The 72,089-nt window shown below is 41.8% G+C and overlaps 2 protein-coding genes and 5 non-coding genes across 7 annotated transcripts; 4 read left to right on the top strand and 3 right to left on the bottom strand.

The window, feature by feature from the left end:
- Positions 1-1,705: 1,705 nt before the first annotated feature.
- Positions 1,706-1,779, bottom strand: trnai-aau (transfer RNA isoleucine (anticodon AAU)). The gene has a single exon. It is a non-coding gene; the product is annotated as a tRNA-Ile (tRNA).
- A 13,125-nt stretch (positions 1,780-14,904) lies between these two features.
- LOC139388506 (equistatin-like) lies at positions 14,905-16,099 on the top strand. Its single transcript, XM_071135202.1, has 4 exons — positions 14,905-14,964; positions 15,598-15,729; positions 15,821-15,915; positions 15,997-16,099. The coding sequence occupies exons 1-3, from the start codon at positions 14,913-14,915 to the stop codon at positions 15,898-15,900; spliced, it is 264 nt and encodes an 87-aa protein (XP_070991303.1). The 5' UTR covers positions 14,905-14,912; the 3' UTR covers positions 15,901-15,915; positions 15,997-16,099.
- A 10,412-nt stretch (positions 16,100-26,511) lies between these two features.
- Positions 26,512-27,694, top strand: LOC139388507 (equistatin-like). The gene is made up of 4 exons (XM_071135203.1): positions 26,512-26,563; positions 27,194-27,325; positions 27,417-27,511; positions 27,594-27,694. Exons 1-3 carry the CDS (start codon positions 26,512-26,514, stop codon positions 27,494-27,496), a joined length of 264 nt encoding a protein of 87 aa, XP_070991304.1. The 3' UTR covers positions 27,497-27,511; positions 27,594-27,694.
- Positions 27,695-30,127: 2,433 nt separating this feature from the next.
- On the bottom strand, positions 30,128-30,209 carry trnas-aga (transfer RNA serine (anticodon AGA)). The gene has a single exon. It is a non-coding gene; the product is annotated as a tRNA-Ser (tRNA).
- Positions 30,210-30,516: 307 nt separating this feature from the next.
- On the bottom strand, positions 30,517-30,599 carry trnal-cag (transfer RNA leucine (anticodon CAG)). The gene has a single exon. It is a non-coding gene; the product is annotated as a tRNA-Leu (tRNA).
- A 21,497-nt stretch (positions 30,600-52,096) lies between these two features.
- Positions 52,097-52,168, top strand: trnaa-cgc (transfer RNA alanine (anticodon CGC)). The gene has a single exon. It is a non-coding gene; the product is annotated as a tRNA-Ala (tRNA).
- A 530-nt stretch (positions 52,169-52,698) lies between these two features.
- Positions 52,699-52,770, top strand: trnat-ugu (transfer RNA threonine (anticodon UGU)). Its single transcript has one exon. It is a non-coding gene; the product is annotated as a tRNA-Thr (tRNA).
- Positions 52,771-72,089: the final 19,319 nt, after the last annotated feature.

Raw genomic sequence — 72,089 nt, 5'->3', positions numbered from 1 at the left:
GGTGAGATACATTTTCAAAACCCATGATTTAATTCTAAATATTTAACACATACATTTTAACACACTTTATAATTCAATTTTTTTTACTATTTCTTACAGATATAGGGTCCGGTTAGCCCTGACCATTATCCGTTTCCAATTCCCCGTCGCAAAGTCTTTTGCCCGCTCCATCGAAGCTCTGGCCGTTTTCACTCCAGGGATAGATCCGCCTTCTGCCTTGTGGGTCTTGGGAATGTCTCAACGATAACCGAGGCCATCGCCGTAATTGTTCCCGATTTTCGAAAAGACTAACCAGCTTATTCATCAGTGTTCTGAAAATATGGTAATCGCGCCATTTAAAACTGAACATTATTTGAAAAAAATTTACATCCTTGCATGCTTTGGAAGATACATATGATCTGACCGTTTTCGAAGCATTTGCACTATCAAATTGTTCACATGCTAAAATTGTCACTCTGGAGTCCGGGGTATACGCCATTGAAGCGATTCTTAGGGCCATTAGATCACTTCGGCCACAGACCTGTTCTTCCAACGCATATCCGGGCAGCCTTGAAGCACTCAGGGCGCGCTCCATTTGACACAGCGCTAGTCTTATTTTAAGCCATTCTCTCATCCTTAGCGCTGGAGAAAAACTCTCGGGTTCTGCCCGATAAAAGGGTTGGGACATGCTGTCTGTGAATATCTTAACCGTAGATTCCTCCGGGCTAAAGATGTAAGACATATGCCCGTCGCTTGTACACAAAAAGCCCTTAAAATATTCGGGAGCCTCACGCAAAACATCCTCCAGGCTTTTGTTGTTGGATTCTTGACATGAGCTGCAAAGCACTCCGATAATTGCCCTTGTAGACATATTTTAGATGTTTAATATTCAAGTCTTTATTTTAAAAATGGCTTGTTCTGGACATTTATAAGGCATATGCCCAGGACATTCCGGCTTCATCAGATAAACATATGGGCGATAAATCTGGGGGGTCATACCCGGTCCAAAAGTTCAAACACAACAACCCCAGTTCAACCAGGCCCCTAGACATCCATCAACTGGACTACTTCAAAGGATGACATATAGATCTGAAATAACACAAACTAACACGTGACCACAGGAACAGGGGGGGCGGGGAGGGGGCACATATTCGGACACGCACAGGTCAGCATGACGTAAGGTCATCAATCAATCATTTTGACGCGTGCCGTCTACTTTAATCTCTCTCTGGACCCTCTAGGTTGCTTCTTGCGGAAATTCCAAACGGCTGGGAAATTAGCTCAAATGCTTAGCATGCTATAGGTAGTGGGATCGATACCCGCATTCCCCAAAAACATTTTTTTTGTGGATCCAAGAAAGCTCCAGTTCACACTTCATGCAGTCTCGACAACCTACTGTCATGTAACAATGACAAGCAACTTTCCTGTAACACTGATGTCAAAATTTCAGATGAAAAAGCAAGAAATTACTTACTTTCAGAGGAGCAGCGTAGCACACACTATTGAGGACCACAAACAAAGCTGTGGATAGTTTCCTTGAAGCCAGAGCATGAATAAAGAACAAACACAAATGCCAAAACCTGGGATCAAATCAGTGACCTTTAGATCTTCAGTCTAACGCTCTCCCAACTGAGCTATTTCGGCAATTCACAAATTTTGTTTCTGTGGCACCCTTGACAATTCACATGCATGTGACTCACAATTTTGACACTCAAAATGTACATCATAGCCAGTACGGGGATCAAACCCATGACCTTGGCGTTATTAGCACCACACTCTAACCAACTGAGCTAACCGGCCATTTGCTATTTTGCTCAATTGTTGAAATGCACCGAGCCTCTGCAAGTGCTGGCACGTAAACAAACAAGTCCACCAACAGCATAGCCTGACAAGACTGGACCCTTTAGCTCAAATGCTTTGCATGCGTGAGGTAGTGGGAAATTCCAAACGGCTGGGGAATTAGCTCAAATGCTTTGCATGCGTAAGGTAGTGGGATCGATGCCTGCATTCTCCAAAAGCAAATTCTTTCATGGATCCAAGAAAACTCCAGTTCACACTTCATGCAGCTTTGTCTTACGACAACCTACTGTCATGTAAACAATGACAAGAAACTTTCATGTAACACTGATGTCACAATGTCAGATGAAAAATAAAGACATTTCTTACTTTCAGAGGAGCAGCGTAGCACACACCATTGATGCCCACAAACAAAGCTGTGGCAGTTTCCTTGAGCTAGACCGTAGCTTGCTCGTTCTGAGCACAGCGTGACAAAAGTACGCCCATAATGAAGCTGGTTGATAGCCCATTCACTGCTCAATTGAACGCAGAGCATTCAAAACATGAGTCACTTCCGGATTGGATTTTTCTCAGGCTTTCACCTGCAATATCAGTTCTGTTTTACTCACAGACAATATTTTTACAGTTTTGGAAACTTTAGAGTGTTTTCTATCCTAAGCTGTCAATTATATGCATATTCTAGCATCTTGTCCTGCCAAAATATCCCGTTTACTTTGGGAACGTTGTTTTTCCAAAAATGAAAATACTGCCCCCTAGTCACAACAGGCAACATTTTTATTATGGTCACACAAGCAAATGTCAAGTGCTACCAATGTATATTATTGACAACGAGGTCCGCAACACCATCTTACCAAATTAATACAATATAACAATTCAACTGTTAGGATAATTACATCTCCCCCATACTTTCTCGAAGCAGTGTCAGATTCAGTGTCACATTTCACGGGCAGGCCACTGTTTGATTTCCAGCAGTCTGCCCCCCGTGTGCCCTTGGGCCCCGTGTGGGTTTGGGTATCGGTTTTAAAAACGCCTACACTACCTTCCCTGTGTTGTGGGCATTGTGACTTTGGGTATGGCTGTTATGTATTGTTATCCCTCCCGTCGTCCTCGTATTGTGTCTAGTCCCCGCGTCCTCCGGGTCACCCTGTCCCGTCCTGGCTAAAGGCCCAATGTGCGCAAGTGTGACAGTATGCGTGTGAACAGCCTTTGCAGATGTATTTCTTACACCTGCAGCACACCGTGTGTGTCTTGGAGTCCTTCTTGGGTGGGCAGAGCTGACACTTCTTCCTCTTACATGCCCCGGTGGCCGGGGCAGCGAGCGGGGCAGCGGCGGTGCCAGTGGCGGGCTCCTCGCACTGTTGATCACAAGCCGCCATAGCACTCTGTAGGACTTTGACAAGTGCTGACGCCGCTTCGGTGCGGGGGAGATGCTGCCTTCTTTGGATCAGCGGCTTCACAAGTGCCTTTCCCAGCTGCTCGAGGAACACCCTGCGATTGTTCCGCTTGCGAGGCATCCAGTCAGGCTTGATCTCTCGCCATATGACAAAGAAGTTGTAGGAGGACACGTCGAAGATGTTGTGGAAGACGACCAGGGGCCAGAGGGCAGTCATCCGTCTGCAGCTGTAGGTGCTAACCACCTTGTCTAGGTTGTCCACGCCGCCCTTGTTGCAGTTGTAGTCTAGGATGACGGCCGGCTTCCTGTCGCGGCGATCGCTAATGTTGCCCTCTGTGTGCAGCGTGCTCAAAAGTAGAACGTTCTTGTTTTTCTTTGCCAGGTAGGACACTAGAGTGGCGGTGGGCGTGAAGGCAAACCTGGAGGACAGGGCCTGTCTGCCGTTGGACTCGAGCAGCTCGGGCGGGAGCTCGGCCTTGTTCTTTTTCACCGTGCCCACCATGGTGAGGTTCCTCTCGAGGAGCTGCCATTCCAGTTCGTAGGAGGTAAAGAAGTTGTCACAGGTGACGTTGTGACCGCTCAGTCCCGTTGTCAGATCGAGGACGACGCGGATCCCCTGGTTCTTCTCGGGGCCTCCGCTGGCCGCCTTGCCGGTGTACACTTGCATCTTCCAAGCGTAGCTGGACTTGGCGTCGCAGGCCACCCACGACTTGATGCCGTATTCCGCCGGCTTGCTGGGGATGTACTGACGAAAGCACAGCAGCCTTTTGGAAAGGGGAGAAGAGATTAGCCTCGTTACTGTCTCATTGGGGCCAACGGAATTTTGTGTTACACACGCTGCTACTGCTGCTAGTGCTGTCACGCACACTCGCGCACACACACGCACAGTACCTCTGAACGGGACCAGTTCCACCGTCACGTCAGGCCCCGGGTTGTAGAGGGCCAGCAGCCGCGCCTCCCACAGGTCCCAGACCTCTCGTATGGCTGCGAGTTTGTCCATGGCGAGTCTGGCGGGTCTCGACTGGCGGTCGTCGAATCGCAGCAGCCTCGAGTACCTGGGAAAGACCTAGAGCGGCATGGTGGCTCGGAACACAGTCCTGCCACTCTCAGCGTCCCACAGGCTTGCCGTGGCCTCGCCTCGGGACCTGTAGACGCCCACTAGGATCAGCAGCCCTACGTAGGTGCGCAGGTCTGTGGCGTCCATGGGTCGCCTATTCCACAATTATCCTTTCTATCGCCGGTGTGACAAACAGGTGGAAGGCGGACGCGATGTCACGGGCCTGGGTCGCGGTATAGGCCGAGGGGCCCGGAGTCTCGTCCAGCCCGGCGTGGCAGATCGCGAGGGCCCTGCGGTGGCGGCCATAAGCCACGGTGGACCATTCGATTTTGCCGTTTTTTGACAGCAACGGCGTCTCCCTTTGGTCCGGAGTCAGATCTCCGCCTGTTGATGCTCGTGCTCGTCCTCGGGGGCTTCCTCTGGCTCATCCTCAGAAGCGGGAGAAGAATCATCGTCGACCTTGCGGCGCTCGGGGATGTATTCCTCCCCGTCTTCGTAGCAACCAAGAGGACCCAGTCTTGTCAGGCTGTTGGTTGACTTGTTAGTTTACGCGCCAGCACTTGCAGAGGCTCGGTGCATCTCAACAATTGCGCCCGACAGCTAGCGGCCGGTTAGCTCAGTTGGTTAGAGTGTGGTGCTAATAACGCCAATGGTGTGGGTTTCGATCCCCGTACTGGCCATGAGGTACATTTTGAGTGTCAAAATTGTCACATGCGTGTGCATTGTCAAGGGTGCCACTAAGTTTATTTTAGTGGCTTCCCGAAATGATTAAGTTGGGAGAGCTTGCAGAGGCTCGGTGCATCTCAACAATTGTTGTCTGTAGCCAGCGGCTTTGGTTAGCTCAGTTGGTTAGAGTGTGTGCTAATAACTCCTGAAAGTAAGTTATGTCTTTCTTTTTCATCTGACATTGTGACATCAGTGTTACATGAGGGCTGTTTGGAATTGCCACAAGGAGCAACCAAGGGTGTCCAGTCTTGTCAGTCTATGCTGTTGGTGGACTTGTTAGTTTGCGCACCAGCACTTGCAGAGGCTCGGTGCAATCTCAACAATTGTGCTCTGTAGCCAGCGGCCGGTTAGCTCATTTGGTTAAAGTGTGGTGCTAATAATGCCAAGGTCATGGGTTCAATCCCCGTACTGGCTATTATGTACATTTTAAGTGTCAAAATTGTGGGTCACCTGCATTAGAATTGTCAATGGTGCCACAGAATTAAGTTTAGTGAATTGCTGAAATAGCTCAGGTGGGAGAGTGTTAAACTGAAGATCTAAAGGTCCCTGGTTCGATCTCGGTATTTGTTCTTTCTTTATGCTCTGGCTTCAAGGAAACTATCCACAGCTTTGTTGGTGGGCCTCAATGGTGGATGCTACGCTGCTCCTTTGAAAGTAAGTCATGTCTTTCTTTTTCATCTGACATTGTGACATCAGTGTTACATGAAAGTTGCTTGTCATTGTTACAGGACAGTAGGTTGTTCTAAGACAAGGCTGCATGAAGTGTGAACTGGAGCTTTCTTGGATCCACAAAAACAAAATGTTTTTGGAGAAAGCAAGCATTGATGCCACTACCTCTCGCATGCTAAGCGAGCTCTCTACCATTTTAGCTAATTCCCCAGACTGTAGGATTTGCACAAGGAGCAACCAAGAGTGTCCAGTCTTTCGCCAGCACTTGCAGAGACTCGGTGCATCTCAACAATTGTGCTCCATACCCAGCGGCCGGTTAGCTCAGTTGGTTAGAGGGTAGCGCTAATTACGCCAATGTTGTGGGTTTCGATCCCCTTACTGGCCATGAGGCACATGCGTGTGCATTGTCAAGGGTGCCACTAAGTTTATTTTAGTGGCTTCCCAAAATTATTACTTTGGGAGAGCGTGAGACAAGATCTAAAGGTCTGTGTTTCGATCCTGGGTTTCGGCATTAGTTGTTGTTCTTTCTTTCTTCATGCTTTGCTTTGGCTTCAAGGAAACTGCCCACAGCTTTGTTTGTGGGCCTCAATGGTGTGTGCTACGATGCTCCTCTGAAAGTAAGTAATGTCTTTCTTAAGCATGGATGTGAGTAGGAGATTGGTTTCTGATTTGGACCGAAGAGTGGGCGATATGGCTTCGACTACTGGGAAGATTTTGAAAGGGGAAATGAAGACTGGCAGAGGTGCGGCAGGAGAAAAGATGGCTGGGGAGCGGGCTGTTCCCCGGGTGTTTGAACGAAGTTTAACGGTGGCGGTGGAGATCATTGTGGAGGACAAGATAACGATGATGGAGCTTCTACGGGGGATTAAGGAGGTATGTGGTTTGGTGGTGGGGTGTCATTTTAAAACGAAGAATAAATATGAGATAACAATGAGTCATGCGAAAGGGAAGGAGAGACTTATGGATGGATTTAAAATTAAAGACTCATGTGTAATGGCGAAGGATTTGTCACATGATGAACTGGTGGTGTCCTTTCTGAATTTACCAACGTATATCTCGGATGAGGATATAATAAATATATTGACTGGATGGGGAGTCGCAGCAGTGTCTACAATCAAGAGGAGAATGTGGCCTGGAACGGAAATTGCAGACGGTACGCGTTTCTGTAAGGTACGATTTACAAACAATGTCCAATCGTTGCCATATTCAACGAAATTTGAGACTCTGGAGGGGGCTGAATATTTCAGGGTTATACATGACGGCGATGTCATCTACAAAATTGCTTCCAACACTCTACTCAGCAAACTGGATGCAGTTTATCACAGTGCCATCCGTTTTGTCACTAAAGCACCTTATACCACCCACCACTGCGACTTGTATGCTCTAGTCGGCTGGCCCTCGCTACATATTCATCGCCAGACCCACTGGCTCCAGGTCATCTACAAGTCCATGCTAGGTAAAGCTCCGCCTTATCTCAGTTCACTGGTTACGATGGCAACACCCATCCGTAGCACGCGCTCCAGCAGGTGTATCTCACTGATCATCGCTAAAGCCAACACCTCATTTGGCCGCCTTTCGTTCCAGTTCTCTGCTGCCTGTGACTGGAACGAATTGCAAAAATCGCTGAAGTTGGAGACTTTTATCTCCCTCACCAACTTCAAACATCTGCTATCTGAGCAGCTAACCGATCGCTGCAGCTGTACATAGTCTATTGGTAAATAGCCCACCCATTTTCACCTACCTCATCCCCATACTGTTTTTATTTATTTATTTTTCTGCTCTTTTGCACACCAATATCTCTACCTGTACATAACCATCTGATCATTTATCACTCCAGTGTTAATCTGCATAATTGTAATTATTCGCCTACCTTCTCATGCCTTTTGCACACAATGTATATATAGACTCCCCTTTTTTCTACTGTGTTATTGACTTGTTAATTGTTTACTCCATGTGTAACTCTGTGTTGTCTGTTCACACTGCTATGCCTTATCTTGGCCAGGTCGCAGTTGCAAATGAGAACTTGTTCTCAACTAGCCTACCTGGTTAAATAAAGGTGAAATAAAATTGTAAAAAAAAAAAAAAAAATGACAGGCAGGTAAAAGTGTGTAGGCTTTGTATTCAGCCTGGTCATGTAGTACGTGATTGCCCTGAATTTAAGTGTTACAAATGTATGGAGCAGGGGCATTATGCACGGGAGTGTCCTGAGAGAAGAAGGCGATGTGAGGAATGTGAATTATTTAACTGTATATGTGTTGAAAGGGTGGGTGATGAGCTTGATATAATGAATGAGAGAGGCTCAGTATCTGAGGAAGGGTGTGTGGTGGAAAGTGATCTGGGAGAGGAGAATGATATGGAGGGGATCAGTGGGATGCATGAAGGCGTGAGAAATTCCAGCAAGTCTGCAGAGATGGGGGTGACGGAGCTGGGATCCAGTGCGGTAGAATGGTTAAGTTCATCAGAGGGTGTGGAGGGAGAAGATGCGAGATGTGGAAGACCTCAGATGGATTTTCAGAAAGCTGAGTGTGGCAAAGACCCATGCACAGAGCCTCTAATGGAGGATGTGCAACCTGACGGGACTGTTCAGAATGTCAAACCTATTGTGGGGGCAGAGAATGCTCAAAATTCTCCTAACAGTCTGATGGGATCAGGGGATGAGATAGATTTTGGAGTGCTTCAGGCTTTAGTATGTCAAAAGAGAATATCGACAAAGTATGAGAAGTGCAGTAAGAAGCTCAAATATCTGAAGAAGGAATGAGGTGAAATCTATGGCATATGTTTGTGTTACTAATGTCGTGTATAAAGATATTTTCTTTAAATGCACGTGGGTTGGGTGGGGCTGACAAGCTGAATATGTTATTGGCATTGACGGATGCAGATATTATATGTGCACAGGAGACAAAACGGTCTCCTGTATCTATGGGTTTTGTGAGTAGAGTATGGACAGATCTATGTTTTGTTAGTCATGGGGTAGTAGGTGCATGTGGGGTGGTGATACTGATTAAAAGGGGGTAGTGGAAAATGTACAGAGAGTGAGAACGCCTTATGAAGGCCGACTTCTTGCTGTAGATTTTTCAGTGGGTTCTGTTGACTATCGTATAATTAATGTGTATGCCCCAAATGTAGAAAAGGAGAGGGAGGTTTTTTACAGGGCATTTCGGTCTCTGTGTAATGACAATACCATTTTGGTTGGGGATTTTAATGTGTGGTTAAGTCGGTTAGATGCGACGAGCAGTGTGCAATTCCGCTCTGACACCTCACGAAAGGAACTGTTGTCAGTTATGGGAGATTATGATTTACATGATGTATGGAGAGAACGTTACCCTGGGAGGAGGGATTTTTCTAGAAGGCAAATAGTTTTAAATAAGGTGAAACAAAGCAAGATTGATTACTGTTTAACGGGAAAGAATGTACAGCATCTAATACATGATCCTGAATATGTTTTTAATGCTTTAAGTGATCATGCTGCGTTGGTATTTTCTTGTGGAGTAAAGACACCTACTAAATGTGCTGGGCTGTGGTGTTTAAATAATAGCTTGCTAGAGGAGGAAAACTATATTGATATGATATCAGAATGTATTGGGCGGGCCAAAAGACCACAGTTAATGGAGGAGAACATGGGGTTGTGGTGGGAGGAGCTGAAAATCAAATGTAAGGAATTGACTATAAAATATGCTGTTAAGAGGTATTATGTTTTGAAAAAGAAGGAGAGGGAACTACGTCAGAAGGTTCAATATGAACTTGAGTGTATAGCAAATGATGAAGATCATGGGGTGGGGGATTATTTACTGGCTAAGGATGCACTTGATGAATATGAGAAGAAGAAATGTTATGCGGCGATTGTAAGGAGTAGAGTGCAATATGCGATAGAGGGGGAAAGATGTACTTCGTTTTTCTTGAATTTAGAAAAAAGAAGGCAAGAGAAGACTTATATTACAGAGTTAATTAATGATAAGGGGGATAAGGTTAATGATTTGGTGGGGATTCTGGATACGGTAGAGATATATTATGAATGTTTATTTAAAAAAGAAGAGGTTAATGTTTCCTGTATGGATAAGGTGCTTGATCATGTGGATACTAAGTTAATTAAAGCTAGTGAGGGAGATAAGTGTTTCCAGTTTCAGAGATTTTTGTAGTTCGTTCCAGTCATTGGCAGCAGAGAACTGGAAGAGGGCGGCCAAAGAAATAATTGGTTTTGGGGGTGACTAGAGATATACCTGCTGGAGCGTGTGCTACAGGTGGGAGATGCTATGGCGACCAGCGAGCTGAGATAAGGGGGGACTTTACCTAGCAGGGTCTTGTAGATGACATGGAGCCAGTGGGTTTGGCGACGAGTATGAAGCGAGGGCCAGCCAACGAGAGCGTACAGGTCGCAATGGTGGGTAGTATATGGGGCTTTGGTGACAAAACGGATTGCACTGTGATAGACTGCATCCAATTTGTTGAGTAGGGTTTTGGAGGCTATTTTGTAAATGACATCGCCAAAGTCGAGGATTGGTAGGATGGTCAGTTTTACAAGGGTATGTTTGGCAGCATGAGTGAAGGATGCTTTGTTGCGAAATAGGAAGCCAATTCTAGATTTAACTTTGGATTGGAGATGTTTGATATGGGTCTGGAAGGAGAGTTTACAGTCTAACCAGACACCTAAGTATTTGTAGTTGTCCACGTATTCTAAGTCAGAGCCGTCCAGAGTAGTGATGTTGGACAGGCGGGTAGGTGCAGGTAGCGATCAGTTGAAGAGCATGCATTTAGTTTTACTTGTATTTAAGAGCAATTGGAGGCCACGGAAGGAGAGTTGTATGGCATTGAAGCTTGCCTGGAGGGTTGTTAACACAGTGTCCAAAGAAGGGCCGGAAGTATACAGAATGGCACTCAGGACGGCCCCCACTGATAGAGGGCCGTAGTAGGGTACTCCTATAGCGGGCATGGATGACAGGAGTACCGGTAAATGTATTTAAAACAGTATTTTAATTTTTGGGTTACCAGATGCACATTTCAAATCACCAGTTGCACGGAGGAAAATCACAATCTGCATCCATCGTCATATTTTAAACTGTCCATAAAGCACTCAGGACGGCCCCCATGGATAGAGGGCCGTAGTAGGGTACTCCCATAGCGGGCATGGACAATAGGAGTCCCGGTAAATGCATTTACAACCATATTTTTATTTTTGGGTTACCAGTTGCACAACAATGCACGTGCATTTGCAATATGATTCAATAGTGAAAAAAACATCACCAAATGTACATGATGAAATCAACACAACGAGTGATGGAAAGGAACAACTATCACTGCCCGGCCATCCTGTGTTCATCAGGTCAGTCAATTTTGCAATTCTGCATGATTTTTGAGCATGCCAAATTCGTGATGGTAAATGCCCATTGAAACATATTGCAAATGCACGTGCATTTGCAATATGATTCAATAGTGAAAAAAACATCACCAAATGGACATGATGAAATCAACACAACGAGTGATGGAAATGAACAGCTATCACTGCCCGGCCATCCCGAGTTCATCAGTTCAGTCAATTTTGGCCCCAAAAAAATTGACTTTTGACTTTGACTTTTGAATTCCTATGAAATCATATTGCAAATGGACAAATCATATTCCTTATGCACAAGTAAAAAAAAATAAAAAATTATGATAATAACATTTTACAAAAGTATATTCATACACTTCTTACACATGATTAATTGTCTTAAAATCGAAACAATTTCGAAAAACGGTCCAGAAAGCACTTTTTTTAGTTTTTAAAGTTTTTTTAAAAAATCACATTTTCGACTTTTGACTTCCTATGAAATCATATTCAAAATGGAGAAAACATATGCCTTATGCACAAGTAAAAAAAAAAAAAATATGATAATAAAGTATGACTAAAGTATTTTGATACAGTTCTTATACATTATGCTAATATCATTTTACAAAAGTATATTCATACAGTTCTTACACATGTGTAATTGACAAAAAAAATCGAAAGAATATTGAAAAACGGTCTAGAAGGCACTTTTTTAAGGGTGTGTGAAGTTTTTTACAAAATTTTGACATTTTTTACTTTTGACTTTTGACTTCCTATGAAATCATATATCAAAGGTGCCAAATCTAGTCTTCATCTGTCAACACAAAGTATGGACAAACTACTCACTGAGGAGTTTCAGACCAAGGCCACTGAATCGATCCGGGAGATCGTTAAAAGATTCAGGGGTTGTACATCATGTTGTTCTGGCACTACATCATCTTGTCCAACTCCTAGGATAGGTGAGATCAGAGACCTTATGATTGACCCTGAGGCCTCTGAGTTGGTAAGTACCTTTGTTTCAGACATGGACAATCTTACCCAGTCTATCAGGGCATCCTGCTCTCCTGCACAGAGTGAGCAGATCCTTCTTGAAAACCATCAGAGTAAGATCTGGTCTTACACTGTTGGCTTTTACTACGACATGAAAAATACGCTGAAGAGGATTCTTACCTGTCCAGAAAAAGGGGATCTCACAAGTACATTTGTGGAGAGCACAAAAGATTATTTCACAATGGTTCCAACTTTGTGCCTGGACGTTGGTCATTCCAGTAATGGTGAGGCTGACACATCGGACTCCATTTCTTGTAAACCACTTTTAATAACCCCCTCATCTATGAATGAACAAAAAGGACAAAGTGAGACCCCAAAACCTCTCTTGGCTCTCAAAAAGTATTTGCAAGACCAAGTCCTCCTTGACACCACAAAAGCGATTGCCAGCCAGGTTCTTGTCTTGTATAAGACTGAGGTGATGGAGAAGTTCTCATCTTCTGTTGGAGAGTGTGATTCTGAAGAGTCTCTCTCCTATTTCATAGGAGCTATTTCATAGTTTTGATTTGTTATTTTATTCTACAATGTAGAAAATAGTAAAAATGCAGAAAAACCCTTGAATGAGTAGATGTGTCAACTTTTGACTGGTACTGTATTTCTCAACTTTCCTAATATTAAGCACATTGCTTATATTTACAACAGGTGTACAGCCTACCTGGCTGTCATGAAAATTAACGAATAAGTGTGATTCACGATTAATAGCGTCCTCCATTCGCTATTTAAGTGCATAGATTTAAAAAAATGTTTTACCCCTGCCTGTTTCAAGTCAGGTGCATGATAATTGTCCATTCTAAATCAAAACAAATTTCACATATTATTTAGTACATGTAAAGACAAGATTAAATCAAGAATAGTCTGATGGGTGACAATATTAGCCCATCACTTGTGAATGATGCCCAGTCGAAGGCAAGAAACAATGCAGACCTTTTTTTTGGCAACTTTTTCAAATTATAGTGCGACACCTCATGTAGCCTAGCCCATAGGCCTATATGTTTTGATAAGGTTTGTGTAGACTGGCGAAAGTCAACCCAGCACAGGACACAAAAATGATTTGGGGTTGTTCATACTGTCGAAGCTTACAGTTAAAACTGGATAATGTCGGAGGGAAATCACCACAAGAGGAAGTCACCATGAAGTTAAATTCAGTCCAAATCACAATCAAGTTAAACGAATCTGTATTAAAGTGCATAAAATCAATCTGAGTAGTGTCTCTGCTTTAAACACACTGCCCACGTGACACCCTAACCCCACATGGAACAGTAGATCGTCACCCACACAGCAGCTTTAAATAATGTAATGATTAACTCCACAACATGTCTCTGAGAGCACTGGTATTCAGCTAGCAAGAAGCTAACATCCCCATGTCAATCCAAAGGAACGTTGGACCCACGATGGATTTCAGTAGCTCTCCAGTGTAATTGCTTACTCTTCCACACAATCCCATAACTGCTTGCACACCTTATTCATGAATCTCTTAAAGGGACAGTGCCATCTAGTGGATATAAATGAATAAAACTATGCCATTTAACCACCTGGCTGCATTTGAATTACAACTGAAGTGACCAAATAACCTTTTTACAATGGGTGTAGAGCCTAACTGGCATGAACATGCAGCGCATGAGTTTCAAGTTTGGGGAAGATCATTTTCAAAATAAAAATATCATTTCATAACAAAAGCATTACATGAATAATCATACTATGAGGTTGGCTGAGTCCTACTGCGTGGGCTTTGTCCTGCAGCAGGCCGGCAGCCTGGGAGAACGAGACACTATCGTTCATCACACCTTGTAACTCTTTTGCAGTAAAATCTCATAACCCAAGGAGTTCTCTGCAGCTACAACAACAACATCTATTTTCTGTGATTTATGTTCTATTTCTGCAGTACAGTTGATAACCATGGCTATGAATGCTAAGAAACCAACCTTGCTGAAACACATCTTATTCCTGTCACTCTCTATTGGCCTCGTCATACTCACGGGAGCCTATCAGGATCCCTCGAAACTGGACCCATCTTCCTCTACTACTCTCTTCCCTGCCTGTGAAGATTTCTTCAGAGAAAATGACTCAAGTAAAAGTGAAAGTCACCCAGTAAAATATTTCTTGAGAAAAGGTCTGAAAGTTTCAACAAATATCCTGAAGTATCAAAATTAAATTATATTTCAAATTAAATATAATCTTTGGGAATGTAGTTAAGTGAAAGTTGTCAAACATATAAATAGTAAGGACACCCCCAATAAAACTACTTTATTAGTACTTTCAAATATTTTTACTTTAGTACTTTACACCACTGGCTAATGGCCGACATCGGCAACTCTCGTTGGGTTAATGAGGCAACTAGTCACACCTGTGACAGGTCCTTTAAAAGGAGAGGTGGAAGAAGTAGACCATAACTCACAGACGACAGAGACACCCAGTCAATCCCTTGGAAGGGTGAGATTGTGTCATTATTTAATAGACTATCTGCATCTCAAATGGCAACTTAATTTTATGTGACCCTGGTCAAATGTAGTGCACCATATAGGGTGCCATTTTGTGGAGTGACCCCCTGAATTTAAGAGCATAGACTAATAGTTACCTTTGCAGTAAAGAGGTAGTCTATGACTCGCTCTAGGATGCTTCCCCTTCCCTATCTAGTGCACTGTGGGCCTTTGTCAAAGCTGGTTCACTACAACAGGAATGAGGAGCCATTTGGGAAGGATAGATTTTCCTGTGTGCCAGGCTCTTCAACCACATACAATAGATTAGATACCTGAATTTTGGCGGAAGAATTGTAGCGCCGTGTTGCCAATACTCGGTTCTTGAGGTCCTCAGGACTGGGTTTAGCAATTGTTGCTTAAGTTTTGTACTTAACACAGGGTTTCCTTAACCTCTCCTCTAGTACCCACAGCCATTCCAAATGTTTTAAAATGCTCAACTAACGCTCTCTCTCTCAGGAGACTATCACCATGGCGACATTAACCATCATTCTGCTTGTCAGCACAGCTTTTGCTCTGGGAGGTAAGAGTGATGTACCTCACACTTACTCCCAAAATGTTAATAAACATTAGTGGGTGTTGATCTGTCCTCTACACACACGTATGTATTAATGTTTCGTTTCATAACGAGTTGTCCCTTGGCCAGCCATTATCAACTGACACTGGAGAGAGGTTTGTCTTGCTCAAGGGCACATGGACAGATATTTTAACTTGTCATCTCAGGGATTAAAACTAGGAACCTTTTGTGTTACTGGCCAAATTCTCTAATCATCTAGTTCCAGAAATGTATATTGGTGTCTAGATGCTGGACTGCGGTATTCTGATATGAATGGTTTGATCATTCAACTGGCTGTATGATTGGATTGTCTACCAACTATCAGAAAATAACACTGCTACAATTTACCCCCACTTTCAGTCTTGGTTTCATCAGCTGTTTTCAAATGACAGAAACTGAATTTTGACTGCACAGGACTTTTAAACAAGTAGCAGAATTTCAATATTTAGCCAGGAAGTACCAAGGTTACATCTGAAATGGAACCCTATTCCGTATATAAACTACTTCTGACCAGGGCACATATGGGACGCAACAGAAGATTACGGCATGCATGTGCTGCAATGTTATGTCCACATTACAATGCATGTTACTTGTGTCCAGATGCTACGATACGACCCATGACCCCCTGTGAGCGTGCTAGATATGCTGCGACACATGGCCCAATTGGAGCCTACATCCCCACGTGCGACACCGCTGGACGATACACCCCTAAGCAATGTTCGGGCTCTACAGGTTAACACGGACGCACATACACATTTAATTCAGTTGAATGTTACACATACAATATTTACCCATTTTACTGTAACATGTCTATTTCTGGTAGGTTACTGTTGGTGTGTGACCACTACTGGACAGAAGATCCAGGGTACGGACACTCCACCAGGCACTGCTATCAACTGCTAGCAACTGTTCCAAGGGGTGTGTTTGTACATACTCATTCACTAAATGTTAATTCTTTGCAGCTGATTCTGGATGTTAATGTTTTTTGTCTAATTTTAGATGAAGGGCATTGGAATGGAGTCGTTGAAAAGATGGACAGTTGTCTTTACTGTACTACAGGAACTGATTCACATCCCATTTAAATACATGAAGAAATCCAGAGATTAAACTGTTGATTTACTTACTTTATTGTTGGTGTGATATGCTGAACAATATATCTGAACCAGTCCATTTCTGGGAAATGGAGGAAGGAGTAGGTGTATTATAATCTATTCTATCTATATAATCTGTTGCGTCCCAGTGCCCTGCTCAGAAGTAGTTTATATACGGAATAGGGTAGTCAAATTCCACGTGACCATTTAGTAATTAGGCTTCTCCAAGCTCTGATGCTGGTGATGGTCATTAGTAGTCTACCGCACTTGCTAACTGCCTGGTACTCAGCACTCTATTGTCCCTCTAATCACTCTGTCATCAATGCAAATGTAATTTGAAAATCAAAATCGCTTAATGAGCTCTATAACCTATGCAATTGCGGGAGAACAGCCTGATGGCTTGACTTTAAAAGAGGATCCCATCAGCTTCTACAGGCTAGATCTACTATATTTACAGTACCAGGCAAAGTTTGAACACACCGACTCATTCCAGGGTGTCAGTAAAAATATTTTCTGCAGTGTATAATAGTGATGACATCGAGTATGAAATAACACGTATGTCTTAAACAAATCAAAATATTTTGATATTCTTCAAAGAAGCCACCCTTTGCACACTCTTGGTGTTCTGTCACGATTTTCAATCCCAATGATGACTAATCAATTGCTTTGACCTATCTGAGGTTTGTAAAACAATGGGTTTAATTAGGCAAAGACTCAGATTATGCAAAAGATTAACATCGGCGTCGGGCCGGACCTACCGGGAAGTCATCGAATGAACTTTGTCGGCCATTCGGTTTCCGTTTTATAAAATAATCAAATTTTGGTAATTTTTCCGCTGTCCCGGACATTCCCACGAGGGCATAAGGAATCATATTGCAATTGTACAAAACATCACGAATCACGACGGGGCCTTATCTCGAAAACTGAAAATATTTTGAAGCCGAAACTTGGTGAGCGTAGGTTTGGCATAATGGGCAGTTGGCCCCGAACAAGATGGCGTCTAGGCCTCAACGGTTTTTGAGTTATGGCCATTTTTCTGGGATTAAAAGTCCGAAATGGAGAAATTATTTTTCCACTTCAGGTCAAAGTCAAGGAGCCTCCGGTGTCAATAAAAAAAGAACCAGCCATTTATCTATCGTCATTTAAGAGAAACGGAACAATGACAAATTGGTGATGTTCACAAATAGGCGTTTTTTTTTCTTTCAACGGTTACAGATCCAGTTGCAGGGTGTTCATACGAATCTTTTTAAAGTGTGCTGCGGAGCTCTACGAGATTTCTGTGATTTTTCTATGATTTTCTGAAATAACACACATACTAAACCCTCCGTAAATAACTCAGTTCTTAACGTAAAGACTTAAAACTCAGGATTATGTAAAGGCATACCCCAATCAGGATATGAGTTTATTTATAGCTTCCTGTGCCAACCGGAAGTGCCTTAAATGGTGTCATAGTGGCAGTTCCCAAGGGTTAAAAAGGTCAGATCTTTTCAAAACTTCATGTGTGATTAGGCAACCCCCATAAACTGTAAGTCAGTCATTTCTCCCAACAGATGTCAAAGAAAAGCTCTCACACACACAAACAGCAAGGATGGAGTGACAAAGTGCGGTGCTTAAAGACACAGAGAGTAGACAATAGCATTACCATAATCCCTAGGCCGTGCCAAGTTCAACGAGATATCCCGCTTGACCGTAGCTCGCTCGGTCTAGGCGCAGCGACCATTAGAAAAGTAGGCCCAAAATGAAGCCTGCCCCACAATGTCATTTGCTTTTGGGTGACAGAGAACCGTTAGGGTGAGAAGCACAATTCGACCTCAGGTACGTTCCTAAGGTCCTTCCGATCCGTGCAAGCCTAACCTTGACCATGTGGCCTTAACCCTTAACAGTTAAAAGAAGGTGTTTACATCAAACAATTTGCATTGACTTCTCTCCCCATAGGAATACATTGCCTGCACCCCTAAATTCAACCTGAAGCCTATATGGGTTATGAATGCCGTATGAACCTGTCTTCAGTAACAGTCCATCAGGCCACTATGAGGTCTACCTGTGTTGATTCTAAGCTTCCTGGACTAACCGGAAGTGGTTAAAATCACCCTAAAAGTGTATATCCTGCCTGCAGTTTGATAGACATAGTGCATTCAACCCTGTGTAAATCAGTCAATTCTTAACGTAAAGACTCAGGATTCTGTAAAAGAATACCCCAATGAGGATATGTGTTGACTTATAGCTTCCTGTGCCAACCGGAAGTTGCCATAATTGGTGTCTCAGGGGCTGTTTCGAAGGGTTAAAAAAGTCAGATCTGTCCAAAACTTCATATGTGATTAGGCAACCCCCATGAACTGTAAATCAGTCATTTTTCCCATAAAATTTCAAAGGAAAACTAAATCACTCACACACACAGCTTGGAAGGAGGGACCCATTGGGGTTCGTAGAGACATACACTGCCTGCATTAGTTAACCTTGTTGGAACTTTTAAAGAACTGTCAGACCTAGAGTTCAGAAACTTTAGAAACCTGTTCTAGACCTCAGGTTGATAGTGCGTGGTGAGTTAGGTGGCTCTAGAAGGTTCTCGGACCGAGAAACAGCCTCGTACATTTGCAATGACTTCAATTCATTTTTGCATCACGAAAATTACGACATTTAGAAATGTCCCAGAGTCGCACGACTAGGTGCATTGCGACCGTCTCGGCCCATATAGACGGACCCCAACGTTTCTGTCCGATAGCTCATTCAAGGACCCCGTAGCAAGTCATGGAAAAAAGTGGATTTTCAGCACCAATTAGGGTTTTGCTCGGACACCAAATTACCTATCGAGCCGAAACTTGGGATTCGGGGTCGCCTCAGCTAGGCCTACACATAACATAAGAAATGGACCCGCAGCTAGAACGTAACTACGTGTTTTATGTTTTTTTTATGGTTTGAACCAAAGGCGTTGTGAATTTTGGGCCAGCTCTGAATTATGTAATAGTTGGCTACTAAACGAGTTGGAAAAAGTGGGTTTGGTGTCAGTTTGTATCAGTTTGGTGTCAGAATGATATGTAATTGACTGATGGACTCTTGTCCACTTGACTCTTGTCCATTTGCAATATGTTTAAACAGTGAGGTACCATCACCAAAGTGACATTCTGAAATCAACCCTAACGAGCGATTGAGATGAACCAGAATCACTGCCCAGCCATCCCGAGTTCACCGGGCCAGTCAATTTCACATTCCTGCAGGATTTTTATAGCATGACAAATTCGTGATGGTACCTGCCCATTGAACCATATTGCGAATGCACAGTGACTTTGCAAAAGTGAGAAAACATAAACAAATGGACATAATGAAATCATGAAAACAATGCGTATCCATCAGAATATTTTAAACAGTCCATAAAGCACTCAGGACGGCCCCCACTGATAGAGGGCCGTAGTAGGGTACTCCCATAGCGGGCACGGATGACAGGAGTACCGGTAAATGTATTTAAAACAGTATTTTAATTTTTGGGTTACCAGATGCACATTTCAAATCACCAGTTGCACGGAGGAAAATCACAATCTGCATCCATTGTCATATTTTAAACTGTCCATAAAGCACTCAGGACGGCCCCCATGGATAGAGGGCCGTAGTAGGGTACTCCCATAGCGGGCATGGACAATAGGAGTCCCGATAAATGCATTTGCAACCATATTTTTATTTTTGGGTTACCAGTTGCACAACAATGCACGTGCATTTGCAATATGATTCAATAGTGAAAAAAACATCACCAAATGTACATGATGAAATCAACACAACGAGTGATGGAAAGGAACAACTATCACTGCCCGGCCATCCTGTGTTCATCAGGTCAGTCAATTTTGCAATTCTGCATGATTTTTCAGCATGCCAAATTCGTGATGGTAAATGCCCATTGAAACATATTGCAAATGCACGTGCATTTGCAATATGATTCAATAGTGAAAAAAACATCACCAAATGGACATGATGAAATCAACACAACGAGTGATGGAAATGAACAACTATCACTGCCCGGCCATCCCGAGTTCATCAGTTCAGTCAATTTTGGCCCCAAAAAAAGTGACTTTTGACTTTGACTTTTGACTTCCTATGAAATCATATTGCAAATGGACAAATCATGTTCCTTATGCACAATTTAAAAAAAAAAATATGCTAATATCATTTTACAAAAGTATATTCATACAGTTCTTACACATGTGTAATTGACAAAAAAATCTAAAGAATTTAGAAAAACGGTCCAGAAAGCACTTTTTTAAGGGGTGATAAGTGTTTGACAAAAAAAAAAAAAAATCTAAATTTTGCTTTTGGATGTTGACTTGGGTTGCATTTCCAATATGAAAAACCCCGGTGGAGCGCACTCGCCACCTGTTGGATTTTTTTGAAGTGTTACAACTGGCACTTGCCATATGGCATTTGCAATCAACTTTGCACGAATCAACGCCACATTGGGTGGTATTGGACATCGTGTATATGGTTTGTCCAATGCCAATGTTTTGCCATTTATTTTTGTCCATTTCAGGGGGGTATTCCCTTACACCGATCTGACTTCCCCTTTCCCTCCTAAGCAACTAGTAAACATTCACCCGTTTGGTGTTCATTTTTCACATCCTCCGCATCCATTTAGCTGTCAATATTACTGTGTTCGGAGTTTGTTATAACCAATTTATTGATTTGATTATGATAGGCTATAGGTCAGTCCCTATTTGTCACATGCATGTGATGCTTACATGTTTCACAATAAGAGAGCAAGGCTGAGGAAATAGGTCCTGCTTTTTGTAAACAAGTTAGGGATTTCGCTAACCGAACTTTTCAGTCAGAAACGAGGAAGAAACTAAATGGCTGAAATTATGTTGCGTCTTCAGCATGGACAGCACAATAAACACTTGCTTGTGGTGCCTTTTCGCTGCAGTAGGGAGGAGAGCGAGACAACGTGCGCCTGTCACACAGGCACTCGCTGTCATTTCTTTTAATACAGTGTCACCATCGGGCTCTTTCTTGAGTCGTTTGTGTGTCTTAATTATTTAATCAAACAGTGTGCTTAAAGCATCAGACAAGCTCAGTGCCTATGTAGGTGATTGTATTCAAACACATAGGGTGTGTCTGATATGGAAGAATATATTTTAACATTACAACAGGATGACTCTCGGTCGACAAAGATTGTTTGTTGTCGGGGACAGCCCTACAACCAGTCTTACCCTTGCTCTACTCAAAGGGCTGTATTGGAATGGCTTCATACAGTATCTAGGTGTTCATCATTGACTATATTGTCTTTTTAGACCAAGAGGACCAAGAGAAACAAAGTGGAGCAGATCACTGATACAGATGCAGGTCATAAATGAAACTCTAATTTCACTGAATGTAATCCTTTTGCATGTAAATGTAATTTAGTATGGACATCTATTGAGCAGAGGACTACTAGCAGAGTGCACATGTTATCCTTTCTTGGGTACTTAACTTCACAAAGTACACAAAATTGGCTAATACATACTTGCCTCAGAAGGTTACATGTTTTCTGACTTCTTTACCTTGGTGAATGCTGCTTTGCACACAGGTCCCTCTACATTTGTGGAATTCTCTGAGATGGCAGTTCAGGGGACATCTCACCAGGGACAATCTAATGAAAAGATCCTAAGTGAGTGTGTCTCCGGGGCCTGTCAGACCAGGGCTCTTGACCTCCCGCCAATCAATCTGGATGCTTTCAACCCGATTATCATCCGGTTTCTGGAAAAACTTACTGAGGAGTATGTCCAAACTTCTATTGTAGTATTTGAATGCAATGTCACCTGGAAGATTTTATAAATTGTATGTGTGTTGGTGTGCTTTTTGATGCTAAAAACATCTAATTATCTCCTATAGGCAATGGAGGCAGTAAAGCATTGTCAGGGTGGACCCTGTAAGTCCCTTAACCTTGAAAATGATTCATAAATATATTAATAGATGTTTCAAGAATATTAGATACAAGCCTTTTATCTATTTACAGTATCATCCACACTATCACAAACAGTTACATTCAAAGAGCTTTTTAGTAGCCTACTGCTTTTCATGATTTCCAATGTATGCCACTTTCATGATTCTCATGAACATATGTAAGATGGTTGGTATCTCTTCGAGGAGCTTGGTTTCAGAGCCCGGCTATGAGTAATCTACCTACACTGTTTCGGTCCTACATGTGATGAGGGCACTGCTTGCAGAGATGTGCCTGGAGATTGTGCGGTTTGTATCTGAGGCCATCCTGAAGGTCATCATCCCTGCAATTTTCCGTTTTGTACGGACATACAGCCATGTGTCTCCAGTATCCGGCAAGTCTCTGACAGAATCAGAGAGATCCTCTAGCACAAACCTGAAGGTTCGCAAGAGAGGCAGCAGCAAATCCTCAAGGTCTTGCACGGCAAAATCAAGCTCGTCTCGTAACGGGTATCTTCAGTCATTCCTAAAGAAACCGGTTTCACCTAACTATTCATAACCCATTTTGTGAAAATATGTTTTGTTTATCTGTATAACAGTTTACTCTTAATGACCAGTTTAACTGATTACTGAATGATGTATTAATGTGACTACCGTGTCTACTATTGAATATGGAATGCTGTATTGTTTGCTTTGTATTCTCAAAGGTCTCAGACAGTGTTGCCAAATACTCAGGGAGATGGTGAGTCTAAATAATCTGAGCCACTCGGGGACTTTTTTGGGATCACTGAGGACAGTCTCCTCACTGGTGTCCAGGATTCCTTCAAAGAGTCGCTGAACAATGTCCTCTGTATCCAAAGAGAGGGCCAGGTAGACACTCAAAGTCTATCCCGGGTTATTGTTGGAGAAGTGTCAAAGAAGGTCAATTCCATAATCTCTGTGGCCATCAGAACTCCCATCTCTGGGAGAATGTCCCCTGTCATTTTTGCCAGTGGTGGTGTCTCCAGCACCAAGGTGGTTGAGGAGATGGTGTCTGGCATTTCCAACATACTTCAGATGTATATTAATGGGAAGAGTGTTGAGCAGAATGTTGTTCTCAGAGAGGATGGTGTTGAGGTGGATATGACACATTTAACAGGACAGGTGATGACAGCCCTCAGTGGCACTGTTTTGAACTTCAGCAATAAGGAGGAAAATGACCCCGACAAGAGGGAACTGCTTTGTGTTGTTGCTGACCATATGAAGATGCTTGAATCTTGTAAAAGTTCTGAGGAGATGCTAAAACAAGGAGAGAGCAACCTCAATATCAAAGGTGCCAAATCTAGTCTTCATCTGTCAACACAAAGTATGGACAGACTACTCACTGAGGAGTTTCAGACCAAGGCCACTGAATCGATCCGGGAGATCGTTAAAAGATTCAGGGGTTGTACATCATGTTGTTCTGGCACTACATCATCTTGTCCAACTCCTAGGATAGGTGAGATCAGAGACCTTATGATTGACCCTGAGGCCTCTGAGTTGGTAAGTTCCTTTGTTTCAGACATGGACAATCTTACCCAGTCTATCAGGGCATCCTGCTCTCCTGCACAGAGTGAGCAGATCATTCTTGAAAACCATCAGAGTAAGATCTGGTCTTACACTGTTGGCTTTTACTACGACATGAAAAATACACTGAAGAGGATTTTTACCTGTCCAGAAAAAGGGGATCTCACAAGTACATTTGTGGAGAGCACAAAAGATTCTTTCACAATGGTTCCAACTTTGTGCCTGGACGTCGGTCATTCCAGTAATGGTGAGGCTGACACATCGGACTCCATTTCCAGTAAACCACTTTTAATAACCCCCTCATCTATGAATGAACAAAAAGGACAAAGTGAGACTCCAAAACCTCTCTTGGCTCTCAAAAAGTATTTGCAAGACCAAGTCCTCCTTGACACCACAAAAGCGATTGCCAGCCAGGTTCTTGTCTTGTATAAGACTGAGGTGATGGAGAAGTTCTCATCTTCTGTTGGAGAGTGTGATTCTGAAGAGTCTCTCTCCTATTTCATAGGAGCTATTTCATAGTTTTAATTTGTTATTTTATTCTACAACGTAGAAAATAGTAAAAATGCAGAAAAACCCTTGAATGAGTAGATGTGTCAACTTTTGACTGGTACTGTATTTCTCAACTTTCCTAATATTAAGCACATTGCTTATATTTACAACAGGTGTACAGCCTACCTGGCTGTCATGAAAATTAACGAGTAAGTGTGATTCACGATTAATTAGCGTCCTCCATTCGCTATTTAAGTGCATAGATTCAATTATTTTTTTACCCCTGCCTGTTTCAAGTCAGGTGCATGATAATTGTCCATTCTAAATCAAAACAAATTTCACATATCATTTAGTACATGTAAAGACAAGATTAAATCAAGAATAGTCTGATGGGTGACAATATTAGCCCATCACTTGTGAATGATGCCCAATCGAAGGCAAGAAACAATGCAGACCTTTTTTTTGGCAACTTTTTCAAATTATAGTGCGAAACCTCATGTAGCCTAGCCCATAAGCCTATATGTTTTGATAAGGTTTGTGTAGACTGGCGAAAGTCAACCCAGCACAGGACACAAAAATGATTTGGGGTTGTTCATACTGTCGAAGCTTACAGTTAAAATCGGATAATGTCGGAGGGAAATCACCACAAGAGGAAGTCACCATGAAGTTAAAATCAGTCCAAATCACAATCTAGTTAAATGAATCTGTATTAAAGTGCATAAAATCAATCTGAGTAGTGTCTCTGCTTTAAACACACTGCCCACGTGACACCCTAACCCCACATGGAACAGTAGATCGTCACCCACACAGCAGCTTTAAATAATGTAATGATTAACTCCACAACATGTCTCTGAGAGCACTGGTATTCAGCTAGCAAGAAGCTAACATCCCCATGTCAATCCAAAGGAACGTTGGAACCACGATGGATTTCAGTAGCTCTCCAGTGTAATTGCTTACTCTTCCACACAATCCCATAACTGCTTGCACACCTTATTCATGAATCTCTTAAAGGGACAGTGCCATCTAGTGGATATAAATGAATAAAACTATGCCATTTAACCACCTGGCTGCATTTGAATTACAACTGAAGTGACCAAATAACCTTTTTACAATGGGTGTAGAGCCTAACTGGCATGAACATGCAGCGCATGAGTTTCAAGTTTGGGGAAGATCATTTTCAAAATAAAAATATCATTTCATAACAAAAGCATTACATGAATAATCATACTATGAGGTTGGCTGAGTCCTACTGCGTGGGCTTTGTCCTGCAGCAGGCCGGCAGCCTGGGAGAACGAGACACTATCGTTCATCACACCTTGTAACTCTTTTGCAGTAAAATCTCATAACCCAAGGAGTTCTCTGCAGCTACAACAACAACATCTATTTTCTGTGATTTATGTTCTATTTCTGCAGTACAGTTGATAACCATGGCTATGAATGCTAAGAAACCAACCTTGCTGAAACACATCTTATTCCTGTCACTCTCTATTGGCCTCGTCATACTCACGGGAGCCTATCAGGATCCCTCGAAACTGGACCCATCTTCCTCTACTACTCTCTTCCCTGCCTGTGAAGATTTCTTCAGAGAAAATGACTCAAGTAAAAGTGGAAGTCACCCAGTAAAATATTTCTTGAGAAAAGGTCTGAAAGTTTCAACAAATATCCTGAAGTATCAAAATTAAATTATATTTCAAATTAAATATAATCTTTGGGAATGTAGTTAAGTGAAAGTTGTCAAACATATAAATAGTAAGGACACCCACAATAAAACTACTTTATTAGTACTTTCAAATATTTTTACTTTAGTACTTTACACCACTGGCTAATGGCTGACATTGGCAACTCTCGTTGGGTTAATGAGGCAACTAGTCACACCTGTGACAGGTCCTTTAAAAGGAGAGGTGGAAGAAGTAGACCATAACTCACAGACAACAGAGACACCCAGTCAATCCCTTGGAAGAGTGCAGAAGGTGAGATTGTGTCATTATTTAATAGACTATCTGCATCTCAAATGGCAACTTAATTTTATGTGACCCTGGTCAAATGTAGTGCACTATATAGGGTGCCATTTTGTGGAGTGACCCCCTGAATTTAAGAGCATAGACTAATAGTTACCTTTGCAGTAAAGAGGTAGTCTATGACTCGCTCTAGGATGCTTCCCCTTCCCTATCTAGTGCACTGTGGGCCTTTGTCAAAGCTGGTTCACTACAACAGGAATGAGGAGCCATTTGGGAAGGATAGATTTTCCTGTGTGCAAGGCTCTTCAACCACATACAATAGATACGTGAATTTTGGAGGAAGAATTGTAGCACTGTTGCCAATACTCGGTTCTTGAGGTCCTCAGGACTGGGTTTAGCAATTGTTGCTTAAGTTTTGTACTTAACACAGGGTTTCCTTAACCTCTCCTCTAGTACCCACAGCCATTCCATATGTTTTAAAATGCTCAACTAATATCTCTCGTTCGCTCTCTCTCTCTCAGGAGACTATCACCATGACGACATTAACCATCATTCTGCTTGTCAGCACAGCTTTTGCTCTGGGAGGTAAGAGTGATGTACCTCACACTTACTCCCAAAATGTTAAAAACATTAGTGGGTGTTGATCTGTCCTCTACACACACGTATGTATTAATGTTTCGTTTCATAACGAGTTGTCCCTTGGCCAGCCATTATCAACTGACACTGGAGAGAGGTTTGTCTTGCTCAAGGGCACATGGACAGATATTTTAACTTGTCATCTCAGGGATTAAAACTAGGAACCTTTTGTGTTACTGGCCAAATTCTCTAATCATCTAGTTCCAGAAATGTATATTGGTGTCTAGAGGCTGGACTGCGGTATTCTGATATGAATGGTTTGATCATTCAACTGGCTGTATGATTGGATTGTCTACCAACTATCAGAAAATAACACTGCTACAATTTACCCCCACTTTCAGTCTTGGTTTCATCAGCTGTTTTCAAATGACAAACTGAATTTTGACTGCACAGGACTTTTAAACAAGTAGCAGAATTTCAATATTTAGCCAGGAAGTACCTAGGTTACATCTGAAATGGAACCCTATTCCGTATATAAACTACTTCTGACCAGGGCACATATGGTACGCAACAGAAGATTACGGCATGCATGTGCTGCAATGTTATGTCCACATTACAATGCATGTTACTTGTGTCCAGATGCTACGATACGACCCATGACCCCCTGTGAGCGTGCTAGATATGCTGCGACACATGGCCCAATTGGAGCCTACATCCCCACGTGCGACGCCGCTGGACGATACACCCCTAAGCAATGTTCGGGCTCTACAGGTGAACACGGACGCACATACACATTTAATTCAGTTGAATGTTACACATACAATATTTACCCATTTTACTGTAACATGTCTATTTCTGGTAGGTTACTGTTGGTGTGTGACCACTACTGGACAGAAGATCCAGGGTACGGACACTCCACCAGGCACTGCTATCAACTGCTAGCAACTGTTCCAAGGGGTGTGTTTGTACATACTCATTCACTAAATGTTAATTCTTTGCAGCTGATTCTGGATGTTAATGTTTTTTTGTCTAATTTTAGATGAAGGGCATTGGAATGGAGTCGTTGAAAAGATGGACAGTTGTCTTTACTGTACTACAGGAACTGATTCACATCCCATTTAAATACATGAAGAAATCCAGAGATTAAACTGTTGATTTACTTACTTTATTGTTGGTGTGATATGCTGAACAATATATCTGAACCAGTCCATTTCTGGGAAATGGAGGAAGGAGTAGGACTGTATTATAATCTATATCTATCTATATAATCTGTTGCGTCCCATGTGCCCTGGTCAGAAGTAGTTTATATACGGAATAGGGTTCCATTTCAGATGTAACCTAGGTACTTCCTGGCTAAATCTTGAAAGGCAGTTACAAGAATTGAAGGTAGTCAAATTCCACGTGACCATTTAGTAATTAGGCTTCTCCAAGCTCTGATGCTGGTGATGGTCATTAGTAGTCTACCGCACTTGCTAACTGCCTGGTACTCAGCACTCTATTGTCCCTCTAATCACTCTGTCATCAATGCAAATGTATTTTGAAAATCAAAATCGCTTAATGAGCTCTATAACCTATGCAATTGCGGGAGAACAGCCTGATGGCTTGACTTTAAAAGAGGATCCCATCAGCTTCTACAGGCTAGATCTACTATATTTACAGTACCAGGCAAAGTTTGAACACACCGACTCATTCCAGGGTGTCAGTAAAAATATTTTCTGCAGTGTATAATAGTGATGACATCGAGTATGAAATAACACGTATGTCTTAAACAAATCAAAATATTTTGATATTCTTCAAAGAAGCCACCCTTTGCACAGTCTTGGCGTTCTGTCACGATGATTTTCAATCCCAATGATGACTAATCAATTGCTTTGACCAATCCGAGGTTTGTAAGACAATGGGTTTAATTAGGCAAAGACTCAGATTATGCGAAAGATTAACACATTTTATTCAGAACTTTCTGAAGTCCATTATACAAAGACATCCATTTTGTACTGGCTCTTATGAGTCATCTGCGTCAACAATAGTTTGTTGCGGGATGAAGCAATGGCCATGCACGTATGCGGGAATCAAACCCATAATTCTTGGGTTGCAAGTGCCATGCTGTACCAACTGAGCTACGGGACCACAGACAACAATAGCCAACGTTACGTTTCTCTCAAGATTAGAATACTTGTGCTCTAGCTATACAGTAACACGTTAGCTAACGTGCTAGCCACAGTAGCTAGCCAGGGCTACAGTTTGCATCCATGCCATACTTGTGACATACATTTAAATCAGGTTTAGCTCATGTCAGCTACAATGTAGATGGAATCATTTGTAATAACTGTTTATTGCCAAGAGTGTGCAATGCTGCCATCAAGGCAAAGGATGGCTACTCTGAAGAATCTCAAATATAAAATATATTTTGATATGTTTAACACTTTTTGGTACCTACATGATTTCATGTTTTATTTCATAGTTTTGATGTCTTCACTACTATTCTACAATGTAGAAAATAGTACAAATAAAGAAAGGCCTTGAATGAGTAGGTGTGTCAACTTTTGACTGGTACTGTATACATATATACAGGAGTAAGACAGATATAGCTTCTGTTGCCTGTTTGAGTATTTGTTTAATAGCCTACTGATTCTGTGAGCACCAAGCCTCATGCACCAGCAAAATGTTGAATTAAGCAAATTCATAGATTCGTCTGTTTTTCATCTTTGCTATGCTGTAATAATGGCTTTATAATTTTTAGTCGTTAAGACAGACTTGTATTGCTTAACATTTGCTTAACACTGTTCCAAATGGTCAGAAAAAACATTATTGTAATCTAACAGCAACTGTTTGGCACACATACTCACGCAATGCTACCCTCCTTTTTCTTGATCTCCAGTAGTTTCCACAACTAAGTCAAATGTCTTCCATTACCTTAAGTCATTTATTTTTCAACTGGATTTTACAAAGGTGCATGACATGCAGGCGCTAAAAAGTTGTCAGGAGGGGGTTTCAAACCATGCCTATAGGGGAGTCTGCGACCTGAATGACTTAATGGTTATTTTCAATACAATCAAGTTTTTTTCTTTTTCTTTTAGGGTTTAACAAGGTTTCTCACCTGTTACCTGTGGCTTGACTTTAGATGTGGCCAGTTCGATTACCCTGCAGACTATAAGAGTGTCTTCAGAATATGGCCATTTTGACATGAATTTAAAAATGCCTCAGATAGGACCAAAAAAGTGTCTGGAGCTTCCCGTCAGGGTAAGAGTGACAACAGGTTTCCACATGTCAAAATGGGGGAAATCTTAGCAAATGGCTTAATGGTTATTCATGAGAATCGTGTTGTTGTATTGTTGAGTGTATCATGGGATCTCACCTGAAATCTGTGGCTTGACTACAAACCTGTAACCTATCCTACTGTGGCCTATAGAGCTAGAAGGCTGGATAACCAGGTGTGTAAAGGTGTGAAGTGGGATAGATGGCCTGCAGTCCTATCCCAAATGGACAACTAATCCCTATGTACTTGTGGAGATCTGAGAGGATAAGAAACACGACTAAACTTCCACCTCCGGAGGGGTCAAAAAAAATCATTTTCATTGTCGGCAGGATTCGAACCTGCACCGGAAGATCCTAATGGATTTCTAGTCCATCGCCTTAACCACTCAGCCACGACAACGTTAACAAAAGAAAACAGGCTTGTTAGGAGTGAATGGGCCAAAAGGCATAGCCTACAGAAAGTAATACTTTAACAACTGAAAGATAATGCAGTAACTCATTATAATGCAATAACACAAAATGTTACCCTCATTCATTCGTTATTGAGTACAGCTGTTTTCTTATTTAACCTTGATCTTCGCTCACCTCCAGAAGGTCTGCATTTGAGAGTGTTTATTATGAATTGTTATTTCACTGTGTGAAGTTGTTATTTCATCATTCTTATTATTACTGCTAAGCAGCATGACTCCTGAGAGGCACAAAATAACTGTCAGAAGTGGGATTTGAACCCACGCCTCCATGGGAGACTAGGACCTGAACGCAGCACCTTAGACCGCTCGGCCATCCTGACTACAGCATAGTAACTGGGTATCGGGTTAAAGAGTATGCGGTAAAAGTAGAAATATGGACAACACTCTAAAATCACCACAGATACCAGTACTATTATGCACGATACTGACTTGCACTTTCAATAGTCATTTGTTTTTATCAATTAAAAAGTCCAGTCATTGATTCAACCTCAATATGGCCTTCAATGGGAAAGAGTAGTAAATCGTCATTGAATGAGCGCTAAACTGGCCTCAGAATATGGCCATTCTGATATAAATGATAAAATTCCTCAGATAAGACCGAAAATCAGCAACCATCAGGGTAAGAGTGACAACAGGTCCACATGGGGGAAATCTTAACAAATGGCTTAATGGGTCATTTCAACGCAATCGTGTTATTATTTATTTTTAGGGTTTAACAAGGCAGCTCACCTGTGACCTGTGGCTTGACATTAGATGCGGCGACTTCGATTACCCTGCAGACGATATTTTTGTTCTTCCCGCCAATACAATCCACTGACAACGACCGACGAGTTGTGCGTTCCGAGATGCTTTTTGTTATTTGCCTGTTTGTGGCCCGCATGTGAAATTGCGCGATTCTTGCAATTCTCTTTCAGCCTCTCATCAACTAGCTGTTTTTACAGAATATTAAAAATACGATAGTTATTCACTACTCATACTAACTAGGTGTCATTTACATATTACAGTTATTAGCACCACTCTCTAACCAACTGAGCTAACCAGCCACTGGCTACGGAGCACAATTGTTGAGATGCACCGAGCTTCTGCAAGTGCTGGCCCGGAAACTAACAAGTCCACCAACAGCATAGCCTGACAAGACTGTACAGTTTTGGTTGCTAATTGTAGCCATTTATACCGGCTGGGGAATTAGCTCAAATGATAGAGTGCTTGCTTAGCATGCGAGAGGTAGTGGGATCGATACCTGCATTCTCCAAAAAACACTTTGTTTTTGTGGATCCAAGAAAGCTCCAGTTCACACTTCATGCAGCCTTGTCTTACGACAACCTACTGTCATGTAACAATGACAAGCAACTTTCATGTAACACTAATGTCACAATGTCAGATGAAAAAGGGAGACATTACTTACTTTCAGAGGAGCAAAGAAGCACACACGATTGAGGACCACAAACAAAGCTGTGGGCAGTTTCCTTGAAGCCAAAGCAAAGCATGAAGAAAGAAAAACCAATGCCGAAACCTAGGATCGGAAAACGGACCTTTAGATCTTCAGTCTAACGCTCTCCCAACTTAATCATTTCGGGAAGCCACTAAAATAAGTGGCACCCTTAGTGGCACCCTTGACGATGCACACGCATGTGACTTTCAATTTTGACACTCAAAATGTACCTCATGGCCAGTACGGGGATCGAAACTCACACCATTGGCGTAATTAGCACAACGCTCTAACCAACTGAGCTAACCGTCCGCTGGCTGTGGAGTACAATTGTTGAGATGCACCGAGCCTCTGCAAGTGCTGGCGCGGAAACTAACAAGTCCACCAACAGCATAGCCTGACAAGACTGAACACTCTTGGTTGCTCCTTGTGGATAATTCTATCGGCTGGCGAGTTAGCTCAAATGGTAGAGTGCTTGCTTGGCATGTGACAGGCAGTGGGATCGATCCCCGCATTCTCCATAAAAACACTCTGTTTTTGTGGATCCAAGAAAGCTCCAGTTCACACTTCATGCAGCCTTGTCTTACGACAACCTACTGTCATGTAACAATGACAAGCAACTTTTCATGTAACACTGATGTCACAACGTCAGATGAAAAAGGGAGACATTACTTACTTTCAGAGGAGCAGCGTAGCACACATCATTGAGGCCCACAAACAAAGCTGTGGCAGTTTCTTTGAAGCCGAAGCAGAGCAAAAAGAAAGAACAACAACTAATGCCGACATCCGGGATCAAACCAGGGACCTTAAGTCATTCAGTCTTACTCTGTCCCAACTGAGATATTTCTGCAAGAAGCTGAACTTATTTCTGTGGCACTCTTGACGAAACACACGCATGTGAGTCACAATTTGACACTTAAATTGTACCTCATGGCCAGTACGGGGATCAAACACATCATCTTGGAGTTATTAGCACCACTCTCTAACCAACTGAGCTAACCAGCCACTGTCTATGGAGCACTATTATTGAGATGCACCGAGCCTCTGCAATTGCTGGCGCGGAAACTAACAAGTCCACCAACAGCATAGCCTGACAAGACTGTACACTCTTGGTTGCTAATTGTAGCCATTCCTACCGGCTGGGGAATTAACTCAAATGGTAGAGTGCTTGCTTAGCATGCGAGAGGTAGTGGGATCGATACCTGCATTCTCCAAAAACACTATGTTTTTGTGGATCCAAGACAGCTCCAGTTCACTCTTCATGCCGCCTTGTCTTACGACAGGCTCCAGTTCTGAGAGTACGACAAGGGGAGCTAAAAGGGGAAATGACACTGGGGATAACGGGTGGCCATATTGTATGTGAACAGCTCGAAACCGGGACTCCAGGCGCAGGAGGCCTCCCCCAGGAACAGAGACCGCAATGCTCCTCTGTGAACTCTCTCACCTCTGAAACCACTGAACACCTACTCACAGGATTGGATTCTAACCACTTCCATCAGACGGAAAGGGAGGACAGTCATAAGAGCATGGATACCGAAAACGAAGAAGAAATGGACATGGTGCTCACCCCAGCTCCAAGGGGAGGTCCAAACGTGACTAAGATGCAGGAGCTGCTGCAATCATCAATAGCTCGAGCTAAGGAACTCAGGGAGCTTATGGCTAACCACAACCCTGATGGAACAGATGCCTAGCCTACATGGAGGAGCCTCAGCGTGGCTACTTCAACTGCAGACACTTACGTCAGGCCTGCAACTCTGCCTAGGAGACATGAAAGCACTTCTAGCAAGAGCCACCGACCACGGAACTATGGAAGCCCTCATGACAGCAGCTGACCTTGGATGGCGGGCCCCAACACTGCCCATAGACCACTTCGGTACCAGACTATGGGAAGTTCTACGGAGAACGTACCCTACAGAAAGGAACCACGCCACCTTATCCTCCTTTACAATCAACCCAGGTGAGCAACCAGCAGCATACCTGGACAGAGCTAAGACCACATGGAGGTCGGTCCACGACGAACCTTACGATCACACAGACACAACACTCAGCATGTGGAAGGAAATGGTGGTGAACGGGTGTCCTGGAGATGTGAAGACAAAACTGAGAGGAACGGTTGGGTTAATCTCACTCCCACTGACTCAATTCAACACACATGTACACCATCACGTGTCTCAATACAATAAGGACAAAGGGGGAGCTGACAGCCAGGTCCAGTCACTACAGGTGCAGCTGTTGAAGCTCCAGCTGAAAGAGGCACAAAAAGGGGAGAAACCTAAGATGCAGATGCTAGCTGAGGAAACCCAGGATCCTGAACATAAAACAGACATCTCTCAAATAGTGGCACAGACTGTCGCTCAGATGATCCAACAGCAGGCCGCGCCACTCCCTGTTCCAACAGGGACCCAACCAATGGTGGCACAATACCCTCCCCCACAGCAGTATGGCCCGCCACAACAGCAGCCATATTGGCAACAACGGGGCACCTACACCGGTCTACCCAGAGGGGTGTGCTACAACTGGAACTCCTGGCCATTATTCACGGAATTGTCGACAGCCACTTTCCACTCAGCAACGCCTATGGAGAGGTAGGGGACGTGGTAGTGGAAGTGGGGGACACCTACCTCTGCAACACCATCAGCCAGGACCTACTCACATGCAGCAGCAACAGCAAGACTACAATCAACCTCAGTTCCAAGATATGGCAGGGAACGCTATGCCCTGGCCATTTTATTTTTATTTATTTATTTTACCTTTATTTAACCAGGCAAGTCAGTTAAGAACAAATTCTTATTTTCAATGACGGCCTGGGAACAGTGGGTTAACTGCCTGTTCAGGGGCAGAACGACAGATTTGTACCTTGTCAGCTCGGGGGTTTGAACTCGCAACCTTCCGGTTACTAGTCCAACGCTCTAACCACTAGGCTACCCTGCCGCCATGACGATGCCCCCCACCTGCTGCAGGAGTAGGGAGCCAACTAACTGGGATTTTTTTTTTTTTACCCCATAACAATGAACCTCCTCGCACCCGGATCATCAACAGGTTTTGCACAACTGACAACAGATCTATCTGCGGTTGGATGTTTCTGTAAAAGACGAATTCACCTCATCCGTCCTTTTCCAGAAACAAGAGGGGGAGGAAGCAGAAACGAAGCAGAACAAAGAACAAAGAACAAAGGACTGGTGAAACTAAAGACCCTTCAAAAGGTCTCACACATCTGGTGGCACCCTCAAATTAAAGTAATGACTGACTTATTTTGCGACGTAATGACTGACTTATTTTGTGACAAATGCAGCATCTGTGGCAGACACAACTCAAAGAAACCATATCAAACATACCTAATGCATATTTTCAGGACAGTAGCATAGAACGCTATCTCTTAGTTATGGTAGATAGGTGTCCAAATGGTTAGAGGCAATACCAACAGCAAAGGAGGATGCCAAGTCAGTCATTAAGTGGCTACAAACCAAACTAATACCCAGGTATATTGACAGTGGCTCACATTTCAGTAACAAACACCTAAGACAGGTGGAAGAAAGATTTGGCATAACACACAGATTTGGATCTGTGTACAGGCCCCAATCTCAAGGTCTGGTGGAACGTCAAACCAAAAGTTGAAAGCTAAGATAGCTAAAGTGTGTGCAGGTTCGAAGTTGACATGGGTTGAAGTCCTGCCTCTGGCACTGATGGCTGTGAGAGCCTCACCAGGAGCAGGCACCCATCTCTCTCCTCATGAGAAAATGACTGGAAGAGTCATGCCTGGTCCACCAAGGGAGGGAGGTCATATGCCCGCTCTTGATGTACAACAAATTGTAATGTCTGATTATGTGAAAAGTTTACGCTACTCTCTGCAGCACTCTCTACCCAGGTTCGCAAGGTCCAAGAGGGGGAGCTGCCGGGAGACACGCCACCACTGAAGGTAAAAGTTGGAGACTGGGTGAGGGTTAAAGTCCACAAGAGAAAGTGGCTGGAACCCAGGTGGACTGGACCGTACGAAGTGAAGGAGGTTACTTCACACTCAGTCCAGGTCAAAGGTAAATCAGGCGCACCTTGGCACCACCTTACACATTGCACCCCAGCCCCAACTCCTTCCAGAACACTGACTGAAGTCTGAGCTGATTTGAGCAGCCTAATTCGATACCAAATTAAGACACTCCTGACTCAGGTGATGGAGTATCAAACTCCATCTCCCCTGACAAAGGAACCTCGACCAGTTAGAGGGATATTTCTCTCTCCCTGGGCAAGGCTAGGAATATCTGGGCCTTTCTTTGTGATATTCCTACTGATATTTGAGGTGTCCCTGGGCACTTCCACATGGTTAATAGAACAACTATCACACCCTACCACATCACGTACACTTACCCAGTCCCCTATCCCTGACACCGTCCCTAACATCACTCACTCCAATCACTCCCGTCCCAAACGCAGAATTACACCTACAGACCAACAATGCACTCCATACAAGGTTAGAAACACCACCTTATTTACCTCGCTTCGCTGCATACTTGAGGGGGTGTTAGTGTTCAAATACTAGAGAGTTGAGACCAAATCACGGACGCTGGACAGAGTGGATTTCAGTTGTAACAAAAGACAGTTTTAATGAGTCAGAGATATCTTGTCCCGCAGTTTTACGTGCACGGACCTAGTTCACATAACTCGGCAAGGAGCCAGGTGAAAAAGAGGCCTATACAATGGTTACATACATTTTTATACATAGAAGAAAGTAGGTGGAGTCTTGTCGTTTCGGTCTTCTTGACTGGTCGGAGGGTTGGAGGCGGGCCTTGCTCTAGCCAGAGCGGGCCCCATTGGTGCACAGCAAAAGTTCTTTGCTCTTGGGACCGGCCAGTTAGAGGTAGATGAGATGTGTGTTTATATAAGGAAGAGGGGGTCAGTCTTATGGCTGGGTGTATGTGTTCTTACGCCGGAATGTCTTTGTTTATATGAGCTATGTGTATGAATATTTATATAACAAATCCCCCTCTTCACATCTATTAGACGTGAAAACTATAGCAGAAAGGTGGCGGTTGCAATCGTGGGTATACATAAGGTGGTGCTCCTAACCTTGTCTGGTTTGCATGGTGGGTCTGTAGGTGTAGTGCTACGTTTGGGACGGGAGTGATTGGAGGGAGTGATATCAGGAAAGGAGTTAGGGACATGTGTAGGGGTTGGTGTATGTGATGTGGCAGGGTGAAATAGTTGTTCAATTAACCATGTGAAAGTCCTAGGGTTACTCCAAATATCAGTAGGAATATCACAAATAAGGGACCAGATATCCCCAGCCTCACCCAGAGAGGGAGAAATTTCCCTCTAACTGGGCGAGGTTCCCTTCTCAGGGGAGGTGGAGTTTGATGCCGCATCACCTGAGGAAGGAGTGTCTTCATTTGGAATCGAATTTAGGCCGCTCAAATCAGCTCTGACTTCAGTCAGTGTTCTAGAAGGAATTGGGGCTGGGGTGCAATGTGTAAGGCGGTGCCAAGGTGTGCCTGATTTACCTTTGACCTGGACTGAGTGTGAAGTAACCTCCTTCACTTCGTACGGTCCAGTCCACCTGGGTTCCAGCCACTTTCTCTTGTGGACTGTAACCCACACCCCGTCACCAACCTTTACCTTCAGTAGTGGCGTGTCCCCCGGCAGCTCCCCCTCCTGGACCTTGTGAACCTGGGTAAAGAGTGCTGCAGAGAGAACCGTCAGTTTTTTCACATAATTAGACATTACAATTTGTTGTACATCAAGGGCGGGCATATGACCTCCCTCCCTTGGTGGACCATGCATGACTCTACCAGTCATTATCCCATGAGGCACATACTTTAGCTATCTTAGCTTTTGCTTTTGGTTTGACGTTCCACCAGATTTTGGGATTGGGGCCTGTACTTAGATCCAAATCTGTGGGTTATGCCAAATCTTTCTTCCGCCTGTCTCAGGTGTTTGTTAAATGTGAGCCATTTGTCAAATTTGATTTGTCTTGGGATGCCATACCTGGGTATTAGTTTGGTTTGTAGCCACTTAAAGACTGACCTAGCATCCTCCCCTTTTGTTATTATTGCCTCTACCCATTTGGAGAACCTATCTACTATGACTAGGAGATAGAGTTTGCCTTTAGATAAATTTTCGGGGCCCATGTCGGTGTAGTCTATACTAATATCCTGAAAACATGCATTAGGTATTACGTATGAGCCCATTGGTGTTTGATATGGTGTCTTTGGGTTGTGTCTGTCACAACCATTGCATTCGTCACAAAATAAATCATCGTCATAAAATAAGTCAGTCATATTTTTTATGTGAGGGTGCCACCAGATGTGCGAGGCCTTTTTGGAGGGTCTTTAGTTTGCCTTCGTGTGTGGGGCCATGTGTTTCTCATAAAAGTTCTGGGTCCATCAGTGTGGCCTGCTTCATGGGCATGGGCTGAGTCTGTATAGATATTCAGTCTTTCCTTTTCCTCTGATGAGGACCTGCGTCAATCCGATGATTTCAGCTAATTTGGCCGATGCTGGTTGAGGGTTGATGGCTGATTGAAGGGTGACATGTGAACCGTCTGGGAGTTGCTGTTTCCTTCTTCTGCCGTGGGTGGTGGGCATTTTTATGGCCAGGGGATGGTTTTCCCAGTCATTCCCTGGAACTGCGGTTGGTTGTATGCGGGTTGCTGATGCATGGGTGTGGGTCCTGGTTGCTGATGTTCGTACTGTTGAGGTCTATTTCCACCCCTTTCCTTCCCATATGGACCTCTCGTAGAGTTCCACTGGCGTTGTTGTGGTGTGAGTGGGTATGGACACTCTCGTGAGTAGTGCCCTGGAGTTCTACAGTTGAAACAAACCCCTCTTTTTGGATGGCCTGGTATCCATTGCGGCTGGTATGCAAATTGTGGTTGCGGGGGATACCAAGGCCCCGGGTTGGCTGGTTGAGGACCGGCCTGCTGTTGAATCATCTGGGAGATAGTCTGGGCCACTATTTGAGAGATGTCTGTTTTGGTGCCTGTCTCCTTCGTTTCTTCCGCCACCATCTGTTTCTTAGGTTTTTCTCCTTGTTGTGCTTCCTTCAATTGGAGTTTCAGGAGTTGTACCTGGAGGGACTGCACCTGGCTCTCAGCACCCCCTCTTTCCTTGTTGTGCTGGGTCACATGGTGGTGCACATGAGTGTTGAATTGGGTCAGAGGAAGTGCAATCAACCCTACCGTTCCTCTGAGTTTGGTTTTAACATCTCCGGGACACCCGTTGACCACCATTTCCTTCCACATGCTGAGTGTGGTATCAGTGTGATCGAATGGTTCTTCGTGGACCGATCTCCATGTGGTCTTAGCCCTGTCCAGGTATGCTGCAGGTTGCTCACCTGGGTTGATTGTAAAGGAGGATAAGGTGGCATGGTTTCTTTCTGTAGGGTATGCTCTCCGTAGAACTTCCCATAATCTGGTACGGAAGTGGTCTATGGGCAGTGTTGGGGCCCGCCATCCAAGGTCAGCTGCTGTCATGAGGGCCTCCATGGTTCCGTGGTCGGTGGCTCTTGCTAGAAGTGCTTTCATGTCTCCTAGGCAGAGTTGCAGGCCTGACGTAAGTGTCTGCAGTTGAAGTAGCCACGCTGCATCTTAGTCACGTTTGGAGCTCCCATCGGAGCTGGGGTGAGCACCATGTCAATTTCTTCTTTGTTTTCGATATCCATGTTCTGATGACAGTCCTCCCTATCCGTCTGATAGAAGTGGTTTGAATCTAATCTTGTTTGTAGGTGTCCTCTGGTTTCAGAGGTGAGAGAGTTCACAGAGGAGCATTGCGGCCTCCGTTCCTGGGGGAGGTCTCCTGCTCCTGGAATCCCAGTTTCGAACTGTTCACATACCATATGGCCAGCCGTTATCCCCAGGGTAATTTCCCCTTTTAACTCCCCTTGGTCTATTCTCAGAACTGGAGCCTGTATTGTGGGAGGTGCCCTGGGCAGGAATGGGTTGTGTGACGGGCTCCGGTGATTTTGTCCCTTTGAGTATGGCTGGGGCTGAACTGCCTCCATTGTCAATTGTGGATATAGTGAGGGAGAAACGGCCACAGGGGGAGCCGTGGGCAAGTTCTCAGGCGGAGCTTTAACATCCCCCGACGCCACAATAGCCACGCACATCATGTCTGGTGTGTTTTTGGGTAGCACCCTCCTACTCTCCTGTATGGCCCATGTACCTATCTTGAGCTCCCCCTCCGCTCTCTCTCTCTCTCTTGTACCTACTTTTTTGAACCTGTGTATCTTGTTTCTCTCCGCCTCACTCGCTTTTGCATGCTCTACTGCGTCCTCTAATTCTGTCTGCATATCTTAGAGTTTCCCCCCTGTAGGTGGTCCTCCGCTAAAATAACCTGCTTGTGTCCATCTTATCCGTAATCCTTTCCACACTTTCTCCACTTTCCCATACTGTTCTTTACCTCCCGCTCTATCAATCATACTCTGATCTAAATATTCATTGAATTTTAGTTTGGGCGTGGTAGCTGCAGACATTTTATCTAGTTCGTCTGATAATGTGTATAATGCGTTATTTAGGTATATTCAATCCTTACTATGTGGTGTTTATTTCTATCGTTGTATGCTTAGATATACTGCTGTACTGGCAATGGCTTATCTCTTCTACCCCCACCCTCGCATACCAAGGGGGTTATCAGTATGTGACGCCCGCCACGTGTCTGTTTCTCCCGTATTTTATTTGAATTTGTTCAGCGATTCGTTTAGGTATTTTCTAAAAATGATTCGGCGATTTCCTTTTGGAACAATATATCAGTGAATATATGCGGTTCTATAACAATTTTCAGAGTAATTCTAGCTCTTTAGGAAATATAGATAGAATTTCTAGACAACTAAGAGTTGTTCAGTGAATTATTTAAATACTTTCTGTAAACAATTCAGTAAATTCCTTTATGAACTTATATCAGTAAATTCGAGCGATTCTATAGCAATTGTCAGAATAATTCTATATCTTTAGGAAATATGGATAGAATAGAAAAACCCAAAAATCAGTGTGTAGCTTTTAGCGTCTGTCAAACAAAGTCTGTACTAAGCTCGGCGGCTTATTTAAATACTTTCTAGAAACAATTCAGTAAGTTCCTTTATGAACTTATATCAGTAAATTCCAGCGATTCTATAGCAATTGTCAGAATAATTTTAAACTTTAGGCAATATCAACAGGAATGAAAAAAACGAAAATCAGTATTCCAGCCCGGCTGCTGTCAATCAAAATTGCACGGCCATTCGATACTAAGGTGGCTTTGTGTGCCTAATAGCCCAGTTACGTATCCCAACCTACTCCGCGACAAACGTTTCTTTCAATTTAATTTCCCCCATCTCCAAATCATGGAATGTCAACTCTGGTTCATATTATGTTTATTGTTTGATGTGCAATAGCCACATCATTCCCGATCTCTGTCTTGTGGAAGGCCAAACTTACATATCCTATATCTATTCGACTACACCTCTAACATAACCAATTAAACAGTTTACAACTTATTCAATAGGATCTTTTACATGCAGATTCAGTCGATCTATTAATTAACTAAATCTCTAAACACAACCAATTAAACAGTTTAGAACTTATTCAATAGGAACTTTTACGTGCATACTACACTTCTAAGCCACAACCAATTAAACAGTAAGCACTAATTTAATAGGATCTTTTACATGCATACTACACTTCTAATAATAGGCCAATTGATAAAAAATAAAAATACAAATAAAAAATAAAAACGAGCAAAACAAGATCTCCCCGATCAATGTCTTAGGTTCTTATGTAAAAATTTGGGCACCGATTCATACTCACGCCCAGTACTTTCTGATCAAAATTTGGTTTAGGCTATAATACAATATGCAGATTTCGATATAATGGGCTCTGCTCACCTTTATATAGAGCGCTCCGATCAGATTTCCTGAGGCAAGATGAATGGCTGGGGAAGTCACTCTTCCGTCTGATTTTTTAGCCGTGATCAGTCTCGTCCTCTCACACTAACTTATAATAGATCGAATTCAAGAACAACCAAACTCTGCTACCCATTTGTTAGTGTTCAAATACTGGAGAGTTGAGACCAAATCACGGACGCTGGACAGAGTGGATTTCAGTTGTAACAAAAGACAGTTTTAATGAGTCAGAGATATCTTGTCCCGCAGTTTTACGTGCACGGACCTAGTTCACATAACTCGGCAAGGAGCCAGGTGAAAAAGAGGCCTATACAATGGTTACATACATTTTTATACATAGAATAAAGTAGGTGGAGTCTTGTCGTTTCGGTCTTCTTGACTGGTCGGAGGGTTGGAGGCGGGCCTTGCATACCTTAAGGGATAGGCTCCCTCTCTGTTGTTATCTTGGTTAGCTATTAGCTCCCTGAGTTCCTTAGCTCGAGCTATTGATGATTTCAGCAGCTCCTGCATCTTAGTCACGTTTGGAGCTCCCATCGGAGCTGGGGTGAGCACCATGTCAATTTCTTCTTTGTTTTCGATATCCATGTTCTGATGACAGTCCTCCCTATCCGTCTGATAGAAGTGGTTTGAATCTAATCTTGTTTGTAGGTGTCCTCTGGTTTCAGAGGTGAGAGAGTTCACAGAGGAGCATTGCGGCCTCCGTTCCTGGGGGAGGTCTCCTGCTCCTGGAATCCCAGTTTCGAACTGTTCACATACCATATGGCCAGCCGTTATCCCCAGGGTAATTTCCCCTTTTAACTCCCCTTGGTCTATTCTCAGAACTGGAGCCTGTATTGTGGGAGGTGCCCTGGGCAGGAATGGGTTGTGTGACGGGCTCCGGTGATTTTGTCCCTTTGAGTATGGCTGGGGCTGAACTGCCTCCATTGTCAATTGTGGATATAGTGAGGGAGAAACGGCCACAGGGGGAGCCGTGGGCAAGTTCTCAGGCGGAGCTTTAACATCCCCCGACGCCACAATAGCCACGCACATCATGTCTGGTGTGTTTTTGGGTAGCACCCTCCTACTCTCCTGTATGGCCCATGTACCTATCTTGAGCTCCCCCTCCGCTCTCTCTCTCTCTCTTGTACCTACTTTTTTGAACCTGTGTATCTTGTTTCTCTCCGCCTCACTCGCTTTTGCATGCTCTACTGCGTCCTCTAATTCTGTCTGCATATCTTGGAGTTTCCCCCCTGTAGGTGGTCCTCCGCTAAAATAACCTGCTTGTGTCCATCTTATCCGTAATCCTTTCCACACTTTCTCCACTTTCCCATACTGTTCTTTACCTCCCGCTCTATCAATCATACTCTGATCTAAATATTCATTGAATTTTAGTTTGGGCGTGGTAGCTGCAGACATTTTATCTAGTTCGTCTGATAATGTGTATAATGCGTTATTTAGGTATATTCAATCCTTACTATGTGGTGTTTATTTCTATCGTTGTATGCTTAGATATACTGCTGTACTGGCAATGGCTTATCTCTTCTACCCCCACCCTCGCATACCAAGGGGGTTATCAGTATGTGACGCCCGCCACGTGTCTGTTTCTCCCGTATTTTATTTGAATTTGTTCAGCGATTCGTTTAGGTATTTTCTAAAAATGATTCGGCGATTTCCTTTTGGAACAATATATCAGTGAATATATGCGGTTCTATAACAATTTTCAGAGTAATTCTAGCTCTTTAGGAAATATAGATAGAATTTCTAGACAACTAAGAGTTGTTCAGTGAATTATTTAAATACTTTCTGTAAACAATTCAGTAAATTCCTTTATGAACTTATATCAGTAAATTCGAGCGATTCTATAGCAATTGTCAGAATAATTCTATATCTTTAGGAAATATGGATAGAATAGAAAAACCCAAAAATCAGTGTGTAGCTTTTAGCGTCTGTCAAACAAAGTCTGTACTAAGCTCGGCGGCTTATTTAAATACTTTCTAGAAACAATTCAGTAAGTTCCTTTATGAACTTATATCAGTAAATTCCAGCGATTCTATAGCAATTGTCAGAATAATTTTAAACTTTAGGCAATATCAACAGGAATGAAAAAAACGAAAATCAGTATTCCAGCCCGGCTGCTGTCAATCAAAATTGCACGGCCATTCGATACTAAGGTGGCTTTGTGTGCCTAATAGCCCAGTTACGTATCCCAACCTACTCCGCGACAAACGTTTCTTTCAATTTAATTTCCCCCATCTCCAAATCATGGAATGTCAACTCTGGTTCATATTATGTTTATTGTTTGATGTGCAATAGCCACATCATTCCCGATCTCTGTCTTGTGGAAGGCCAAACTTACATATCCTATATCTATTCGACTACACCTCTAACATAACCAATTAAACAGTTTACAACTTATTCAATAGGATCTTTTACATGCAGATTCAGTCGATCTATTAATTAACTAAATCTCTAAACACAACCAATTAAACAGTTTAGAACTTATTCAATAGGAACTTTTACGTGCATACTACACTTCTAAGCCACAACCAATTAAACAGTAAGCACTAATTTAATAGGATCTTTTACATGCATACTACACTTCTAATAATAGGCCAATTGATAAAAAATAAAAATACAAATAAAAAATAAAAACGAGCAAAACAAGATCTCCCCGATCAATGTCTTAGGTTCTTATGTAAAAATTTGGGCACCGATTCATACTCACGCCCAGTACTTTCTGATCAAAATTTGGTTTAGGCTATAATACAATATGCAGATTTCGATATAATGGGCTCTGCTCACCTTTATATAGAGCGCTCCGATCAGATTTCCTGAGGCAAGATGAATGGCTGGGGAAGTCACTCTTCCGTCTGATTTTTTAGCCGTGATCAGTCTCGTCCTCTCACACTAACTTATAATAGATCGAATTCAAGAACAACCAAACTCTGCTACCCATTTGTTAGTGTTCAAATACTGGAGAGTTGAGACCAAATCACGGACGCTGGACAGAGTGGATTTCAGTTGTAACAAAAGACAGTTTTAATGAGTCAGAGATATCTTGTCCCGCAGTTTTACGTGCACGGACCTAGTTCACATAACTCGGCAAGGAGCCAGGTGAAAAAGAGGCCTATACAATGGTTACATACATTTTTATACATAGAATAAAGTAGGTGGAGTCTTGTCGTTTCGGTCTTCTTGACTGGTCGGAGGGTTGGAGGCGGGCCTTGCATACCTTAAGGGAACATTTTGGCATTTCGTGTATGATCAGTGAAAAAGTCCATATTGCAAATGTACGGTCCCTTACTAGACGTCCGAAATCGTTTGTAAAATTCGCGGTCGGCGTCGGGCCGTGCGGTAGGGCCAGACCTACCGGGAAGTCATCAAATGAACTTTGTCGGACATTCGGTTTCCGTTTTATAAAATAAACAAGTTTTTGACCGTTTTTCCGCTATCCCGGAATTTCCCACAAGAGGGCATACGGAATCATATGGCAATTTGGCAAAACATCACGAATCCCGACGGGGCCTTATCTCGAAAACGGAAAATATTTCGAAGCCGAAACTCGGTGAGCGTAGGTTTGGCATAATGGGCATTTGGCCCCGAACAAGATGGCGTCTAGGCCTCGACGGTTTTTGAGTTATGGCCGTTTTTCTGGGATTAAAGGTCCTAAATGGAAATAGAGAAATTATTTTTCCACTTCAGGTCAAAGTCAAGGAGCCTCCGGTGTCAATAAAAAAAGAACCAGCCATTTATCTATCGTCATTTAAGAGAAACGGAAAAATGACATCTTGGTGATGGTCACAAATAGGCGTTTTTTTTTTCAACGGTTACAGATCCAGTTGCAGGGTGTTCATACGAATCTTTTTAAAGTGTGCTGCGGAGCTCTGCGAGATTTCTGTGATTTTCTATGATTTTCTGAAATAACACACACATACTAAACCCTCCGTAAATAACTCAGTTCTTAACGTAAGGACTTAAAACTCAGGATTCTGTAAAAGCATACCCCAATGAGGATATGTGGTGAATTATAGCTTCCTGTGCCAACCGGAAGTGCCTTAAATGGTGTCTCAGGGGCTGTTTCGAAGGGTTAAAAAAGTCAGATCTGTCAAAAACTTCATATATGTGATTAGGCAACCCCCATGAACTGTAAATCAGTCATTTTTCCCAAAAAAAATCAAAGGAAAAAAAAATCACACTAAAACACAACTTGAATGGAGGGACGTATTGGGGTGCGTAGAGACAGACAGTGGCTGCAATAGTTAGCTTTGTTCGAGCTAAAAAAGAACCGTCAGACCTAGAGTTCCGAAACTTTAGAAACCTGTTCTAGACCTCCGGTCGATGGTGCGTGGTGAGTTACGTGGCTCTAGACGGTTCTCGGACCGAGAAACAGCCTCGTACATTTGCAATACCTTCAATTCATTTTGACCAGTACGAAAATGACGACGTTTAGAAAAGTCTCAGAGACGCAAGGCTAGGTGCATTGAAACCGGCTCGGCCCATAGAGACGGACCCCAACGTTTCTGTCCGATAGCTCGTTCAAGGACCCCGTAGGAAGGCATGGAAAATAGTGGATTTTCAGCACCAATTAGGGTTTTTCTCGGACGCCAAATGACCTATCGAGCCGAAACTCGGGATTCGGGGTCGCCTCACATAGGACTTCACATAATGTCCGAACTGGACCCGCAGCTAGAACGTAACTATGTGTTTTACATTTTTATTATGTTTTAAACTAAAGGCGCTGTGAATTATGGGACTGCTCTGACATATGTGATAGTTGGCTTCTAAATGAGTAGGAAAAAGTGGGTTTGGTGTCATAATGACATCTAATTGACTGATGGACACTGACTTGCTAGTTGACTTTTGTGCATTTGCAATATGTTTAAACAGAGAGGGACCATCACCAAAATGGCATTCTGAAATCAACACAAAAAATGGCATCACCATAGTCTCCAGACTGTGCTGAGTTCAACGAGCTATCCCGCTTGACCGTAGCTCGCTCGGTCTAAGCGCAACGACCATTAGAAAAGTAGGCCCAAAATGAAGCCTGCCCCACAATGTCATTTGCTTTTGAGTGACAGTGAGAGAACCGTTTAGGTGAGAAGAAAAATTACACCACATGAATGTTCCTAAGGTCCTCCCGATCCGTGCAAGCCTAACCTTGACCGTGTGGCATTAACCCTTAACAGTAAAACAGTGTTTTTTGATCTCACAGATTACAGTGTCATCTCTCCCCATAGGAATACATTGCCTGCACCCCTAATTTCAACCTGAAGTCTATATGGGTTATGAATGCCGTATGAACCTGTCTTCGGTACCAGTCCATCAGGCCACTATGAGGTCTACCTGTGTTGATTCTAAGCTTCCTGGACCAACCGGAAGTGGTTAAAATGCCCCTAAAAGTGTTTACCCATACCCTGCCTGCAGTTTGACAGACATAGTGCATTCAACCCTGTGTAAATCAGTCAGTTCTTAACGTAAGGACTTAAAACTCAGGATTCTGTAACAGCATACCCCAATGAGGATATGTGGTGATTTATAGCTTCCTGTGCCAACCGGAAGTGCCATAACTGGTGTCTCAGGGGCTGTTTCGAGGGGTTAAAAAAGTCTGATCTTTCCAAAACTTCCTATGTGTGATTAGGCAACCCCCATGAACTGTAAATCAGTCATTTTTCCCCCAAAAAATCAAAGGAAAAAAAAATCACACTAAAACACACCTTGGATGGAGGGACGTATTGGGGTGCGTAGAGACAGACAGTGGCTGCAATAGTTAGCTTTGTTGGAGCTAAAAAAGAACCGTCGGACCTAGAGTTCCGAAACTTTAGAAACCTGTTCTAGACCTCCGGTCGATGGTGCGTGGTGAGTTACGTGGCTCTAGACGGTTCTCGGACCGAGAAACAGCCTCGTAAATTTGCAATACCTTCAATTAATTTTGACCATTACGAAAATGACGACGTTTAGAAAAGTCTCAGAGACGCAAGGCTAGGTGCATTGAAACCGGCTCGGCCCATAGAGACGGACCCCGACGTTTCTGTCCGATAGCTCGTTCAAGGACCCCGTAGCAAGTCATGGAAAATAGTGGATTTTCAGCACCAATTAGGGTTTTTCTCGGACACCAAATGACCTATCGAGCCGAAACTTGGGATTCGGGGTCGCCTCAGCTAGGCCAACACATAACATAAGAAATGGACCCGCAGCTAGAACGTAACTACGTGTTTTATGGTTTTTTTATGGTTTGAACCCAAGGCGTTGTGAATTTTGGGCCAGCTCTGAAGTATGTAATAGTTGGCTACTAAACGAGTTGGAAAAAGTGGGTTTGGTGTCAGTTTGTATCAGTTTGGTGTCAGAATGATATCTAATTGACTGATGGACTCTTGTACATTTGCAATATGTTTAAACAGTGAGGTACCATCACCAAAAGCGACATTCTGAAATCTACCCTAACGAGCGATTGAGATGAACCAGAATCACTGCAAAGCCATCCCGAGTTCATCGGGCTAGTCAATTTCACATTCCTGCAGGATTTTTATAGCATGACCAATTCGTGATGGTACCTGCCCATTAAAACATATTGCAAATGAAACATAAAGGAAACATAAACAATTTTTTTTTATTTTTAGGTGACCAGTTGCACGTGCATTTGCAATATGATTCTATAGTGAAAAAACATATTGCAAATGCACAGTGACTTTGAAAAAGTAAGGAAACATAAACAATTTTTTTTAATTTTTAGGTGACCAGTTGCACGTGCATTTGCAATATGATTCTATAGTGAAAAAACATATTGCAAATGCACAGTGACTTTGAAAAAGTAAGGAAACATAAACAAAAAAAATCTAAAAATTTTTTGGGGGGGTGACCAGTTGCACGTGCATTTGCAATATGATTCTATAGTGAAAAAACATATTGCAAATGCACAGTGACTTTGAAAAAGTAAGGAAACATAAACCAAAAAAATCTAAAAAAATTTTGGGGGGGTGACCAGTTGCATGTGCATTTGCAATATGATTCTATAGTGAAAAAACATATTGCAAATGCACAGTGACTTTGAAAAAGTAAGGAAACATAAACAAAAAAAATCAAAAATTTTTTTTTAGGGTGACCAGTTGCACGTGCATTTGCAATATGATTCTATAGTGAAAAAACATCACCAAAAGCGACATTCTGAAATCAACCCAAACGAGCGATTGAGATGACCCAGAATCACTGCAAAGCCATCCCGAGTTCATCGGGCCAGTCAATTTCACATTCCTGCAGGATTTTTACAGCATGACAAATTCGTGATGGTACCTGCCCATTGAAACATATTGCAAATGCACAGTGACTTTGAAAAAGTAAGGAAACATAAACAAATGGACATAATGAAATCACCTTTTTTTTTTTCCCGGTTACCAGTTGCACGCGCATTTGCAATATGATTCTATAGTGAAAAAACATCACCAAATGGACATGATGAAATCAACACAACGAGTGATGGAAATGAACAACTATCACTGCCCGGCCGTCCCGAGTTCATCAGTTCAGTCAATTTTGGCCCCCAAAAAAATTGACTTTGGACTTTGACTTTTGACTTCCTATGAAATCATATTGCAAATGGACAAATCATATTCCTTATGCACAAGTAAAAAAAAAATAATAATGATAATAACATTTTACAAAAGTATATTCATACACTTCTTACACATGATTAATTGTCTTAAAATCGAAACAATTTCGAAAAACGGTCCAGAAAGCACTTTTTTTAGTTTTTAAAGTTTAAAAAAAAAATCTAATTTTCGACTTTTGACATCCTATTAAATCATATTGCAAATGGACAAAACATATGCCTTATGCACATGTAAAAAAACATAAAAAAATTATGATAATAAAATACGAATAAAGTATGTTGATAAAGTTCTTATACGTGTGTAATTGACACAAAATTCGAAAGAATTTTGAAAAACGGTCCAGAAAGCACTTTTTTAAGGATGTGTGAAGTTTTTTACCAAATTTTGACATTTTTGACTTTTGACTTTTGACTTCCTATGAAATCATATTCCAAATGGAGAAAACATATGCCTTATGCACAAGTAAAAAAATAAAAAAAAGGATAATAAAGTATGACTAAAGTATGTTGATAAAGTTCTTATACATGTGTAATTGACATAAAAATTGAAAGAATTTTGAAAAACGGTCCAGAAAGCACTTTTTTAAGGATGTGTGAAGTTTTTTACCAAATTTTGACATTTTTGACTTTTGACTTCCTATGAAATCATATTGCAAATGTACAAAACATATGCCTTATGCGCATGTAATTAAAAAAATAAAAAATATGATAAAAAAATTGGACAAAAGTATATTCATACAGCTCTTACACATGTGTAATTGACAAAAAAATCGAAAGAATTTCGAAAAAAGGCCCACTTTTTTAAGGGGTGAAAAGTTTTTGAAAAAAATATCCTTTTTTCAAAATTTTTCTTTTGGATGTTGACTTGGGTTACATTTCCAATATGAAAAACCCCGGTGGAGCGCACTCGCCCCCTGTTGGATTTTTGAGGTGTTACAATTGGCAATTGCCATATGGCATTTGCCATATACTTTACACGAATCAACGCCGATTTGGGTGTTATTGGACATCGTGTATATGGTTTGTCCAATGCCAATATCTTGCCATTCATTTTTGTACAATTCAGGGGGGTATTCCCTTACTCTAGCCAGAGCGGGCCCCATTGGTGCACAGCAAAAGTTCTTTGCTCTTGGGACCGGCCAGTTAGAGGGAGATGAGATGTGTGTTTATATAAGGAAGAGGGGGTCAGTCTTATGGCTGGGTGTATGTGTTCTTACGACGGAATGTCTTTGTTTATATGAGCTATGTGTATGAATATTTATATAACAGGGGCTTCTTGTTTTTGTTATATCCTCCTTCTCGTTTCTGCTATAGTTTTCACGTCTTAAAAGATGTGAAGAGGGGGATTTGTCATATACACATGTATTCATACACATAGCTCATATATTATACAGCGCCAAATTTATCCGCTTGACTCAAGTCATTGCACGTATCCCTGCCCAAACAGGAATGAACACATATACCCAACCATAAACTGCCCCTCTCAGTTCTCTTATCTCACGACCCCAGGACACACACAGACATTCCATCGCACGAACACACACACCCAGCCATAAAACTGCCCCTCTCAGTTCCCCCTACCTCATGATCCCCTGACACACAAATACCTTCTTGCATAAACACACACACTTCATCCCCCCTCTACTGGTCGGGTGCCCAGAGCAGAAGACTCTGCTGTGCACCAATGGGGCTCCTGCTCTGGCTAGAGCAGGTCCGCCTCCAACCCTTCGGGACCATTCAGAAGGCGACACGACAAGACTCTACCTACATTATTCTATGTATAAAAACTGCTGTAACCTTTGTCTAAGCCCCTTTTTCAGCTAACTCTTTTTGAGCTATATGAATCAGGTCCATGCACGTTAAACTGCTAGGACAAGATATCTTTGACCTTAATAAACTGCCTTTTTGCTATACTTGATTCCACTCTGTCCAGCGTCCATGATTTGGTCTCACTCTCCTGTAAGTTAATCATCAACACTACATATTCGTCGCCAGACCCACTGGTTCCAGGTCATCTTTTTAGTCTATGCTAGGTAAAGCTCCGCCTTATCTCAGCTCACTGGTCACGATAACAACACCCACCTGTAGCACGCGCTCCAGCAGGTATATCTCACTGGTCATCCCCAAAGCCAACACCTCCTTTGGCCGCCTTTCCTTCCAGTTCTCTGCTGACAATGACTGGAACGAATTGCAAAAATCGCTGAAGCTGGAGACATATTTCCCTCACTAACTTTCAGTGTTGCCAACTTAGAGACTTAGTCGCTGTATTTAGCAAGTATTCAGACCCCTCTGAATACTTGCAGACATTTTCATTTTACTCACCTTTTGTCTCTTCCACAATGTTATTCCTCACTCCTACAGTGTCCATCACAATTACATGCACATTGACAATTATGCAAATTAGGCAATGACATCATTTAGCAACTTCTAGCGACTTTTAGGACAGCCAATAGCTACTTTCCTTACTGAGGTGTTGGCAACACTGCTAACTTTAAACATCGGCTATCTGAGCAGCTAACTGATCGCTGCAGCTGTACAAAGCCCATCTGTAAATAGCCCACCCAATCTACCTACCTCATCCCCATATTGTTTTAATATACTTTCTGCTCTTTGCACACCAGTATTTCTACTTGCACATCATCATCTGCTCATCTATCACTCCAGTGTTAATTTGCTAAATTGTAATTACTTCGCTACTATGGCCTATTTATTGCCTTACCTCCATTTGCACGCACTGTATATAGACTTTCTTTTTTTTCTTCTATTGTGTTATTGACTGTACGCTTGTTTATTCCATCTGTAACTCTGTGTTGTTGTTTGTGTTGCGCTGCTTTGCTTTATCTTGGCCAGGTCGCAGTTGAATATGAAAACTTGTTCTCAACTAGCTTACCTGGTTAATTATAGGTGAAATTTAAAAAAAAGAAACATTTTTTCTTTCCCAGAAAGGGGATGTAGCTCAGTGGTAGAGCGCATGTTTCGCATGTATGAGGTCCTGGGTTCAATCCCCAGCTTCTCCATTAACATTTTTGCAATGGCCCATCTCCTACTTTCCAGAATGTTGAAATTCTCAGCAGGAAACAGAGATGTGCTAAATAATTTGCTCTTGTAATCTGAAGAACATGTGTTCAATCCCTGTTCGTACATTTATGGAACAGAAGTGGCATGGTTGCCAACTTCAATTGCATCATTTTCAAAAACTGAAGTTCATGGGTTAGATGACTGTCCATACTTGCTTGTATTTAGAATTGCTGCTATCATTTCATTGTATTTTCAATGGAGTGGTGTATATAAAAAGTACATTGTATTAATATTGCATTTTATCTGCAAATAAAATGGGATCGAAGCTCAGAGGGGGAGTGCATGCTATTTTAGTATGAGGTCCTTGGTTCAATCCCTGAGTATTTGTGTGCCAAATTCACATTACACAACTCCTACTTTTCAGAATGTTAAAATTCTCACAGGAAACAGAGATGTTATTTGTGTGCCAAATTCACATTACACAACTACTACTTTCCAGAATGTTGATAAATATCTTGCAGCATAGAGTGGCATGGTGGCCAAGCGGTAAGGTGTCGGTCTTGTAAACAGAAGATCATGGGTTCTAATCCCATCTGTGCCTTACTGAAAGATAGCTGGTACCATGGGAAGGTTCTTTCACTGGAGGACTTTGAAGAAAAAAAAGTTTTCTCAAAATGGCAATCCTGCTATTATATAGTAAGGGGATGTGCCTCTACGGTAGAGCTTCTACTAGAAATGCATGCGCTCTGAAGTTAATCCCCAAATTCTCTGATGAGTATATTTAGTTGTGAAATTAGCTTTTGCACAACTCTACTTTCCAGAATATTGACATATTAAGAAGGAAATAGATGTTCTAAGTCATCTGTTTTTGTAAACTGAAGCACATGGGTTCAATCCTTGTTCGACGTTTATGGAAGCTAGATGATATTATGGAAATTTACTTTCATTAGAACAGTGTAAAGAAAGGGTCAATTGTATTGATATGGCCACTACGACCTGTATGCTCTAGTCGGCTGGCTCTCGCTACATATTCGTCGCCAGACCCACTGGCTCCAGGTCATCTTTTTAGTCTATGCTAGGTAAAGCTCCCCCTTATCTCCCGTAGTACGCGCTCCAGCAGGTATATCTCACTGGTCATCCCCAAAGCCAACACCTCCTTTGGCCGCCTTTCCTTCCAGTTCTCTGCTGTAGCCACTGTAGAGAACAAATCCCATGCTTTTGTTTGAGGTTAACATTTTGTGTAATTCCACTAAGATTTATAGGTTGAAAATGCAAGCTTGTATAAGTTAGTAACACACACTGTCCGTATTAGGGAAATTTGCGCAATATACAATTTACTATGGCAAAGAAATTCAACATGTCAATTTAAGATGATTGTATTTGTTGCCTACTCACAAAGTATTACCAAAAGTACAGTGTAGGATTGGAGGTGCTGGGGAATGGAATGGACGGACCCTGATCTGGACGTCCGCGGGTGGCCAACAGGTTATCCAGCTGGTCGAGGGTAAGGGTGGTGTCCCTGCAGGGCCCTCTCATTCCATCCCACGCTGGCAGCCAGGGTCCTGAAGTCCAGGTGACGGAGGAGTGGACAGCGGTGTGGGTCGTGGTGTTGGTTCGGGTGAAGTTGATGGAGGTGTGGGAAAACCTCCTCTCTCCCATCGTTCCTTGGTGAGCAGCACAAGTCGTGACACAACTAAACACCCTGGATTCTTTACACACACATTGAAAGGCAAAAATTTGGACTCATAAGACCAAAGTACAGATTTCCACCAGTCTAAGGTCCATTGCTCGTGTTTCTTCGCCCAAGCAAGTCTCTTCTTATTATTGGTGTGCGTCCTTTAGTAGTGGTTTCAATGGAGCAATTCGACCATGAAGGCCTGATTCACGCAGTCTCCTCTGAACAGTGCATGTTGAGATGTGTGTTTCTTGAACTCTGTGAAGCATTTATTTGGGCTCCAAACTGAGGTGCAGTTAACTCTACTGAACTTATCCTCTGCAGCAGAGGTTACTCTGGGTCTTCCTCATGAGAGCCAGTTTCATCATAGCGCTTCATGGTTTTTGCGACTGCACTAGAAGAAACTTTCAAAGTTCTTGAAATTTTCCATAATGACTGACCTTAATGTCTTAAGTAACATTGGACTGTTGTTTCTCTTTGCTTATTTGAGCTATTCTTGGCATAATATGGACTTGGTCTTTTACCAAATAGGGTTGTCTCAACACAACCTATTGGCTCAAACGCTTTAAGAAGGAATGAAATTCCACAAATTAACTTTTAAGAAGGTACACCTGTTAATTGAAAAACATTCCAGGTGACTACCTCATGAAAAGGGTTGAGAGAATGCCAAGAGTGTGCAAAGTGGTCAAGGAAAAGGATGGCTACTTCGAAGAATCTATATTTTGATTAGTTTAACACTTTTTTCTTACTACATGATTACAATTGTGCTATTTCATAGTTTTGATGTCTTCACTATTATTCTAAAATGTAAAAAATTGTAAAAAGAAAGAAAAACCCTTAAATGAGTAGGTGTGTCCAGACTTTTGACTGGTACTGTATATATTGTGATATTGCAAATATGGTACAATCCAAGGGTGCAAAGCTTTTGGAGACTTACCCAGAAAGACTCAGAGCTTTAATCGCTGCCAAAGGTGATTTTAACATGTATTGTGAATACTTAAATGTGAATACTGTGTGAATATTGTAAATGAGATATTTCTGTATTTAATTTAATACAATTGAGAAAAAATTTAAAACATATTTTCACTTTGTCATTATGGGGTATTGTCTGCAGCTGGGTGAGATGATAAAAAAACTATAATTTAATCCATTTGGAATTCAGGCTGTAAAATAACAAAATGAGGAATAAGTGAAGGGGTATACTTTCTGAAGGCACTGTATATCTGCAAGAAAGTGATTAATGAGCGACTCTTTGAAAGGGGGTCATATAAACATTGCCTTATTTAAAAAGTATAAAAAATAGCAATCATGCTATAATCGGCATAGTTTCTCAGACCAAATCTTCATTCTGGTTTAAACAAAGCAATCTGATCATACTCCAGTAAAATACACACTACAGGGAATGCAAAAAAAAACTGGCTTCTGCAAAGCACATATACATTGTCCAATCAACATCCACACATTGATTTCCTTCTTCGGGTCTTTATTCAAACACAAACACACTTGGAATAAAATGCTCTTTCAGTGTCTTGTTGCAGGTTGTGCAATGTTCAAAAGTGTGTGAGAGATTAGCATTAATGTGTGTGTTTGTGTGTGGGGTCAAGTTTGGAAGGTCGTACATATGCAAAAAGCCGAGATTGTGTATTTCAGGACTATGGACAGCAGCGATATTGGCAAAGCGATATCTGTCATCCAGCACCACATGACAGTAGACAGCAGCCATCTCATGTGAAGTTGGCACTGGGGAAATCCCATGTAATAAAAAACGAGGCCAAGGAGGAAAAAAGACTGAACTCTATGCTAAACTGTTCTGCCACATTCATTTAAAATGTTACATCTTTCAATTTGTAAATAATAGGGAATACATCTGCAAATAATTGAAACTGACTTATCAAACTACACTGTACAGCTTTAGTGTGTCTGTGCAGTATTTATTTTATTTAACCTTTAGTTTACCAGGAAGGGCTCATTGAGATTTAAAATCTCTTTTTCAAGAGCGTCCTGGCCAAGATAGGCAGCAACCAAGTCATTACAAAAATTACAGACAAACAACATGAAAAACTACAAGTAATCTAGTAAAAACCATATAATTCACAAGATTATAACAAAATCAAAAACAGCAAATTAAAAACATTGACAGGTCGGGGAATCAGTCTCAAGATCATTCATCAGTGATTTAAAAATACCAATCGGAACAGGTTCTTCCAGTTTAAAAGTATTTTGTAAGGCGTTCCAAGACGATGACACAGAGGACATAAAAGCCCTTTTACCAAATTCCGTTTGGACATTTGGAACAGTTAGCAGGATAAAGTCCAGCGAACGAAGAGAGTACCCACCACATTTCTGAACAATAAAAATGCCCAAATAAAAAGGTAGTAAATCCAAAATGGCCATGTAAATAAAAGTATACCAGTGACTGAGCCTACGAGTGACTAGAGAAGGCCAGCCAATCCTGTTATACAAAGTGCAGTGGTGGGTAAGGGTTTTGCAGTTTAAAATAAGTCTCACAGTGCCATGGTAAAGGGTGTCAATTGATCTCAAACACTGAGCGGAAGCATTCATATATAAAATATCCCCATAGTCTAGTAAAGGCATAAATGTAGCTGATTACTAGCCTCCTCCTGGCTTCAACAGAAAAACAGGCCTTATTCCTAAAATAAAATTCCAATTTCAGCTTCAATTTTTTTGTAAGTTGTTGAATATTCTTAATTTAAAAGAGAGGCCATCATCAATTAAAATTCCAAGTTATTTGTATGAGGTTACAACCTCAATCTCCTTGCCCTGACAGGTAGTAATAGTTGAAAGGTTCAGAGGTCTATTTCTTGCTTTAGAAAACACCATTAGTTTAGTCAGTATTGAGGATAAGCTTCAATTGACACAAGGTATGTTGAACAGTATAAAAAGCAGTTTGCAAGTTCTGGGAAGCTTTTGTAAGAGATGAGGCACAACAGTAAATAACAGTATCATCAGCATAAAAATGAAGTTGTGCATTTTGGACATTTTTGTCTAAATCATTTATATAAATAGTGAATAAGAGAGGACCAGGAAAAGAGCCTTGGGGCACACCATTAAAGACGGACAATTTAACAGACATAAGCCCATCAAATTGAGAGCACTGAGTTCTATCAGACAGATAGTTAGCAAACCATGCAACTGCATGCTCTGAAAGACCTACACTCGACAATCTCTGCCTTAGTATAGCATGATCAACTGTATCAAAAGCCTTAGAGAGATCAATAAAAAGTGAGACAGACACAGTGCTGTTTTTTGTCAAGGGCTTCAGTGGTATAATTTACAACCTTCATGGCTGCTGTAATTGTGCTATGCTTCTTCCTGAAGCCCGATTGGTACATTAATACAATAGAGTTAGTAAATAAAAACTAATTTAGCTGTTCACTCACAAGGGTTTCAAGTATTTTCACCAGGGGTGACAGCTTTGAGATTGGCCTATAATTATTTAAAAGAGTTGGATCTCTCCCTTTTAAAAGTGGTAGGACAAATGCTGATTTCCAGATCTTTGGAATTTCATTACATTCCAGGGTTAGATTGAACAGATATGTAAGTGGTTCAGCTATGAAATCAGCTGCCAGATTTAAAAAGAAGGGATCCAAAAGATCAGGACCTGCAGGCTTTCTCTGATTTAAGGATTTCAGGGCTTAACGTACCACCTGCACTGAGAATGGCAAAAAACTAAAAGTTTGACCCGCTCTCACTGGTTCTTCCACACAGGGTTGTACAGAGACAGAGGACACTGAATCAAACAGCCCACCAGATGATACAAAGTAAGTCATTGAAACAATTTAGTTTTGTCATATACAGTAACAGAGTCCTTCAAAAAACATGACGGTAATTAATTAACATTACTGTTACCAGACATAGACTTAATAGCCTCCCAAAACATTCTAGGTTCTGTAACGATTGTCGTCGGGAGAAGGAGAAGAGGACCAAGGTGCAGCGTGGTAAGTATTCATAATACTTTTAATAAATACGAATACTTGAACAAAAACAACAACACAACAAACGAACAGTTCTGCAAGGTGCAATACACACAAAACAGAAAACAACTACCCACAACCCATAGTGGGAAAACAGGCTGCCTAAGTATGGTTCTCAATCAGAGACAACAATTGACAGCTGCCTCTGATTGGGAACCATACCAGGCCAAACACATAGAAATCTAACACACAGAACAAAACATAGAATGCCCACCCCAACTCATACCCTGACCAAACTAAAATAGAGACATAAAAAAAGGAACTAAGGTCAGGACGTGACAGGGTCATTCAGGTTATCAGTGGTAACAGACATAAAATATTCAGATTTGGCCTTCCTGAGAAGAAAATAACACTTGTTTCATAACTGCCTAAAAATAAGCCAATCAGCATCAGAACATGATTTCCTTGCTTTAGCCCAGGCTAGATTACGGTTGTGAATAATACAAGACAGCTCAGAAGAAAACCATGGATTAACCCGCCCTTTAACCCTGAACCTGCGGAATGGGGCATGTTTGTTTACTATTTGGAAAAAACCATCATGAAAGAATTTCCCAGCAGTTTCCACATCAGGGATAAACTCAATCTGCTCCAGTCAAAATAAAACAAATCATGACAGAAAGCCTGCTCATTAAAACACTTCAAATTTCTCTTACGAATAAAACGTGGGTTTGTTTTAGGAACCTTAGTATTTCTAACAGCAACAACAGCACAATGGTCACTTACATCATTACAAAAAACACCAACCGCAGAATATTTATGTGGAACATTTGTCAATATCAAATCAATCAGGGTAGATTGATCTGGGCATTTAAGATTTGGGCGAGTGGGTGAGTTAATCAATTGGGTAAGATTCATAGAATTACAAAACATTTTTAAATCATCAGACACCGGCTTTAACCAACACCAGTTGAGATCACCAATCAAGATAATTTCACTGTAAAGAAGTTTAGACATAAGGTGAGTCAAAGAAGAAAATGCATCACCAAGAGCACAGGGGGGGTCTATAACAGCCAATCACAGTTATAGAGAGACCCTTTGAAACCTCAATATTCAAAGCAAGAAATTCCAACTGTTAACATATAGGAAATATTGGAATAATGTGTTTAAGGGGACTGACATTCAAGGCGCACAACAGGAGAACACAACAACTACATTTTCAATTGACAATCATTGCTTTAAATGGATGTGGTCGATAGATTTGTATAGGCATATATAAACAATGTATTTAACTTGTAAACCAAGGTTGGATTAGTAGGTCTAACCAACATGCACCTGGATAATCGCGTTATGAATCGGGACGGGCTCCCACGTCCTCAAAAACACATTATGACATAATAAAGAGTTTAATCTTTCACGAATAAAAGACATAGAAGCATACCCATTTATACAGGTTCTACACATTCCATTTCTCCATGGCAATAGAATGTAAACATTCTATTTTGCGCCAAACATTGCCTACAACTCAATTCTAAGTGCAGCATATTGGACGACTCCACAGTCATTGATCATTCGCGACTTTAAGTCATTCCTGTTATCTCTAGAGCATCCCGTGTATCTATAGCGCTGCATTTCTTCCTCATCTTACCATGGATAGGGTTTGGTGCATTCCGGAGTTCACTTATGGTCCCACAAAGGTAATCTTAGGAGAAATGAATTTTAGCATACTGTAAATGCCTGTGCATAATGTGCATAACAAAGCATCATTATTTTCATTATCTTCAAAGGAATTCTGTAGGAGCAGCCTTAATTTTCAGACTCTGCAGGCCTGCTGGGAGGAAAATATTACAATAAACAGGTAAGATTCATCCCACAAAAACATAAACAACAGAAAGAGAGTTGTATTTCAAGACAGTTTAGAGAAGGTGATCATAAGAGTTCTTAATATCACTTGCAAATTGTGAGGCATGAGCAGTTGTGAAATGTTGCGTGAGGCCCTTCTGAAAGCACATGATATGGTATTTCGTGGCACGGTCTCACACCTTACCTCATCTTGCAGAAGAAGCTCATGGTCCACTATCTGCTGCTCCAGAGTCAAGGCAAGGTCCCGCCCCATGTCACAACGGAGCACATGAGCAACTGGCTGGTGTCTCAGGGCAAAAAATCCCTTAGGGAGAGGTGTGTACCACGTCAGCACTCACCTTCACTGCCATTCCCTGCCACCAGCAGCACTCCAGGAGGTGTGGGTAAAATAAACAACAGCAAAATCAGAAGCCAGGCAAGTTGAATTACTCTGTGTTTTATTTGAAGGGTGTGGAAGGAAACCCTGGAGGAAGGAAACAACCCCGCTCGGCTGGTAATAGAATGAGAGTTAGAGACATACTACAAGTTAGTGAGCTCTTTACTAGCCTTTCAACAACGAGTTAGCACAGCAGAAGACAGTGTTCTCTGTGAGCACATTGCACATCGTTTAGCTTTGTCTTCTCCTTTTTGTTGATTTCAGCGATCCTAAGGTCCACAGCGTCGTGGAAAGAGCTGTGAGGAGCATTCTGGGCGAGCAGTCCAATGAGCCCCATAGCAACCTGCTCAGCCCATCTCAGGTGGTGGTGGAGGTGGTGCCCAGGATCCTCCTGGCCCTGTGGCTTCAGCCAGAGGAAGGCCATTCAGAGCACCCAATCCTAATAAGCGGGATTGCCGTGGGCATGGTGGCGGCCGTAGTGGAGAAGCTATCCTGCATGTTAAAGGACCCTTCCCTTCACATCCCTTTCTCCCGGGCTGCTGCTTTTGACTCTGTGCAGTCGATCCTTGGGAGAATCAGTCAGTCCTTCTCCACCGATGACCTGCAGAGCCCTTTTTATATAAGCTCTGTCTGTGCCTTTGTGGTGGACGAGGTGCAGAGCTGCTTCCAGCCCCCTGCAGCCACCCTACCAGTTCCCCCTGTCCTCGCGGTGGCCGTTTCCACCACACTACCAGCTGACATCCAAGCAAGTGAGTAGCAATGATAGAGAGCACTCTGACAGGTGCCATTTGTCATGACATCTTAGTAGAACCTTTCAACTGGCCAGTGTTTAGAAGCTACGGTTTGCATTTGTTTACATTCTGGTCCTCTTTTTTCCCTTTCCAGAGGATGTTTCTGTGGTTATCCCGGATGTCACCCCACACGTCACCAAGGACTTGACACTGGATGTTCCATGCAGAGCTAGGAAAGGGGCAGTCCGGCGATTATTTTGCAGGCTTTGGAGGGCAGTGTGCTGCTGCGCCTGCCACAAGGAAGAGGAGGAACAATATTCATTATTTATCAGACCTTCAGAAATGGGATTGAACTATAGACCATTTAATTATTCGCATTATAATTGGACTCAAAAAGTTCAGAACTTTTCTATTTTCTATTAACGTGTAACCCATATCCTGTGTTTGTGTTGTTGTTTTTTGTATTATTTAACTTTTATTTAAACAGGGAGTGACACTGAGATTAAACATCTATTTTACCACAGTGCCCTGTAAAAGTTGAAGTCATATTGAACAACTACCAGAGAGAACATTCTCTACATAGGAATTGCATACCATATTTTTCCCATACATCAAAATAATACTTTATTGTCAATCAGCAATTACTTACCTAGATAAGGCCTCAACAAGGCCCCAGTTAATGGTTGAAAATAACTTATTTCAGTGCCAATGAGTTACACTGAGTGTACAAAACAATAAGAAAACCTGCTCTTTCCATGACAAATGCTGACCAGGTGAATCCAGGTTAACGCTAAAATCCCTTATGGATGTCACTAGTTAAAACCACTTAAATCAGTATAGATAAAGAGGAGGAGACAGGTTAAAAAATATATTGTAAGGCTTGAGACAATTGAGACATGGATTGAGTATGTGTGTCATTCAGATGGTGAATGGACAAGACAAAATGTTTAAGTCCCGTTGAACAGAGTATGGTAGAAGTTTGTGTCAAGAACTGCCATGCTGTTGTGTTTTTCACGCTCAACAGTTTTCCCTGAGTATCAACAATGGTCCACCACCAAGGGGGGGAAACTCAATAGGAAGGTGTTCTTAATGTTTTGTTCACTCAGTGTAGATCAATCCCTAGCATATACTTTCATTTGTTGTGTACTGATACTGTAAATACACAAATTATATTAATGTTATCTACAATATATTATAATACTGTAAGCCGCCCTGCTGCAGGGGCATTTCCTCCTATAATTCTGAGCTGATTTTCTTCACTTCAGCAATATTTTGTATCTTTGTTCATTTTCACATTTATTGTGTTTGGAATGGCACTGTTACTACAAGAAATGATGCTATCATAAAGTATTTGATGTAAGTATGTAGGATAATTACCCATAATGCTCACTGACTGAACATTCAAAATTACCATAGCAATTATTGACGCATTCACATGCCATCGGAAACTTGGAACCTCAGAGTTAAAATGAATGTACATTATTAGCGTAGAGCTTCCTACTGGTTGATTCTGATACTTCACAAGTGGGAAACTTAAAATCGTCATTCCATAACGAGTTAGTGAGTCAGAAATGTCAGAATTTCCTAGTTTGACTTGAAGGGCCTTCTATGATGTAGGGCAGGTCAGTAACCAAATTATTTTACTGTGCCCAGTCGCACACAGACTTTTATGGTCACACAAGTTGCCACCGGTGGATTCAAAATGAGTAGCCTAACAATTATTTACATGGCCCCAGGTACATTTGCAACCAAATTATTTTTCTGTGAGAAATCAATAATAGTTGCACGCACACATCGGGTAACAGTGAGCAATTGACAGTGAGCAATGAGCAAGATAAGCATAGACGGGAAGTTGACAATAGCTTATTATTAGTGTAAAGAAATTGTATTTTTATGGTTGCAGTCCTCAAAGATTGAATTGCATTGAATTGAATTAATCAGATCCAATGATTTACAGCCCGTAGGGTGGGGTACCGCTAGTCATCATTATTATAATCACCATCTCAATCATTGTCATAACATCATAGACTTATTCTTCTGTATCTGAGACTCATCTGACACAACCTGAGACATAGCAGTCTGCAACTCAATACACTGCCCCTGCATGGTGTTCAGCGTCCCCTGCATGTGGTTAATCGACTGCTTAACATCGTTCAGCGGGATCTGAATCTCAAGCCTGCAAGAAATCAGGTGGTTCAACATACTGAGATGATGAGAGGTTTCAGACCATGCCCATTGGACCATCTTTAGGATTATTTGTCACTTAACACCAATCTTATTAGGAATGTAAGTTTGTGCAGAAGATGTTACTATAGTGTTATTTAACCCCTTGGGTTGTGCCATGGTGGAGATCTTTGTGGGCTGTACTCAGCCTTGTCTCAGGATGGTAAGTTGGTGGTTGAAGATATCCCTCTAGTGGTGTGGGGGCTGTGCTTTGGCAAAGTGGGTGGGGTTATATCCTTCCTGTTTGGCCCTGTCCCGGGGTGTCCTCGGATGGGGCCACAGTGTCTCCTGACCCCTCCTGTCTCAGCCTCCAGTATTTATGAGGTACAGTGGAATTATCATTAGGTTTGGTTTATAGTTCACGTTTGAGTTTCTGAATCGATGTAGTGTAATGAATACTCACTAAGTGTTTTGTGTTTTGTCCGGGAAAATTGGTATTTCATTGTCTCTCTTTGGAATGTTTCCAGGGACTATACTCTTGGGGAGAGTGAGTGAGATTGAGGCCATAAACTACCACATTGAAAAGGGCCTGGAAGTTTTTGTTTTAGTGCAAAGGTATCTTAAAGGGGCACTCACCACATGGGATTTTAATGAGATTTTTTCAGAGTTTTAATTACACACGCTAATTCTTTTGATAAAGGAATGTTCCGGGAACATGGGATACAACATGTTGGAACTAGTTGACTATTGTTAGCAATTTGTTTAATATAGTGAAAAACACTGCTTTGAAGGGTTTTGTATGACCTATGACCTTCTGATGACCTTCCGTTGTGGCTTGATCACCCGCATTGGAAAGCCATTTGGATAATGAATTCATGGTCATTTGTAATACTGCTTTCAAGATAATTTGTGTAATTGTTAAATATGTTTCTTAGCCATATTTGTAATTTGGACCACTGTGAAGAGGGAGAGGGCATTGCTTTTAACTAAGGGTATACTGCTTTAAGTCTATTTTCCTATGACCATAGGGGTTAAATAATTTTTCTTTTTTTTCAGTTTAGTGATTTTAATTTGATTAGGTTAGTTTAAATTTTGTTTTACATTACTCTCATACGGTGAGATATGTGTAAAACATGGTGGAGTTTGAAGTTATCCACCTTAAGTGATATGTGAAGGAGTGTATTGTATTGTTGAGTGTATTGTATTGTTGTGTTTGTTTTGTTCTATTCCCGAGGGGTATAGGTCTAATTTCTTGATCCTTGGCTCTACGATGGAGTTGACAGTGAGATGGGGAGTATAAACCAATTTGAAAGAATAGTTTCAATATAATGTTTTGATATTCTCTGTGAAATATCTTTCAATATGTGTATTAAGAATAATTGGCAAAAGTAATAATTTATCATGTAGTTAATGAACTGAATTAAACTGTTGTTCTGATCTGTTCTTTCGAGGTCATCATGAAAAGTGACATCAGACGGTATCTTAAGGCATGGAAGAGATATTTGGACCGAATAGTGTGTGTACCTCAAAACCCCCTCTAACTGGCTGAAGAAGAGTGACAAAGGCGTTGAAGAAGGCCTTCCGAACCACTTCTACCGAGAGAAAGGAACCAAGCCAGAAATTTGTGTACAGTATCAGATCTATGCTATCAACTGCTTTTTTTTCATGTTTCTCTAATACTGTGAGAGTCCACTTGGAGTGATCATGGAGAGAGATCTGTTCTAACATTTTCTTATGATGCTGTTATATTGGTTGACGAATGGACAAGACATGAGTGGTAAAGATGAGACATTGAAATTGGGACATTATCATGGGCCGTCCACTTTGAACTGTAAAGCTATCTGAAGAAGAACGAAAGAGACGCCAGAAGAATCCATGCCTGGTCAACTGTGCCAATAAAATTGTTTATACTTTTGTGGTATCAGGTTGATTGAAGAGGTCTACACCATGTAAATTGTAGTAATTTAGATTAATAATGCATTGAGATACTGATCTGTATTATAATCATGATTAAAAAAGTTAATAGTAGAATTATGGGATAATTATACTGAATGTAAATCTGCTAATATTGATGTGTGTTAAATTGAGGTTTTTACTTTGAGTGATAAGACAAATTTGAATCAATGTCATTCTAAATATTGGTTGGATAAATAATTGGGTTGTTAATTATGATTTGGAATATGAATGATTTCCCTGACCTATTCTCTATAGAGTATATTTCTGATCATGAGGACTTAGAGGGATGTCTGTCCTATATGTTGTGATGAGGCCTGTGTGTAGATACTGGTTCTCATGTAACTTAGGGAGCATTTCTGTCATGTTTTTATTTTCCTCAAATTGACTATTCTGTGTTATTAAACATGTGCAAGTTTGTCTTGTAGAATAAAGGTTGTAAACTTAGTTTCAAAAGGGAGAAAGCTTACATATAAGCTTAGGTTTTTGACATTATATTTTTTTTATTTTATTTTAAATATTGAGTAAGGTGCCATGTTACTATTCTGATTCTTCAGAAGGGACTGAGTCCCTTGAGAGGGCCATGTTGGGGATGTATCAGAATAGTTGGGTAACATAGATAAGATGTTTTATTTTCATTATATGCTTGTGAGTTACTTCTCATCAGAATGTATCTTGTTGTAGCCATTTGCAGTTATCCTTTCTCTGTCCTGGGTTCGGTTACTTGGGCCGCAGAGAGGGGAGAGGTCAAGCTTGTCTTCATATGTAAAGTTGCAGACTGCCATGTTTAAGGTTGTGTCAGATGAGTCTCAGATACAGAAGAATAAGTCCATGATGGTATGATAATGATTGAGATGGTGATTATAATAATGATGACTAGCGGTACCCCACCCTACGGGGTGTAAATCATTGGATCTGATTAATTCAATTCAATGCAATTCAATCTTTGAGGACTGCAACCATAGAAATACAATTTCTTTACACTATTAATAAGCTATTGTCAACTTCCCGTCTATGCTTATCTTGCTCATTGCTCACTGTCAATTGCTCACTGTTACCCGATGTGTGCGTGCAACTATTATTGATTTCTCACAGAAAAATAATTTGGTTGCAAATATACCTTGGGCCATGTAAATAATTGTTAGGCTACTCATTTTGAATCCACCGGTGGCAACTTGTGTGACCATAAAAGTCTGTGTGCGACTGGGCACAGTAAAATAATTTGGTTACTGACCTGCCCTACATCATAAAAGGCCCTTCAAGTCAAACTAGGAAATTCTGACATTTCTGACTCACTAACTCGTTATGGAATGACAATTTTAAGTTTCCCACTTTTGAAGTATCAGAATCAACCAGTAGGAAGCTCTTCTAAGCTAATAATGTACATTCATTTTAACTCTGAGGTTCCAAGTTTCCGATGGCATGTGAATGCGTCAATAATTGCTATGGTAATTTTGAATGTTCAGTCAGTGAGCATTATGGGTAATTATCCTACATACTTACATCAAATACTTTATGATAGCATCATCTCTTGTAGTAACAGTGCCATTCCAAACACAATAAATGTGAAAATGAACAAAGATACAAAATATTGCTGAAGTGAAGAAAATCAGCTCAGAATTATAGGAGGAAATGCCCCTGCAGCAGGGAGGCTTACAGTATTATAATATATTGTAGATAACATTAATATAATTTGTGTATTTACAGTATCAGTACACAACAAATGAAAGTATATGCTAGGGATTGATCTACACTGAGTGAACAAAACATTAAGAACACCTTCCTATTGAGTTTCCCCCCCTTGGTGGTGGACCATTGTTGATACTCAGGGAAAACTGTTGAGCGTGAAAAACACAACAGCATGGCAGTTCTTGACACAAACTTCTACCATACTCTGTTCAACGGGACTTAAACATTTTGTCTTGTCCATTCACCATCTGAATGACACACATACTCAATCCATGTCTCAATTGTCTCAAGCCTTACAATATATTTTTTAACCTGTCTCCTCCTCTTTATCTATACTGATTTAAGTGGTTTTAACTAGTGACATCCATAAGGGATTTTAGCGTTAACCTGGATTCACCTGGTCAGCATTTGTCATGGAAAGAGCAGGTTTTCTTATTGTTTTGTACACTCAGTGTAACTCATTGGCACTGAAATAAGTTATTTTCAACCATTAACTGGGGCCTTGTTGAGGCCTTATCTAGGTAAGTAATTGCTGATTGACAATAAAGTATTATTTTGATGTATGGGAAAAATATGGTATGCAATTCCTATGTAGAGAATGTTCTCTCTGGTAGTTGTTCAATATGACTTCAACTTTTACAGGGCACTGTGGTAAAATAGATGTTTAATCTCAGTGTGACTCCCTGTTTAAATAAAAGTTAAATAATACAAAAAACAACAACACAAACACAGGATATGGGTTACACGTTAATAGAAAATAGAAAAGTTCTGAACTTTTTGAGTCCAATTATAATGCGAATAATTAAATGGTCTATAGTTCAATCCCATTTCTGAAGGTCTGATAAATAATTAATATTGTTCCTCCTCTTCCTTGTGGCAGGCGCAGCAGCACACTGCCCTCCAAAGCCTGCAAAATAATCGCCGGACTGCCCCTTTCCTAGCTCTGCATGGAACATCCAGTGTCAAGTCCTTGGTGACGTGTGGGGTGACATCCGGGATAACCACAGAAACATCCTCTGGAAAGGGAAAAAAGAGGACCAGAATGTAAACAAATGCAAACCGTAGCTTCTAAACACTGGCCAGTTGAAAGGTTCTACTAAGATGTCATGACAAATGGCACCTGTCAGAGTGCTCTCTATCATTGCTACTCACTTGCTTGGATGTCAGCTGGTAGTGTGGTGGAAACGGCCACCGCGAGGACAGGGGGAACTGGTAGGGTGGCTGCAGGGGGCTGGAAGCAGCTCTGCACCTCGTCCACCACAAAGGCACAGACAGAGCTTATATAAAAAGGGCTCTGCAGGTCATCGGTGGAGAAGGACTGACTGATTCTCCCAAGGATCGACTGCACAGAGTCAAAAGCAGCAGCCCGGGAGAAAGGGATGTGAAGGGAAGGGTCCTTTAACATGCAGGATAGCTTCTCCACTACGGCCGCCACCATGCCCACGGCAATCCCGCTTATTAGGATTGGGTGCTCTGAATGGCCTTCCTCTGGCTGAAGCCACAGGGCCAGGAGGATCCTGGGCACCACCTCCACCACCACCTGAGATGGGCTGAGCAGGTTGCTATGGGGCTCATTGGACTGCTCGCCCAGAATGCTCCTCACAGCTCTTTCCACGACGCTGTGGACCTTAGGATCGCTGAAATCAACAAAAAGGAGAAGACAAAGCTAAACGATGTGCAATGTGCTCACAGAGAACACTGTCTTCTGCTGTGCTAACTCGTTGTTGAAAGGCTAGTAAAGAGCTCACTAACTTGTAGTATGTCTCTAACTCTCATTCTATTACCAGCCGAGCGGGGTTGTTTCCTTCCTCCAGGGTTTCCTTCCACACCCTTCAAATAAAACACAGAGTAATTCAACTTGCCTGGCTTCTGATTTTGCTGTTGTTTATTTTACCCACACCTCCTGGAGTGCTGCTGGTGGCAGGGAATGGCAGTGAAGGTGAGTGCTGACGTGGTACACACCTCTCCCTAAGGGATTTTTTGCCCTGAGACACCAGCCAGTTGCTCATGTGCTCCGTTGTGACATGGGGCGGGACCTTGCCTTGACTCTGGAGCAGCAGATAGTGGACCATGAGCTTCTTCTGCAAGATGAGGTAAGGTGTGAGACCGTGCCACGAAATACCATATCATGTGCTTTCAGAAGGGCCTCACGCAACATTTCACAACTGCTCATGCCTCACAATTTGCAAGTGATATTAAGAACTCTTATGATCACCTTCTCTAAACTGTCTTGAAATACAACTCTCTTTCTGTTGTTTATGTTTTTGTGGGATGAATCTTACCTGTTTATTGTAATATTTTCCTCCCAGCAGGCCTGCAGAGTCTGAAAATTAAGGCTGCTCCTACAGAATTCCTTTGAAGATAATGAAAATAATGATGCTTTGTTATGCACATTATGCACAGGCATTTACAGTATGCTAAAATTCATTTCTCCTAAGATTACCTTTGTGGGACCATAAGTGAACTCCGGAATGCACCAAACCCTATCCATGGTAAGATGAGGAAGAAATGCAGCGCTATAGATACACGGGATGCTCTAGAGATAACAGGAATGACTTAAAGTCGCGAATGATCAATGACTGTGGAGTCGTCCAATATGCTGCACTTAGAATTGAGTTGTAGGCAATGTTTGGCGCAAAATAGAATGTTTACATTCTATTGCCATGGAGAAATGGAATGTGTAGAACCTGTATAAATGGGTATGCTTCTATGTCTTTTATTCGTGAAAGATTAAACTCTTTATTATGTCATAATGTGTTTTTGAGGACGTGGGAGCCCGTCCCGATTCATAACGCGATTATCCAGGTGCATGTTGGTTAGACCTACTAATCCAACCTTGGTTTACAAGTTAAATACATTGTTTATATATGCCTATACAAATCTATCGACCACATCCATTTAAAGCAATGATTGTCAATTGAAAATGTAGTTGTTGTGTTCTCCTGTTGTGCGCCTTGAATGTCAGTCCCCTTAAACACATTATTCCAATATTTCCGAGCTCTGAATTGACACAATGAACACTTTTGCAAAGATATTCGGTTAAAAATAAGAGTATGAATGACAATAAACGTATGACTTGGATTGTATGCATAATAAACAATATCTCTCAGCGTGGGAACTTTTGGTGTTGGAAAGTGTCCGTTATAAGTCTCCATGACACGTATCACTTCGTTGTCTTGTTGGTAATAGTAAAAATGCACGACAGTCCGCATTGTAATGGTCTAACAGGTGTTTTTCATTTTGTTTCTCACATTAAACAGACATTTGAGAACGGAATTGCTTACAGTTGTACCTACGACCTCAACACCCAATCTACTCACGCACAAATACTCACATTCAGACTCATACATACAGCTGTCCTTCTCTCCCCTTACCTTCTTTGGTCTCTATTTTTTACATTTGTCAGAGGAAATCACAATTTTCGTGGGATTGCTTTGTGCACTGACTTTACTGAACTCTGGAGAAAACGAACATTGCCGCTGGGTGAGGACATCTGACAATGTGCTCTCCCGTCCATTAGACATTTTGTCTGCAGGAACTCGCTCTTTTTCACTCGGTCCACTCGTCAAAGTGGCGATGTATTTGTGGCATGATGTGAACAGTACGAATTTGTGTCACTACCAAGGTCTAATGGTTTTAAATGACTGTTTTGTATTGTCTGGAAACTCACTTGTAGAATTCGCTTGCGGTAGGTCTCTTAAAAAAGAGAAGCCGTGCAATGTTATTAAACCGAGGTGCCTAGTTATTCTTCTTTTGTTGATATCAGGTAACGTGCAACCTAACCCTGGCCCTGATATACAATGTCTCCAAACCCCCTATGATTTTAAATCAAGATCTGGTTTTGGTATTTTTCATTTAAATGTACGTAGCCTGTTGTCAAACATTGAAGGGGTTAGGATTTGGGCTAAATCAACTGATGCTGATGTAATTGTGCTTTCTGAAACCTGGCTCAGCAAGTCTGTTTTTGATAAATGTATAAGTGGTTACAATGTTTATCGCACTGATCAGGTTAAGAAATGTGGGGGTGTGGCTATATATGTAAAAACCACATTCCCTGTAAGTGTGGCAAAGTCTGAAACTATATGTTAACAGTTGGAATTTCTTGCTTTGAATATTGAGGTTTCAAAGGGTCTCTCTATAACTGTGATTGGCTGTTATAGACCCCCCCTGTGCTCTTGGTGATGCATTTTCTTCTTTGACTCACCTTATGTCTAAACTTCTTTACAGTGAAATTATCTTGATTGGTGATCTCAACTGGTGTTGGTTAAAGCCGGTGTCTGATGATTTAAAAATGTTTTGTAATTCTATGAATCTTACCCAATTGATTAACTCACCCACTCGCCCAAATCTTAAATGCCCAGATCAATCTACCCTGATTGATTTGATATTGACAAATGTTCCACATAAATATTCTGCGGTTGGTGTTTTTTGTAATGATGTAAGTGACCATTGTGCTGTTGTTGCTGTTAGAAATACTAAGGTTCCTAAAACAAACCCACGTTTTATTCGTAAGAGAAATTTGAAGTGTTTTAATGAGCAGGCTTTCTGTCATGATTTGTTTTATTTTGACTGGAGCAGATTGAGTTTATCCCTGATGTGGAAACTGCTGGGAAATTCTTTCATGATGGTTTTTTCCAAATAGTAAACAAACATGCCCCATTCCGCAGGTTCAGGGTTAAAGGGCGGGTTAATCCATGGTTTTCTTCTGAGCTGTCTTGTATTATTCACAACCGTAATCTAGCCTGGGCTAAAGCAAGGAAATCATGTTCTGATGCTGATTGGCTTATTTTTAGGTGTGTGTATTTTTGTGTGTATTGCACCTTGCAGAACTGTTCGTTTGTTGTGTTGTTGTTTTTGTTCAAGTATTCGTATTTATTAAAAGTATTATGAATACTTACCACGCTGCACCTTGGTCCTCTTCTCCTTCTCCCGACGACAATCGTTACAGAACCTAGAATGTTTTGGGAGGCTATTAAGTCTATGTCTGGTAACAGTAATGTTAATTAATTACCGTCATGTTTTTTGAAGGACTCTGTTACTGTATATGACAAAACTAAATTGTTTCAATGACTTACTTTGTATCATCTGGTGGGCTGTTTGATTCAGTGTCCTCTGTCTCTGTACAACCCTGTGTGGAAGAACCAGTGAGAGCGGGTCAAACTTTTAGTTTTTTGCCATTCTCAGTGCAGGTGGTACGTTAAGCCCTGAAATCCTTAAATCAGAGAAAGCCTGCAGGTCCTGATCTTTTGGATCCCTTCTTTTTAAATCTGGCAGCTGATTTCATAGCTGAACCACTTACATATCTGTTCAATCTAACCCTGGAATGTAATGAAATTCCAAAGATCTGGAAATCAGCATTTGTCCTACCACTTTTAAAAGGGAGAGATCCAACTCTTTTAAATAATTATAGGCCAATCTCAAAGCTGTCACCCCTGGTGAAAATACTTGAAACCCTTGTGAGTGAACAGCTAAATTAGTTTTTATTTACTAACTCTATTGTATTAATGTACCAATCGGGCTTCAGGAAGAAGCATAGCA

Source organism: Oncorhynchus clarkii, chromosome 29, assembly GCF_045791955.1.
Source record: "Oncorhynchus clarkii lewisi isolate Uvic-CL-2024 chromosome 29, UVic_Ocla_1.0, whole genome shotgun sequence".
Lineage (NCBI taxonomy): Eukaryota > Metazoa > Chordata > Actinopteri > Salmoniformes > Salmonidae > Oncorhynchus > Oncorhynchus clarkii.
This window is presented reverse-complemented; position numbering and strand designations above follow the sequence as displayed.

Bases quoted from the DNA above. Each gene is read 5' to 3' on its own strand.
- LOC139388506 (XM_071135202.1), top strand. From the start codon at position 14,913: ATGGCGACATTAACCATCATTCTGCTTGTCAGCACAGCTTTTGCTCTG. The intron at 14,965-15,597 runs GTAAGAGTGATG...ACTTGTGTCCAG, and splicing joins CACAGCTTTTGCTCTGGGAG to ATGCTACGATACGACCCATG. The intron at 15,730-15,820 runs GTTAACACGGAC...TATTTCTGGTAG, and splicing joins GCAATGTTCGGGCTCTACAG to GTTACTGTTGGTGTGTGACC.
- LOC139388507 (XM_071135203.1), top strand. From the start codon at position 26,512: ATGACGACATTAACCATCATTCTGCTTGTCAGCACAGCTTTTGCTCTG. The intron at 26,564-27,193 runs GTAAGAGTGATG...ACTTGTGTCCAG, and splicing joins CACAGCTTTTGCTCTGGGAG to ATGCTACGATACGACCCATG. The intron at 27,326-27,416 runs GTGAACACGGAC...TATTTCTGGTAG, and splicing joins GCAATGTTCGGGCTCTACAG to GTTACTGTTGGTGTGTGACC.